Genomic DNA, 72,089 nt, shown 5'->3' with positions numbered 1-72,089 from the left:
CCTGCGGGTTCGAGAACTATGCAGACATGACCCGAGTGACTCCTCGGTCAATATCCAATAGCGGGACCTGGATGCCCATATTGGATCCCACATATTCTACGAAGATCTTATCGTTTGAACCTCAGTGCCAAGGATTCATGTAATCCCGTATGTCATTCCCTTTGACCTTCGGTATGTTACTTTCCCGAGATTCGATCGTCAGTATCCGCATACCTATTTCAATCTCGTTTACCGGCAAGTCTCTTTACTCGTTCCGTAATACAAGATGCCGCAACTTACACAAAGTCACTTTGCTTGCAAGGCTTGTGTGTGATGTTGTATTACCGAGTGGGCCCCGAGATACCTCTCCGTCACACGGATTGACAAATCCCAGTCTCGATCCATACTAACTCAACGAACACCTTAGGATATACCTGTAGAGCATCTTTATAGTCACCCAGTTACGTTGCGACGTTTGATAAACACAAAGCATTCCTCCGGTGTCAGTGAGTTATATGATCTCATGGTCATAGGAACAAATACTTGACACGCGGAAAACAGTAGCAACAAAATGACACGATCAACATGCTACGTCTATTAGTTTGGGTCTAGTCCATCACGTGATTCTCCTAATGACATGATCCAGTTATCAAACAACAACACCTTGTATATAATCAGAAGACCCTGACTATCTTTGATCAACTGGCTAGCCAACTAGAGGCTTGCTAGGTTCATTGTTTTGTCTATGTATCCACACATGTATATAAGTCTTCATTCAATACAATTATAGCATGGACAATAAACGATTATCTTGATACAGGAATTATAATAATAACTATATTTATTATTGCCTCTAGGGCATAATTCCAACAGTCTCCCACTTGCACTAGAGTCAATAATCTATCCCTCACATCATCATGTGAATTACATTGTAATAAATCTAACACCCATACAGTTTTGGTGTTGATCATGCTTTGCCCGTGGAAGAGGTTTAGTCAGCGGGTCTGCTACATTCAGATTCGTGTGCACTTTGCATATATTTACGTCCTCCCCTTCGACGTAGTCGCGGATGAGGTTGAAGCGTCGCTTGATGTGTCTGGTCTTCTTGTGAAACCGTGGTTCCTTTGCTAAGGCAATGTCACCAGTGTTGTCACAGAACAAGGTTATTGGATTCAGTGCGCTTGGCACCACTCCAAGATCCGTCATGAACTGCTTCATCCAGACACCCTCCTTAGCCGCCTCTGAGGCAGCCATGTACTCCGCTTCACATGTAGAATCTGCTACGACGCTTTGCTTGGAACTGCACCAGCTTACCGCACCCCCATTAAGAATAAATACGTATCCGGTCTGCGACTTAGAGTCGTCCGGATCTGTGTCCAAGCTTGCATCGACGTAACCCTTTAGGGCGAGCTCTTCGTCACCTCCATACACGAGAAACATCTCCTTAGTCCTTTTCAGGTACTTCAGGATATTCTTGACCGTCATCCAGTGATCCACTCCTGGAATACTCTGGAACCTGCCTGCCATACTTATGGCCAGGCTAACGTCCGGTCTAGTGCACAGCATTGCATACATGATAGAACCTATGGCTGAAGCATAGGGGACGGTGCTCATATGCTCTCTATCCTTATCAGTTGCTGGGCACTGAGTCTTACTCAATCTCGTACCTTGTAAAACTGGCAAGAACCCTTTCTTGGACTGTTCCATTTTGAACCTCTTCAAAACTTTATCAAGGTATGTGCTTTGTGAAAGTCCTATCAGGCGTTTTGATCTCTCCATGTAGATCTTAATGCCTAGAATGTAAGCAGCTTCTCCTAGGTCCTTCATAGAGAAACTTTTATTCAAGTAATCCTTTATGCTCTCCAAAACACTCTACGTTGTTTCCAATCAGCAATATGTCATCCACATATAATATTAGAAACGCCACAGAGCTCCCACTCACTTTCTTGTAAATACAAGATTCTCCAACCACTTGTATAAACCCAAATGCTTTGATCACCTCATCAAAGCGTTTGTTCCAACTCCGAGATGCTTGCACCAGTCCATAAATGGATCGCTGGAGCTTGCACACCTTGTTAGCATTCTTAGGATCGACAAAACCTTCGGGTTGCATCATATACAACTCTTTCTTAAGGAAACCGTTAAGGAACGCCGTTTTGACATCCATCTGCCAGATTTCATAATCGAAAAATGCAGCTATTGCTAACATGATTCTGACGGACTTAAGCATCGCTACGGGTGAGAATGTCTCATCGTAGTAAACTCCTTGAACTTATGAAAAACCCTTTGCCACAAGTCGAGCTTTATAAACGGTCACATTGCCGTTAGCGTCCGTATTCTTCTTAAAGATCCATTTGTTCTGAATAGCCTTGCGGCCCTCAGGTAGTACTTCCAAAGTCCACACTTTGTTTTCATACATGGATCCTATCTCGGACTTCATGGCCTCTAGCCATTTGTTGGAATATGGGCCCACCATTGCTTCTTCATAATTTGCAGGTTCATTGTTGTCTAACAACATGATTGACAAAACGGGAATACCGTACCACTCTGGAGCAGCACGTGGTCTCGTCGACCTACGTGGTTCGACAGGAACTTGAACCGGAGTTTCATGATCATCATCATTAACTTCCTCCTCAACCGGCGTTGCAACGACAGGGGTTTCCCCTTGCCCTGTGCCACCATCTAGAGGGATGAGAGGTTCGACAACCTCATCAAGTTCTATCTTCCTCCCACTCAATTCTCTCGAGAGAAACTCCTTCTCGAGAAAAGCTCTGTTTTTAGCAACAAACACTTTGCCCTCGGATTTGAGATAGAAGGTGTACCCAACTGTCTCTTTTGGGTAACCTATGAAGATGCACTTTTCCGCTTTGGGTTCCAGCTTTTCAGGCTGAAGCTTTTTGACATAAGCATCACATCCCCAAACTTTAAGAAACGACATCTTTGGCCTTTTGCCATACCACAGTTCGTATGGTGTCGTCTCAATGGATTTTGATGGTGCCCTATTTAAAGTGAATGCAGCCGTGTCTAAAGCATAACCCCAAAACGATAACGGCAAATCGGTAAGAGACATCATAGATCGCACCATCTCTAATAAAGTACGATTACGACGTTCGGACACACCATTACGCTGTGGTGTTCCAAGCGGTGTCAACTGTGAAACAATTCCACATTGTCTTAAGTGAGCACCAAACTCGAAACTCAGATATTCACCCCCACGATCAGACCGTAGGAACTTGATCTTCTTGTTACGATGTTTTTCAACTTCACTCTGAAATTGCTTGAACTTTTCAAATGTTTCAGACTTGTGCTTCATTAAGTAGACATAACCATATCTACTCAAATCATCAGTGAATGTGAGAAAATAACGATATCCGCCGCGTGCCTCTATGCTCATCGGACCGCACACATCGGTATGTATGATTTCCAACAAGCCACTGGCACGCTCCATTGTTCCGGAGAACGGAGTTTTAGTCATCTTGCCCATAAGGCATGGTTCGCATGTGTCAAGCGAATCAAAGTCAAGTGACTCCAAAAGTCCATCGGCATGGAGTTTCTTCATGCGCTTTACACCAATATGACCTAAGCGGCAGTGCCACAAAAATATGGCGCTATCATTGTTAACTCTAACTCTTTTGGTCTCAATGTTATGTATATGTGTATCATTATCAAGATTCAATATGAACAATCCTCTCACATTGGGTGCATGACCATAAAATATGTTACTCATAGAAATAGAACAACCATTATTCTCTGACTTAAAAGAGTAACCGTCTCGCAATAAACAAGATCCAGATATAATGTTCATGCTCAACGCAGGCACTAAATAACAATTATTCAAGTTCATAACTAATCCTGATGGTAACTGAAGTGAAACTGTGCCGACGACGATTGCATCAACCTTGGAACCATTTCCTACACGCATCGTCACTTCATCTTTCGCCAGCCTTCGCCTATTCCGCAGTTCCTGTTTCGAGTTGCAAATATGAGCAACAGAACCGGTATCGAATACCTAGGAACTACTATGAGAGCCGGTTAAGTACACATCAATAACATGTATATCAAATATACCTGATTTTTCCTTGGCCGCCTTCTTATCAGCCAGATACTTGGGGCAGTTGCGCTTCGAGTGACCCATACCCTTGCAATAGTAGCACTCTGTTTCAGGCTTAGGTCCAGCTTTGGGTTTCTTCGTCGGATTGGCAACAGGCTTGCCGCTCTTCTTTGAATTACCCTTCTTGCCTTTGCCGTTTCTCTTGAAACTAGTGGTCTTATTCACCATCAACACTTGATGCTCTTTACGGAGTTCAGACTCTGCGACTTTCAGCATCGCAAACAACTCGCCGGGTGACTTGTTCATCCCTTGCATGTTGTAGTTCAACACAAAGCCCTTATAGCTTGGCGGCAGTGATTGAAGGATTCTGTCAGTGATAGCCTCTTGCGGGAGTTCAATCCCCAGCTCAGCTAGACGGTTTGAGTACCCAGACATTTTGAGCACATGTTCACTGACAGACGAATTCTCCTCCATCTTGCAAGCATAGAATTTATCGGAGGTCTCATACCTCTTGATCCGGGCGTTCTTCTGAAAGATGAACTTCAACTCTTGGAACATCTCATATGCTCCATGACGCTCAAAGCGACGTTGAAGTCCCGGTTCTAAGCCATACAAGACTGCACATTGAACTACAGAGTAGTCCTCCTTACGTGTTAACCAAGCGTTCTTAACATCCTGGTCAGCCGTAGCGGGTGGTTCATCTCCTAGTGCAGCATTAAGGACATAATCCTTCTTCCCAGCTTGTAAGATTAATTTAAGATTATGAGCCCAGTCTACAAAGTGGCTTCCATCATCTTTCAACTTAGCTTTCTCTAGGAACGTATTAAAATTCAGTGTGACAGTCGCGTGAGCCATGATCTACAACACAAATATATTCAAAGTGGACTTAGACTATGTTCAAGATAATTAGAGTTTAACTTAATCAAATTACTTGCTAAACTCCCACTCAAAAAGTACATCTCTCTAGTCATTTGAGTGGTTCATGACCCACTTACACTAGCTCAAGTCCGATCATCACGTGAGTTGAGTATAGTTTCAGTGGTAAGCATCCCTATGCTAATCATATCATCTATATGATTCATGATCGACCTTTCGGTCTCATGTGTTCCGAGGCCATGTCTGCACATGCTAGGCTCGTCAAGCTTAACCCGAGTGTTCCGTGTGTGCAACTGTTTTGCACCCGTTGTATGTGAACGTTGAGTCTATCACACCCGATCATCACGTGGTGTCTCGAAACAACGAACTGTAGCAACGGTGCACAGTCGGGGAGAACACCTCATAATGCTACCGTCGTTCTAAGCAAAATAAGGTGCATAAAAGGATTAACATCACATGCAATTCATAAGTGACATGATATGGCCATCATCACGTGCTCCTTGATCTCCATCACCAAAGCACAGGCACGATCTTCTTGTCACCGGCGCCACACCATGATCTCCATCAACGTGTCGCCATCGGGGTTGTCGTGCTACTCATGCTATTACTACTAAAGCTACATCCTAGGAAAATAGTAAACGCATCTGCAAGCACAAACGTTAGTTTAAAGACAACCCTATGGCTCCTGCCGGTTGCCGTACCATCGACGTGCAAGTCGACATTATCTATTACAACATGATCATCTCATACATCCAATATATCACATCACATCATTGGCCATATCACATCACAAGCATACCCTGCAAAAACAAGTTAGATGTCCTCTAATTTTGTTGTTGCATGTTTTACATGGTGACCATGGGTATCTAGTAGGATCGCATCTTACTTACGCAAACACCACAACGGAGATATATGAATTGCTATTCAACCTTATACAAGGACCTCCTCGGTCAAATCCGATTCAACTAAAGTTGGAGAAACCGACACTTGCCAGTCATCTTTGAGCAACGGGGTTACTCGTAGCGATGAAACCAGTCTCTCGTAAGCGTACGAGTAATGTCGGTCCAAGCCGCTTCAATCCAACAATACCGCGGAATCAAGAAAAGACTAAGGAGGGCAGCAAAACGCACATCACCGCCCACAAAAACTTTTGTGTTCTACTCGAGAAGACATCTACGCATGAACCTACCTCATGATGCCACTGTTGGGGAACGTCGCATGGGAAACAAAAAAAATTCCTACGCGCACGAAGACCTATCATGGTGATGTCCATCTACGAGGGGGGATTTCCGATCTACGTACCCTTGTAGATCGCACAGCAGAAGCGTTAGTGAACGCGGTTGATGTAGTGGAACGTCCTCACGTCCCTCGATCCGCCCCGCGAACCGTCCCACGAACCGTCCCGCGATCCGTCCCACGATCTAGTGCCGAACGGACGGCACCTCCGCGTTCAGCACACGTACAACTCGACGATGATCTCGGCCTTCTTGATCCAGAAAGAGAGACGGAGAGGTAGATGAGTTCTCCGGCAGCGTGACGGCGCTCCGGAGGTTGCTGGTGATCTGATCTCGGCAGGGCTCCGCCCGAGCTCCGCAGAAACGTGATCTAGAGGAAAAACCGTGGAGGTATGTGGTCGGGCTGCCATAGCAAAAGTTGTCTCAAATCAGCCCTAAAACCTCCGTATATATAGGTGGGAGAGGGGGGTCCTTGCCTTGAGGCTCAAGGAGCCCCAAGGGGGTCGGCCGAGCCAAGGGGGGGAAGTCCTCCCCTTCCAAACCGAATCCAACTAGGTTTGGAAGGTGGAGTCCTTCTCTCCTTTCCCACCTCCTCTTTTTTTTCTCTTTGATTTCTCATCCTTTGGCGCATAGGGCCTTCTTGGGCTGTCCCACCAGCCCACTAAGGGCTGGTGCGCCACCCCCAAGGCCTATGGGCTTCCCCGGGGTGGGTTGCCCCCCCCCCCCCCCCGGTGAACACCCGGAACCCATTCGTCATTCCCGGTACATTCCCGGTAACTCCGAAAACCTTCCGGTAATCAAATGAGGTCATCCTATATATCAATATTCGTTTCCGGACCATTCCGGAAACCCTCGTGACGTCTGTGATCTCATCCGGGACTCCGAACAACATTCGGTAACCAACCATATAACTCAAATACGCATAAAACAACGTCGAACCTTAAGTGTGCATACCGTGCGGGTTCGAGAACTATGCAGACATGACCCGAGTGACTCCTCGGTCAATATCCAATAGCGGGACCTGGATGCCCATATTGGATCCCACATATTCTACGAATATCTTATCGTTTGAACCTCAGTGCCAAGGATTCATATAATCCCGTATGTCATTCCCTTTTGTCCTTCGGTATGTTACTTGCCCGAGATTCGATCGTCAGTATCCGCATACCTATTTCAATCTCGTTTACCGGCAAGTCTCTTTACTCGTTCCGTAATACAAGATCCCGCAACTTACACTAAGTCACTTTGCTTGCAAGGCTTGTGTGTTATGTTGTATTACCGAGTGGGCCCCGAGATACCTCTCCGTCACACGGAGTGACAAATCCTAGTCTCGATCCATACTAACTCAACGAACACCTTCGGATATACCTGTAGAGCATCTTTATAGTCACCCAGTTACGTTGCGACGTTTGATACACATAAAGCATTCCTCCGGTGTCAGTGAGTTATATGATCTCATGGTCATAGGAACAAATAATTGACACGCAAAAAACAGTAGCAACAAAATGACACGATCAACATGCTACGTCTATTAGTTTGGGTCTAGTCCATCACGTGATTCTCCTAATGACGTGATCCAGTTATCAAACAACAACACCTTGTATATAATCAGAAGACCCTGACTATCTTTGATCAACTGGCTAGCCAACTAGAGGCTTGCTAGGGACAGTGTTTTGTCTATGTATCCACACATGTATATAAGTCTTCATTCAATACAATTATAGCATGGACAATAAACGATTATCTTGATACAGGAATTATAATAATAACTATATTTATTATTGCCTCTAGGGCATAATTCCAACACTGACACGGGAGGGATGGACAATAGATGTCATGCAAGTTCTTTTCCCTAAGCACGTATGACTACACACGGAATGCATGCCTACATCACATTGATGAACGGGAGCTAGCCACATATCTCTCTGTGTTATAACAGTTGCATGATGAATGTCATCCAACAAATCACCGATCCATTGCCTACGAGTTTGTCCCACTGCTACTGTTACTTGCTCTGTTGGTGCTGCTGTTACTACTGTTGCTGCTACTGTTACTTGTTTTGCTCTGCTGCTGTTACTACTGTTACTTGTTTTGCTCTGCTGCTATTACTACTGTTACTTGTTTTGCTCTGCTGCTATTACTACTGTTGCTGCTACTGTTACTTGTTGTTGCTGTTACTTGCTACTGTTGCTACTTGCTACTGCTGCCACTACTGTCGTTCCTTGCCACTTTTGTTACTCGTTAGACTCCTGCTACCTGCTACTATACTTTCTCTGGCACCATTGTCGGGAAAGAATATTTCCCGTCCACGGACAACTTACTGGCGCCATTGATACAACAGTTAGGAATAGTCTGCCGTCAACAGATCGTTGCTGGCACCGTTGCTATCATACTACTTTGCTACTGATACTTTGCTTGCAGACACTATTCTTTCAGGTGTGGTTGAATCTGACGCATTCAGCTGCTAATACTTGAGAATATTCTTTCACTTCCCGTCGTGCGAACCAACAAATTTGGGTTGAATACTCTACCCTCGAAAACTGTCGTGATCCCATGCGCTCGTGGGCTATTGCAAGACAATTTCAAATTCTTGAGCAACTGGAAGCAGCTCTTTTCTGGCTCCGTTGCCGTGGAGGCATCAAGTCAGGAATAGTTGCACGTCAACAGCATTTTTCTGGCGCCGTTGCCGGGGAAGGATAGCTTTATTCTCTGAGTCACTTGGGATTTATGTCTGCTGATCACAATGAAGAATCTGAAAGATCCAAAAACCAAAGTCTTGCCCTCAACTACGAGGGGAGGTAAGGAACTGCCATCTAGCTCTGCACTAGATTCACCTTCAGTTATGAGTAAGTTTGAGACACCACCTCCTGCTAGAAATCTTGATATGTCGCATGTGCTTGATGATGCTTATGATTCTACTATGCCTGATAGGGCTAGAGATGATATGCCACTAGGGGTATTTCTTGATGCTCATATTGCTAGAGTTACTTGTAACGCCCCAGACACACCCGCCGGCAGTCGTTACTCCTGGCGGGATCTAGACTGGCCCCACATATTAATACTAGTCTTTTCTGCGCACTTTGTCCTCACTCATGCGCACCCGGGACCAACTTCCCGGTCGGTCACCCATCCTAGAACTACTCCAAGCCGAGCACGCTTAACTTGTGAGTTCTGTTCGAATGGGCTCCCGGAAAAGAAGGAATTCCTTATTGATATGAGTAGTCTATCATCCCTAATAAGCCAGGCTATCATATTACTGCCAATGCTCGTGATGCTTCTGAAACTGCCGATACTATTGAGATAGAACCTGCTTTTGCTCCTGCTAGATCTAGCTCTCCTAGATATGAATTGCCTGATATACCTGAGGGTTACGTTATGGAGGGAGAGATAGCTGAGGATTTCCTTGCGTGTAAGGATGCCTATGACGCTGAGAAATTAGTTCTCAAGTGGAAGGAAAAATCTCTGAAAGCTAGGATGAAATACGACCCGAAGTTTGCCACTTCACCTATCTTTATCACCGATGAGGATTATGAATTCTCTGTCGACCCTGAGATAATCTCTCTAGTCAAATCTGATCCTTTCCACGGTTATGAGTCTGAGACGGTCGTATCCCATCTTACCAAACTACACGATATAGCCATCCTTTTCACTAGTGAGGAGAAGATCCGCTACTAGTATATCCTTAAGCTGTTTCCTTTCTCTCTAAAGGATGACGCTAAAGCCTGGTTCACTTTTCTTGCTCCTGGATGTGTGGGTAGTCCCCAGGATATGGTCTATTACTTCTGTGAGAAATATTTCCCTGTCCATAAGAAGCAAGCTGCCTTGCAGGAAATATACAACTTTGCTCAACTCAAAGAAGAGAGTCTCCCACAAGCTTGAGGGAGTCTCATCGAGCTACAGAATGCTTTGCTTGATCACCCTCTTAAGAAGAACGAGATACTTGATATCTTCTATAACGGACTTATCGATGCTTCTAGAGACCACCTAGATAGTTGTGTCGGTTGTGTTTTTAGGGAACGAACTGTAGAACAAGCTGAGATTCTACTAAATAACATCTTGATCAACGATAATGCTTGGACTATTCCCAAACCACCTCCTAAGCCAACTCCTAAGAAAAGAGGTACTCTATTCCTCAGTCCCGAAGATATGCAAGAAGCCAAGAAATCTATGCAAGAGAAAGGCATTAGATCTGAAGATGTCAAAAATCTACCACCTATCGAAGAGATCCATGGTCTCGATAACCCGATGCAAGTAGTAGAAGTGAATTCTCTGCGTAGATTCAATGAGAGTGATATTCCTTTTGACAAACCTACTAGCCTATGCTTTGATGAATTTGACAACTTTGTTGCCAAACAACAGAGTTTCAATGATTATGTTAGCAGACATTTGGAACAAAGTACTCGTATGCTTAGTCATTTAAGTGCTTGTGTAGACAGAAATGTCAATGTTCTGAAGCTTCTGAGTAAACATGCCTCTATGATTACTACTCAGGTAAAACAAGTACTTAAAGCTCAGAATGACTTGCTCAATGAATTAAATGACAACTCTGTCAGAGTCATTACTAGAGGAGGCAAAATGACTCAGGAACCTTTGTATCATGAAGGCCATCCTAAGAGAATTGATCAAGATTCTCAAGGAATTAATGCTGATACACCTAGTCATCCTAAGAAGAAGGATGATAGAAACCTACATGTCAGTTCACCAAATACTGTCACACCTGAAGAACCAAATGATATTTCTGCATCTGATGCAAAAACAAAATCTGGTGATGAACATGAACCTGATGACAATATGGACAGCGATGTTCATAATAATGCTCAATGTAGCAATGATAAGGATGTGGAGATTGAACCTACGGTTAATCCTGATAACCCACAACCTAAGAGATATGATAAGAATGACTTCACTGCTAGGCAGCATGGTAAAGAAAGGGAGCCATGGGTTCAGAGACCTATGCCCTTTCCTCCTAAGCCATCCAAGAAAAAGGATGATGGGATTTTGAGTGCTTTATTGAAATGATAAGACCCGTCTTTCTGCAGATGCGGTTAATTGATATGCTGAAAATGTCTCCATATGCCGAGTACATGAAAGATATCGTGACCAACAAACGGAAGATACCAGATCTTGAGATCTCCACCATGCTTGCCAATTACACTTTCAAAGGTGGAAATCCTAAGAAACTTGGTGATCCCGGAGTGCCCACTATACCTTGCTCCATTAAAGGAAACTACGTAAGAACTGCCTTATGTGACCTTGGAGCCGATGTTAGTGTTATGCCTCTCTCTCTTTATCGTAGACTTGAACTGGATTAGTTGACACCCACTGAAATTTCTCTGCAAATGGCTGACAAATCAACTGCTTTCCCTATCGGCATTTGCGGGGATGTGCCTGTTGTGCCTAGGTGCTATAGTAGCTCAGCGGTTGAACACAAACGTTCCAAAGGTGTCGTCTATGAAGGTATCTATGCTACTCGTCTTGCTAGACACTTTGAGATACCTGTTAGCAGTTCCCCGGCAATGACACCAGAAAAATGTTGTTCACGTGCAACTATTCCTGACTTGATGCCTCCACGGCAATGGAGTCAGAAGAGAGCTGCTCCCAATTGCTCAACAATTAGAAATTGTCTTGTAATAGCCCACCAGCGCGTGGGATCGAGGCAGTTTTCGAGGGTAGAGTATTCAACCCAAATTTGTTGGTTCGCACGACGGGAAGTGAAATAATATTCTCAAGTGTTAGCAGCTGAATGTGTCAGATTCAACCACACCTGAAAGATTAGTATCTGCAAGCAAAGTGTCAACAGAAAGTAGTATGATAACAACGGTGCCAGAAACGATCTGTTGACGGCAGACTATTCCTAACTGTTGTATCAATGACGCCAGAAGTTGCTCGTGGACGGGAAATATTCTTTCCCGTCAACGACGCGAGAAAAAGTAATGTAGCAGGTAGCAACAGTGTAATGAGTAACAGCAGTGGCAAGAACAACAATAGTGACACCTGTAGCAAGTAGCAGCAGAGCAAAGCAAGTAACAACAGGAACAACAGTAGTAACAGCAGCAGAGCAAAACAAGTAACAGCAGCAGCAACAGTAGTAACAGCACTAGAGCAAAACATGTAACAGCAGCAGTGGGACAAACTCGTAGGCAATGGGTCGGTGATTTGTCGGATGATTTCCGTTTTTGGGCTCCGGAGAGGGGAAATTGTCGGATGATTTGTCCTGAAAATTTACGGAGAATATTTCTGGAAAATATGAAAAATACCTGCGCAAAGATTCACCGGATGGGGTGAGCCAGTGGGCCACAAGCCCTGTGGTCATAGCCACCCCCCCGGCCGCGGCGTTAGGGCTTGTGGGGACCACGTAGCTCTGCCGCCCCCAAACTCAGCTCTATTTATTCCCTTTCGTCCCGAAAAAAATCAGGAGAGAAGATTTCATCGCGTTTGCGACACGGAGGCGCCGCCACATCCTGTTCTTCATATGGAGGGCAGATCTGGAGTCCGTTTTGGGCTCCGGAGAGGGGAAATTGTCGCCATCGTCATCGTCAACCTTCTTCCCTCTCCAATTCCACGAAGCTCTTCATCGTTCGTGAGTAATCTATTCGTAGGCTCGCTGGGCGGTGATGAGTAGGATGATATCTATCATGTAATCGAGTTAGTTTTGACGGGGATTGATCCCTAGTATCCACTATGTTCTGAGATTGATGTTGCTACTACTTTGCCATGTTTAATGCTTGTCACTAGGGCCCGAGTGCCATGATTTTAGATCTGAAACTATTATGTTGCCACCAATATATGTGTGTTTTAGATCCGATCTTGCAAGTTGTAGTTACCTACTATGTGTTATGATCCGGCAACCCCGGAGTGACAATAACCGGAACCACTCCCGGTGATGACCATAGTTTGAGGAGTTCATGTGTTCACCAAGTGCTAATGCGTTGGTCTGGTTCTTTATTAAAAGGAGAACCTTAATATCCCGTAGTATCCATTTGGACCCGCTGCCACGGGAGGGATGGACAATAGATGTCATGCAAGTTCTTTTCCCTAAGCAAGTATGACTACACACGGAATGCATGCCTACATCACATTGACGAACGGGAGCTAGCCACATATCTCTTCGTATTATAACTATTGCATGATGAATGTCATCGAACGAATCACCGATCCTTTGCCTACGAGTTTGACCCACTGTTGTTGTTACTTGCCCTGCTGCTGCTGCTGTTACTACTGTTGCTGCTAGTGTTGTTGGGTAACGTAGCATAAATTCAAAATTTTCCTACGCGTATTCAGATCTTCCTATGGAGAGACCAGCAACGAGAGAGGGGTAAGAGAATCTTCATACCTATGAAGATCGCTAAGCGGAAGCGTTGCTAGAACGCGGTTGATGGAGTCGTACTTGCAGCGATTCCGGTCTAGTGTCGAACTACGGCACCTCCGCGTTCAACACACGTGCAGCCCGGTGACATCTCCCGCACCTTGATCCAGCAAGGAGGAGGGAGAGGTTGGGGAAGAACTCCAGCAGCACGACGGCGTGGTGTCGATGGAGAGACAAGGTCTCCTGGCAGGGCTTCGCCAAGCACTGGCAGAGAGGAGGAGGAAGAAGGGCAGGGCTGCGCCGAGAGAGAGGAAAAAGTCTAATCTCCAATGGCCAAAAGTGCCCACTATATATAGGGGGAGGGAGGGGCTGCGCCCCCTTGAGGGTTTCCCTCTCCTGGGGGGTAGCCCTAGATGGGGGCTGGTGCGGCGGCCAAGGGGGGGGAGGAGGGGTGTAGCACACCCCTGGTGGGCCTTAGGCCCACCTCGCTTAGGGTTTCCCCCCCCCCTTTTCTCTCCCCCACGCATTGGGCTGAGTGGGGAGGCACACCAGCCCACCTAGGGGCTGGTTTCCTTCCCCACTTGGCCCACCTTACCTCCCGGGGTCGTTGCCCCCTTTCGGTGGACCCCCGGGGCCACCTCCGGTGGTCCCGGTACGTTACCAGTGATGCACGAAACACTTCCGGTATCCGAAACCATCCGTCCTATATATTAATCTTTATCTCTGGACCATTCCGGAGCTCCTCGTGACGTCCGGGATCTCATCCGGGACTCCGAACAACTTTCGGCAACCTCGTATAACAATTCCCTATAACCCTAGCGTCATCGAACCTTAAGTGTGTAGACCCTACGGGTTCGGGAGACAGGCATACATGAACGAGACGCCTCTCCGACCAATAACCATCAGCGGGGTCTGGATACCCATGGTGGCTCCCACTTGCTCCACAATGATCTCATCGGATGAACCACGATGTCAAGGATTCAATCAATCCCGTATACGATTCCCTTTGTCTGTCGGTATAGAACTTGCCCGAGATTCGATCGTCGATATACCTATACCTTGTTCAATCTCGTTACCGGTAAGTCTCTTTACTCGTTCCGTAGCACGTCATCGTGTGACCAACTCCTTAGTCACATTGAGCTCATGATGATGTTCTACCGAGTGGGCCTAGAGATACCTCTCCGTCACACGGAGTGACAAATCCCGATCTCGATTCGTACCAACCCAACAGACACTTTCGGAGGTACCCGTAGTGCACCTTTATAGTCACCCAGTTACGTTGTGACATTTGATACACCCAAAGCACTCCTATAGTATCCGGGAGTTGCACAATCTCACGGTCGAAGGAAAAGATACTTGACATTAGAAAAGCTTTAGCATACGAACAATACGATCTAGTGCTATGCTTAGGATTGGGTCTTGTCCATCACATCATTCTCCCAATGATGTGATCCCGTTATCAATGACATCTAATGCCCATGATCAGGAAACCATGATCATCTATTGACTAACGAGCTAGCCAACTAGAGGATTGCTAGGGACACATTGTGATGTATTTATTCACACATGTAATATTGTTTCCTGTTAATACAATTATAGCATGAACAATAGACTATTATCATGAACAAGGAAATATGATAATAACCAATTTATTATTGCCTCTAGGGCATATTTCCAAGAATCTCCCACTTGCACTAGAGTCAATAGTCTAGTTACATTGTGATGTATCGAACACCCATAGCATTATGGTGTTGATCATGTTTTGCTCGTGGAAGAGGTTTAGTCAACGGGTCTGCAATATTCAGATCCGTGTGTACTTTACAAATATCTATCACTCCACTCTGGACATGGTCCTGGATGGAGTTGTAGCGGCGTTTGATGTGCTTCGTCTTCCGGTGAAACCTGGGCTCCTTGGCTATGGCAATGGCCCCAGTGTTATCACAGAAGAGTGTCATTGGACCCGACGCGCTTGGAACCACTCCAAGGTCGGTGATGAGCTCCTTCATCCAAATTCCTTCATGAGCTACTTCTGAAGCAGCTATGTACTCCGCTTCACATCTAGATGCTGCCATGACTTCTTGCTTGCTGCTGCACCAGCTCACTGCCCCACCATTCAACACATATATGTATCCGGTCTGTGACTTAGAGTCATCCGGATCTGTGTCGAAGCTAGCGTCGACGTAACCCTTTACGATGAGCTCTTCGTCACCTCCATAAACGAGAAACATTTCCTTAGTCCTTTTCACGTACTTAAGGATATTCTTGACCGCTGTCCAGTGTTCCATACCGGGATCACTTTGGTACCTCCCTACCAAGCTTATGGCAAGGTTTATATCAGGTCTGGTACACAGCATGGCATACATTAGAGAGCCCACGGATGATGCGTAGGGGACAGAACTCATCTTCTCTCTATCTGCTGCCGTGGTCGGCGACAGAGTCTTACTCAATCTCACACCTTGCAAAACTGGCAAGAACCCTTTCTTTGAGTTTTCCATATTGAACTTCTTCAATATCTTGTCAAGGTATGTACTTTGCGAAAGACCTATGAGGCGTCTTGATCTATCTCTATAGATCTTGATGCCTAATATGTATGCAGCTTCTCCAAGGTCCTTCATTGAAGAACTTTTGTTCAAATAGGCCTTTATGCTCTCCAACATCTCTATATTATTCCCCATCAATAATATGTCATCCACATACAGTATGAGGAAAGCTACAGAGCTCCCACTCACTTTCTTGTACAGACAGGCTTCTCCGTAAACCTGTATGAACCCAAACGCTTTAATCACCTCATTAAAGCGAATGTTCCAACTCCGAGATGCTTGCACCAGCCCATAGATGGAGCGCTGGAGCTTGCACACTTTGTTAGCACCCTTAGGGTCGACAAAACCTTCTGGTTGCATCATATACAACTCTTCCTTAAGGTTCCCGTTAGGGAACGTTGTTTTGGCGTCCATTTGCCAAATTTCATAATCATAAAAGGCGGCAATTGCTAACATAATTCGGACTGATTTCAGCTTTGCTACGGGAGAGAAAGTCTCTTCGTAGTCAACTCCTTGAATTTGTCGAAAACCCTTTGCGACAAGTCGATCTTTGTAAACGGTTACATTACCGTTTGCATCAGTCTTCTTCTTGAAGATCCATTTATTTTCTATGGCTCGCCGGTCATCGGGCAAGTCCACCAAAGTCCATACTTTGTTCTCATACATGGATCCTATCTCGGATTTCATAGCCTCAAGCCATTTGTTGGAATCCGGGCCCGCCATCGCTTCTTCATAGTTCGAAGGTTCACCGTTGTCTAACAACATGATTTCCATCACAGGGTTGCCGTACCACTCTGGTGCGGAGCGTGCCCTTGTGGACCTTCGCGGTTCAGTAGTAACTTGATCCGAAGCTTCATGATCATCATCATTAACTTCCTCTTCAGTCGGTGTAGGCGCCAAAGGAACAACTTCCCGCGCTGCGCTACTATCCTGTTCGAGAGGGGGTGTAATTACCTCATCAAGATCTACCTTCCTCCCACTTACTTCTTTCGAGAGAAATTCTTTCTCTAGAAAGGATCCGTTCTTGGCAACAAAGGTTTTACCTTCGAATCTAAGATAGAAGGTATACCCAATGGTTTCCTTAGGGTATCCTATGAATACGCATTTCTCCGCTTTGGGTTCGAGCTTTTCTGGTTGAAGTTTCTTCACATAAGCATCGCAGCCCCAAACTTTAAGAAATGACAACTTAGGTTTCTTGCCAAACCATAGTTCATACGGTGTCGTCTCAACGGATTTAGACGGTGCCCTATTTAAAGTGAATGCTGCAGTTTCTAATGCGTATCCCCAAAATGATAGCGGTAAGTCGGTAAGAGACATCATAGATCGTACCATATCTAATAAAGTGCGATTACGACGTTCAGACACTCCGTTGCATTGCGGTGTGCCAGGCGGCGTCAATTGTGAAATGATTCCACACTTCCTTAGGTGTGTGCCAAACTCGTGACTCAAATATTCTCCTCCACGATCAGATCGTAGACACTTGATTTTTTCTGTCACGTTGATTCTCGACCTCACTCTGAAATTCCTTGAACTTTTCAAATGTCTCAGATTTGTGCTTCATCAAGTAGATATACCCATACCTACTCAAATCATCGGTGAGAGTGAGAACATAACGATAGCCACCGCGAGCTTCAACGTTCATTAGACCACACACATCAGTATGTATTATTTCCAATAAGTCGGTTGCTCTCTCCATTATTCCTGAGAATGGAGTCTTAGTCATCTTGCCCATGAGGCACGGTTCGCATGTGTCAAATGATTCAAAGTCAAGAGACTCTAATAGTCCATCAGTATGGAGCTTCTTCATGTGCTTAACGCCGATATGACCAAGGCGGCAGTGCCACAAGAATGTGGGACTATCATTATCAACTTTACATATTTTGGTACTCACACTATGAATATGTGTAATATCACGATCGAGATTCATCAAGAATAAACCATTCACCAGCGGAGCATGACCATAAAAATATCACTCATATAAATAGAACAACCATTATTCTCTGACTTAAATGAGTAGCCGTCTCGCATTAAGCAAGACCCTGATACAATGTTCATGCTTAAAGCTGGTACTAAATAACAATTATTAAGGTTTAAAACTAATCCCGACGGTAGATGTAGAGGTAGCGTGCCGACGGCGATCACATCGACCTTTGAACCATTCCCGACGCACATTGTCACCTCGTCCTTGGACAGTCTCCGCTTATTCCGCAGTTCCTGCTTTGAGTTGCAAATGTGAGCAACAACACCGGTATCAAATACCCAGGAGCTACTACGAGCGCTGGTAAGGTACACATTAATAACATGTATATCACATATACCTTTAACGTTGTCGGCCTTCTTGTCCACTAAGTATTTGGGGCAGTTCCGCTTCCAGTGACCTTTTCCTTTGCAATAGAAGCACTCAGTCTCAGGCTTGGGTCCATCTTTTTTCTTCTTCCTGGCATCTGGCTTACCGGGCGCGGCAACAGCTTTGCCGTCTTTCTTGAAGTTCTTCTTACCCTTGCCTTTCTTGAAACTAGTGGTCTTGTTGACCATCAACACTTGATGCTCTTTCTTGATTTCTACTTCTGCAGACTTGAGCATCGAGCACAACTCGGGAATGGTCTTTTCCATCCCTTGCATGTTGTAGTTAAGCACAAAGCCTTTGTAGCTTGGTGGGAGAGACTGGAGGATTCTGTCAATTATAGCATCATCCGGAAGTTCGACTCCAAGTGAAGTCAAACGACCGTGTAACCCAGACATTTTGAGTATGTGCTCACTGACAGAACTGTTCTCCTCCATCTTACAGCTAAAGAACTTGTCAGAGACTTCATATCTCTCGACACGGGCATGAGCTTGAAAAACTAGCTTCACCTCCTGGAACATCTCATATGCTCCGTGTTTCTCAAAACGCCTTTGGAGCCCCGTTTCTAAACTGTATAACATGCCACACCTAACCAGAGAGTAGTCATCACTCCGCGTTTTCCAGACGTTCAGAATGTCCTGGGCTGCTACGGGAGTGGGAGGGTCACCTAGCGGCGCATCAAGGACATAAGCCTTTTTAGCTGCTTCAAGGATGAGCTTCAAGTTGCGAACCCAGTCAGCATAGTTGCTACCATCATCTTTCAGCTTGTTTTTCTCTAGGAATGCATTGAAATTGAGGTTGACGTTGGCCATCTACAATATTTATAAAGACAACTTTTAGACTAAGTTCATGACAATTAAGTTCATTTAATCAAATTAAGTATGAACTCCCACTTAAATCGACATCCCTCTAGTCATCTAAGTGATACATGATCCATGTTGACTAACCCGTGTCCAATCATCACGTGAGACGGACTAGTCACCATGGTGAGCAACTTCATGCTGATCGTATTCAACCATACGACTCATGTTCGACCTTTCGGTCTCTTGTATTCGAGGTCATGTCTGTACATGCTAAGCTCGTCGAGTCAACCTAGGTGTTTTTGCGTGTGTAAATCTGGCTTACACCCGTTGTATGCGAACGTTAGAATCTATCACACCCGATCATCACGTGGTGCTTCGAGACAACGAACCTTCGCAACGGTGCACACTTAGGGGAATACGTCCTCGAAATTCTAAGAGGGATCATCTTATTATGCTACCGTCGTTCTAAGCAATAAGATGTAAAACATGATAAACATCACAATGCAATCATATAGTGACATGATATGGCCATTATCATCTTTGCTCTTTCGATCTCCATCTTCAGGCATCGCATGATCATCATCGTCACCGGTGTGACACCATGATCTCCATCATCGTGTCTCTGTGAAGTCGTCACGCCAACTACTACTATCACTACTACTATAGCTAACCGTTAGCAATGAAGTAAAAGTAGTAAGCACATGGCGTTGCATCTCATACAATAAATTAAGACAACTCCTATGGCTCCTGCCGGTTGTCATACTCATCGACATGCAAGTCGTGAAACCTATTACAATAACATGATCATCTCATACATCATACATGCAACATCACAACTTTGGCCATATCACATCACATGTCAAACCCTGCAAAAACAAGTTAGACGTCCTCTAATTGTTGTTGCAAGTTTTACGTGGCTGATTTGGGTTTCTAGCAAGAATGCCTTCTTACCTACATGACAGACACAACGATGATATGCCAAAGTTATTTACCCTTCATAAGGACCCTTTTCATCAAATCCAATCCGACTAGAGTAGGAGAGACAAACACCCGCTAGCCACCTTTATGCACGGTGTGCATGTCTGTCGGTGGAACCAGTCTCACGTAAGCGTACGTGTAAAGTCAGTCTGGGCCGCTTCATCCCACAATACCGCCGGAAAAGAATAAGACTAGTAGCGGCAAGAAAATTGACAAATCATCGCCCACAACTTTTGTGTTCTACTCGTGCATAGAATCTACGCATAGAAAACCTGGCTCGGATGCCACTGTTGGGTAACGTAGCATAAATTCAAAATTTTCCTACGCATACTCAGATCTTCCTATGGAGAGACCAGCAACGAGAGAGGGGTAAGAGCATCTTCATACCTTTGAAGATCGCTAAGCAGAAGCATTGCTAGAACGCAGTCGATGGAGTCGTACTCGCAGCGATTCCGATCTAGTGCCGAACTACAGCACCTCCGCGTTCAACACACGTGCAGCCCGGTGACGTCTCCCGCACCTTGATCCAGCAAGGAGGAGGGAGAGGTTGGGGAAGAACTTCAGCAGAACGATGGTGTGGTGTCGATGGAGAGACGAGGTCTCCCGGCAGGGCTTCGCCAAGCACCGGCAAAGAGGAGGAGGAAGAAGGGTAGGGCTGCGCCAAGAGAGAGGCAAAAGTCTAATCTCCAGTGGCCAAAAGTGCCCACTATATATAGGGGGAGGGAGGGGATGAGCCCCCTCGAGGGCTTCCCTCTCTTGGGGGGGCGGCAGCCCTAGATGGGGGCTGGTGCGGCGGCCAAGGGGGGAGAAGGGGTGTGGTGCACCCCTGGTGGGCCTTAGGCCCACCTCGCTTAGGGTTTGCCCCCCCCCCCTTTTCTCTCCCCCACGCATTGGGCTGAGTGGGGAGGCACACCATCCCACCTAGGGGCTGGTTCCCTTCCCCACTTGACCCACCTTACCTCCCGGGGTCGTTGCCCCCTTTCGGTGGACCCCCGGGGCCACCTCCGGTGGTCCCGGTGGTCCCGGTACGTTACCGGTGATGCCCGAAACACTTCCGGTATTCGAAACCATCCGTCCTATATATCAATCTTTACCTCCGGACCATTCCGGAGCTCCTCGTGATGTCCGGGATCTCATCCGGGACTCCGAACAACTTTCGGTAACCTCATATAACAATTCCCTATAACCCTGGCGTCATCGAACCTTAAGTGTGTAGACCCTACGGGTTCGGGAGACAGGCAGACATGACCGAGACGCCTCTTCGACCAATAACCATCAACGGGGTCTGGATACCCATGGTGGCTCCCACTTGATCCACGATGATCTCATCGGATGAACCACGATGTCAAGGATTCAATCAATCCCGTATACGATTCCCTTTGTTTGTCGGTATAGAACTTGCCCGAGATTCGATCGTCGGTATACCTATACCTTGTTCAATCTCGTTACCCGTAAGTCTCTTTACTCATTCTGTAGCACGTCATCGTGTGACCAACTCCTTAGTCACATTGAGCTCATGATGATGTTCTACCGAGTGGGCCCAGAGATACCTCTCCGTCACACGGAGTAACAAATCCCGATCTCAATTCGTACCAACCCAACAGACACTTTCGGAAGTACCCGTAGTGCACCTTTATAGTCACCCAGTTACGTTGTGACATTTGATACACCCAAAGCACTCCTACGGTATCCGGGAGTTGCACAATCTCACGGTCGAAGGAAAAGATACTTGACATTAGAAAAGCTTTAGCATACGAACAATACGATCTAGTGCTATGCTTAGGATTGGGTCTTGTCCATCACATCATTCTCCCAATGATGTGATCCCGTTATCAATGACATCTAATGCCCATGATCAGGAAACCATGATCATCTATTGACTAACGAGCTAGCCAACTAGAGGCTTTCTAGGGACACATTGTGATCTATTTATTCACACATGTATTACTGTTTCCTGTTAATACAATTATAGCATGAACAGTAGACTATTATCATGAACAAGGAAATATGATAATAACCATTTATTATTGCCTCTAGGGCATATTTCTAACAAGTGTTACTTGTTTTGCTATGCTGCTGTTACTACTATTGCTGCTACTGTTACTTGTTTTGCTCTGCTGCTGTTACTACTGTTGCTGCTACTGTTACTTGCTGCTGCTGTTACTTGCTACTGTTGCTACTTGCTACTGCTGTCACTACTCCCATTCCTTGCCACTCCTATTACTCGTTACACTGCTGCTACCTGCTATAATACTTTTTCTGGCACCGTTGCCGGGAAAGAATATTTCCCGTCCACAGGCAACTTACTGGCGCCATTGACACAACAGTTAGGAATAGTTTGTCGTCAATAGATCGTTTGTGGCACCGTTGCTATCATACTACTTTGCTACTGATACTTTGCTTGCAGACACTAATCTTTCAGGTGTGGTTGAATCTGACGCATTCAGCTGCTAATACTTGAGAATATTCTTTCACTTCTCGTCGTGCGAACCAACAAATTTGGGTTGAATAATCTACCCTCGAAAACTGCCGCGAACCCACGTGCTAGTGGGCTATTGCAAGACAATTTCAAATTGTTGAGCAACTGGAAGGAGCTCTTTTCTGGCTCTGTTGCCGTGGAGGCATCAAGTCTGGAATAGTTGCACGTCAACAAGTATTCAACCCAAATTTGTTGATTCGACACAAGGGGAAGCCAAAGAATATTCTCGAGTATTAGCAGTTGAGTTGTCAATTCAACCACACCAGAAAGACTTAGTATGTGCAGCAAAGCTTCAGTAGCAGAGTAGTGTGATAGTAACGGTAGCAGCGGTAACAGTAGAAGTAGTGACAACACTAGCGGTAAAGTAACTTAGCAAGGGACAGCAGGAAAAGCTCGTAGGCATTGGATCGGTGATGGATAATTATGTCGGATGACATTCATCATGTAACAGTTATAACATGGGGTGATATGTAACTAGCTCCAGTTCGTCAATGTAATGTAGGCATGTATTCCGTATTTAGTCATACGTGCTTATGGAAAAGAACTTGCATGACATCTATTGTCCATCCCTCCCGTGGCAGCGGGGTCCTAACGGAAACTAAGGGATATTAAGGTCTCCTTTTAATAGTGAACCGGAACAAAGCATTAGCACTTAGTGAATACATGAACTCCTCATACTATGGTCATCTCCGGGAGTGGTTCCGGTTATTGTCCCTCCAGGGTTGCCGGGTCATAACACATAGTAGGTGACTACAACTTGCAAGATAGGATCAAGAACACACATATATTGATGAAAACATAATAGGTTCAGATCTGAAATCATGGCACTCGGGCCCTAGTGACAAGCATTAAGCATCGCAAAGTAGTAGCAACATCAATCTTAGAACATAGTGGATAATAGGGATCAAACCCCATCAAAACTAACTCGATTACATGATAGATCTCATCCAACCCATCACCGTCCACCAAGCCTACGATGAGATTACTCACGAACGATGAAGAGCATCATGGAATTGGCGATGAAGGATGGTTGGTGATGATGACGTCATCGATTTCCCCTCTCCGGAGCCCAGAATGGACTCCAGATCTGCCCTCCAAAGGAAGAACAGGTGGTGGCGGCGGCTCCGTGTCGTGAAACGCGATGAACTCTTCTCTCCTAATTTTTTTCCGGGCGAGAGAGAATATATAGAGCTGGAGTTGGAGGCTGCAGAGCCATGAGGGCCTCACAAGCCTGCGAGGCGCAGCCAGACGGGGGCGAGGGGGGCCTCCTGGGCTTGTGGGCTCCTTGCTCCGTCCCTCCAAGTAATTCTTGCGCCAGTACTTTTTATATATTCCACAAAAAATCCTCGTAAATTTCCAGGTCATTCCGAAAACTTTTACTTCTCCACAAAAACAACACCATGGCAATTCAGCTGAAAACAGCGTTAGTCCGGGTTAGTTCCATTCAAAGCATGCAAATTAGAGTCCAAAACAAGGGCAAAAGAGTTTGGAAAAGTAGATACGATGGAGACGTATCAGTGCATATCGGGACCAAGGTGGTTCCTACGGTCGGTGGAGCAAGAGGCCAGCAACGAGGTGGTCTAATCCCGGCGAGGCCGCGGCAGTGCGATGGCATGGGGGAGTCGGGGCAGGGCAGCGACAAGGCATGAAGGTCGGGGGTGGCCGGTGACGATGAGGGTCGGGCCACTATGATGAGAGGGGGCGAGGTGGGGCGGCGGTGAGGCATGGTGGTCGGGGGGTGGCGGGCGGCGACGAGGCCCATAGGCGCGGGCGACGGCGACGACGGGATGGAGTCATGGGGAGAGGGGTGGGAGGGGTTAGGGTTAGGAAGTGACGAGGGTGTGTGGGGAGAGGGAGAGGTCCGGAGGGGTTAGGGTATACAGTTAGATGGGCTTTCATGGACTTATAGGTTAGTAGCGGGCACAAGACACAGACTGCCACTTCTATTTTTGGGCAGAATTGCCATGGGATAAAAGAATAATTGCGGCGGGCAAGTATGGATGCCCGCCACTGATAACTCAGCTACTAGTGGTGGGCATAATTTTGTGTGTGCCACAAGTAACATTTGCCCATCACAAATATGGACAAGTGTTAAATGTGACGGGTGCAGACCGGCGCCCGCCACTGCTATGCCAATTGAAGTGGCGACTGGGCTCTCGTGCCCGCCACTGTTATTAGCAGTCGTGGGTGCGAGACTTCGTCCGTCACTCGTTTGAGGTCACCTATAAACCCTTTCCCAGTAGTGACTATTCGGGTGCTATTATCATTGGCTGCCTCACACGGTCTTCTCGCTCATAAAATGGACGTTAAGATGGTTTACCTCAATGGAGAGTTGGATGTGGAAATTTACATGGATCAGCCCGATGGTTTTGTAGTACCTGGTCAGGAAGGGAAGGTGTGAAATTTATTGAAGTCTTTATATGGCCTTAAACAAGCTCGCAAGCAGTGGCATCAGAAGTTTGAAAGAATATTAACTCTTGCAAGATTTCTTGTAAGCAAAGCTGACAAGTGTGTGTAGTGTCACCAGGGAGGGACCGAAGGAGTTATTCTCTGTCCGTATCTCGATGACATACTGATCTTTGGAACCAAACTTGATTTAATCAAGGAGGTTAAACATTTTGTATCTCATTTTTTGAGATGAAGGATCTAGGAGTTGCAGATGTTATTCTGAACATCAAGCTGCTGAGAGATAAGAATGGTGCGATCATAATGCTTCAATCTTACTATGTGGAAAAGGTCTTGAGTCGCTTTGGGTATAGCGAGTGCAAGCTTTCTCCAACTCCATATGATGCTAGTGTGTTGCTTCAAAAGAATCGACAGATTCCTAAAGATCAACTGAGGTATTCCCAGATTATTGGCTCACTTGTGTATTTGTCGAGTTCCACGAGGCCTGACATCTCGTTTCCCGTCAACAAACTAAGTCGGTTTGTATCAAACCCGGGAGATGATCATTGCATTGCGCTTGAGAGAGTTATGTGATATTTGGAAGGCACTTCGAGCTACGGGATTCACTACACTGGGTACCCGAGGGCACTAGAGGGTTATAGTGACTCAAACTGGATATATGATGCTGGTGAGATTAAGGCTAGAAGTGGTTATGTTTTTACACTTGGTGGTGGTGCGGCTTCCTAGAAGCCTTGCAAGCACACCATCTTAACGAGGTCAACTATGGAAGCAAAACTCACAACATTAGACACGACCACTATTGAAGCAGAGTGGCTTTGTCACCTCTTGATGGACTTACCTGTGGTTGAAAAACAAATACCCACTATCGTGATGAACTATGATAATCAAACTGTGATCATGAAGATAAACCGTTCTGAGGATAATATGAAGTCCTCAAGACATGTGAAGAGGAGATTGAAATCTGTCAGAAAATTGAAAAACTCTAGAGTTATTGCGTTGGATTATATCCAAACGTCTAAGAACTTGGCAGATCCCTTCACAAAGTGTTTATCACATAATTTTTCTAGGAAATGCATCGATGGAGATGGATTTGACACCTGTCGTATGAGTTCTCCATAGTGGTAACCCACTCTATGTGATCAGAGATCCCAGAAAGTAGAAGTGGGAGACAAGTTATTGGACAGCTCGAAGGAGAGTATCCGTATGTCGGTTATCGCACTCCTTGAAGATGCAATACTCTCATAATCTGCATGGAAGGTTGATGCTTATCTTAATGTGTTCCAAGTGGCTTATTTGGGTAAGCAGAGATGTTGTCGTGCAGAGCATCTCCTCAGGAACACACCTATATGAATTGGGCTTTTAAATGTCGCAGTATGTGAGAATTGGGTATTCTCTAATAATTTCATGAAAGGCCCTGGAGTATGACGTATACGCTCCACCCGCGGTGAAGCCTTGCGACAGCTTAGTATCGGTCAAGGATTTGTGTGAAACTAGTCCCACAAAAGCTTGTAGTTCAAGGCATAGTCCACTATTCAAGTTGTGATCTAGTATAGCATAAAATTTTAATTTGAAGTTCAACCTAACAGTCTCCATTAAGCACCGGTATATAAACAATGTATTGGAACTAAGAAATGAGATGTGCCAATGAGACTTTGTGGGGGGTTGTTGGATTTTTGTTAGTGGGCCTTTGGTCCAAAGCCCTACTAAAATCGGAAATTCTGATGGCCCATTCTTCTTGGGTGTGTGTGGTATGAGCGGGACTAAAGTTGTCTCATACCGCTAGTTGGGAGAGAGTTACACCTCCTTATAACGCGAGCTCCTCTAGCACTTGTACGAGCATGAGACGAGGAGTCCTACATGTGTGCTCCTCCTCCTCGCTCGCCTCGCCACGACGTGCGATTGAGCCGAGCCAAGCTCATACCTATGCGCTTATTTTTGTCTGCCGGGAACAAGAGTCCGTAACAGACACACCATGATCTGATACATAGGATTGAGGGCTATTACCGACTCACAAATGGGTCCAGCCCACGTCTCTCCACCCGAATGCGCATATATATACGCGAGGTACCTGTCAACCCTAGTCGGTGTCACAACATATGGTTTCGCACCGTTCCAGATCATTGCCTCGCCATCCACGTCTTCTTAATCCCTCCTTCCGGTGTGCACCGCGAGAAGGGACAACAGGCCTCTGAAACCCCGCCTCTCGTGATCCTATACGGGGGAGGGGCGATTAGCTTTTTGGGAAGCACACTCGCACGACTGCTGGCAGCGACTACTTCCCAAATGACGACTTTTTTTCCGATCTCGGCAACCTGTTCATCAACAACATGGCCGACAACACCAACGCTAGCGGTTTTGCTTTCGCTGCACCGTATTCAATCCTATCCTCTTTGTTTGATACTAGCAAAAGGGCTCATGCGTTGCAACGGGAGAAAGAAATACCACACGGCACACGCTCTTAATTTATAAAAAATGTCTATAATTGGAGAATTTATAGTTATGATACAAATAAAGATGGTCTTATCCTACAAAAATGCAGTTCAAAATTTCACAGGTCTTCTATTTTAACACGGCTTGCATGTAGATTTAATACGCACAAAGAATCAGTCAAGTGACCTTTAGTTTCATCTCTAATCCTGATTTTGTTGACGTGTTCATCCCCAACCTGGATGAGTACCGGTATGAAAGAAAGACGAATAATGACTTATTTATTAAGATTGCACCCTAGATAGTATTTTTATTAAACGTTTAACAGATAAAATAATATCATATTTAAATTCTACATATTTTTTTAATCAAATTCCATGTATAATATATTAAATTTGGAGTTACGGTTTAAAAGATATGAGTATTTTAAAAAATATTTAATATATACTACAAGTTTAATGTCATAAACAGTAAGGGTTTTTTTGTAAAATCATCTCGGTGGATTTTCCGACGGAAGCGATAGCCTCTTTATTATTATTAGGTAAAGATTATACTAGAATTCCTATGTTTAGTTTGCGTTGTAGATTTAATCTATTTGTCTAATACGTTAGTCTGCATGATTAGTTTAATCTTTATCATTACCATCATGATTTATTTTTTGTTTATTTAAATTAAATCTCGTACTAATTTGCTCATATATTCAACAGTTTATGTTAAAGGTGCAGGAATTCGGACACCGAGACACGCCCGTGGACCAATGAGGTACCTGTAGATGGCAAACTACGTACGGACAGCTCGGTTCAGACGTATTCGGGTGTTTTGAAAGTCGGGGTGGGAAATGCCATATGCATGATAAACATTCATTGAATGCAGGGATTCATGTTTGGGAAAAGAGAAGGTACGGGAAAGAGAATGGAAGTGAAGCTAGACGAATAAATGATTATTATTATTCTATGATGTCTCTTTGCCTCCATCTCCGGGGATGTGTTACCCCATGGGTGGCCATTGTACGATGCGGATGTGACGTAGGTACCAATCATGTGCTCATGTATTTCACAAAGACACTCAATCAAGAGGATGTACGGTAGAGAACCCTAGCTAGGCCGCGCGTCTCTTTTCAACAAGCCATACTAGATGGCTTTTGATCGCTCACTGTGTCCGTGGCCATAAAGTAAGCTTGCGGGAGCCATCCTTTCGTGTACGGCGTACGTACTTCATCCATGCAAAAATTATACTGAAACCTGCGTGATTTCTGGACGTCGTGTGATTGCCTACATCATCACATATTTGTACCGTATAAATGAATAGACAGCCATACCCCCCGCAAAATATGAAAATAGTCTACCTAGCATGGGATAAATTTTCTAAGCAATAAAGGAGCGGAAATGTCAAAACATTTTGTTCCAGATTGACTTTGGGCCTCTTTTTTCTTAGGGTTCGATTAAGATTTCATTTTTAGTGCAAAAATTTTCTATTGCAAGCTATAGCACACATTTGTTGTTTTCAGGTTAGTAGGCTCTCGGTTCAACCACCTAATCCTATGACTGAAAGAAAACATTGAATACTATTTTTTTAGACAATCATTGAACATTGTTATATGCTTACAACAGAGAAACTGTGACAGAATGCTTTTAAAAGATGTTGTAATCAAATCACAGAACAACACATGTCTTTTCGCAGTCATGTTAATAGGGAGAGGAAAAATGCCATCGGTATCTTATGCACAACGTGTAACCTTCCCTTGCTTCACCGATTTACAAGCAAGATCTACATTATGTGACACTTTCAATCAAATCCATCAATTCTCTATATTGTCTCGATTCTCGATGTTTCTACAAAGTATGGATTTCTTGATGATCAAGCACCTCTATGTTCAATTTATGCATGCCCTAGTGTTATGTAATTCCGTTCATCTGCCTTAGTTGTTCTTCAGAGTAGGCAAGGTCTGAAAAGAGGTCAAATTAGCCGAGCGGTAATAATGACCGTGATAAATATTTTTAGTTCATTAACAGGGCAAAAGCCTTAGGTTTAGCTGTTGGTGCGCATGATGCAACTTTCCACCATGTCGGATGTCCTCCTTTGGTGTTGGACTCGGGATGGTTAGTACGATTCCAAAACTTATTACGTTGCTTCCATTCAGGGGATAGTTGGTTTGTGTTCCTAGATTCTTTTAACACAATACAAATGCAGACGCGCATACATACGCACATACATACATTACTATGAACGCACATATGCACACACTAGCTCTAAAGCACCTTCGAAAGGCTGAGCCGAAATATCATATTTAAATTGATAAAGTTTCCTATTGAACACGCTGCACCGAAACACATGAAATAGATCCTGTAAAATGCGGACACCAATGTCAAATATAAGATTTTAATTCTAATGGGCTAAGTATACCACTGTCCTTCTAACCATTCAATCATGATTCGCCGAGCCAATGGAAGTCTTGGTTGCCTCCTCGGGTCAAGTTCTTCGTCTGGCTTGCATATCCGGACTGTTTTTGTATGGTAGAGCGGCTTAGACAGAAAGATCTCCATCATGCTCCTTCTTGCACGATATGCGAGTAGCTAGTCAGAGGAGACAATGGCCCATCTCCTCACTAGTTACCCTTTCTTGTGCTCGATGTGGCATGAGGTGCTCTCTTGGATCCATTTGATGACACCTTCCCCTCTGCAGGAACGACTTCATGGACTGGTGACATCATCATAACTATATCTCAGTCCTCATGTCGGTCTAGAAGGGCAGTGACTCTGCTATAATGTTGGTGGTATGGTGTATCATGAAGCACGAGAACACAATCGTCTTCGACGACTTGTAGCTGAGCTTGCTTCCCTATTTGATGTGATCATGTCGGAAGCGAGGCAATGTATGTTAAGGGGTGCTAACGGGCTACCAATATTGATAGAGTCTAGAGGATAGGAGTGTTGTGATGTAACTCTTCTTCTATCAATGCATCGAACTGCAAGTCGTTTCTGTTTTATCGAAGAAGAAAAAACATCATGTTGCATTGCAACGAAGCGAAGGTTCACCAGTAGCTTGATAAATGATCAAAAAGAAAGGAAAAAAGTAAACTACATGTCATATAACTTCCCGCGGAATCACAGTAGAAAAGAAACTTCATAACTAGGTTGGTGATGCGTTCTTGATCTTGGTCTTCTTAATAGGATACTGGATGGGCGATTAAGCATGCAAGATCAAGTTCAGAGGCTTGATTATGCAGGTGCAATGTTAGGAGGTGGTTGCCCGCGCCGCAGAAGCAATGGCTTAGGCCCTGTTTGGTTCCAAATAAGTCACCAACTCATAGGTTAAAAAGTGAAAAAGTGACTTATTTTGTCAAACAGGTCCAACTTATAAGTCACCCCAACTTATAAGTCATAAGTTGCTCCACCCCAACTTAAAACTTATAAGTCACTTACTTTTGGGTGGGTCCCATCACTTTTTCAGCCGGCCCACAGCGCATCCCACTCGTGACCACCGCGCACCCCACGCACCGCGCACCCCACGCCTCCCCGCCGCGCACCCCAGGCACCGCGCACCCCACGCCTCCATCGCGAGCTCGCCGCCGCCGCCCTCCATCGCGAGCTCGCCGCCGCGGCCCTCCATCGCGAGCTCGCCCCGGTTGGATCCGCTCGCCTCCGCCCGGATCCGCTCGCCTACTCCGATCGGCGCCCTGTCTCCACCATGGCCGGTAGGAGCTTCGCCGCCCTTTTCCAAGATTCCCAAGGCGCTGACGAGGAAGATGACTTCTTTGCTGACGGCTCCCATGTCGGCAACTACTCCCCATCGATTCATGCGGCTGCTGCTCCGTTTCGCGCTCCGGCGGCTGGAGGCTTCTCTCTGCGCGTGGGTGCCCTGGGCGCGGCGACTGGAGGTCTGGGCGCGGCGACTGGAGGCCTGGGTGCGGCCCTGACCTTCCTCGATCCGCCAGCGCCGGGGGGACTGGACCTGAACTCCGAGGCGGCGGCGTTTCCTACCCTGTCGGAGTACCAGCATGTTCTGCAGCCTCAGGAGGCTCCTCCCCGTCGACGCAGCGGCAAGCATGTGGTGGCCATGGCTGGACGCGGTCGAGGTGCGGGCCGAGGCGCAGGTGGCCGAGGAACCTCATCCAGCGCCGGCATGCCTCCTCGTCCAGCAAGGTCAGGGGCTGGTCGTGGTGGTGGTGTAGTCAAGCGCGGCAGGTCCCTGACCAATGCCGCAAGCGCTCAGACTGGAGGCCACATTGACCTGGACGACGACGAAGAAGGCTTCTACTGTACAAACTCCAACATGCTCCAGAACTCCGACGAGGAAGAAGACGACTCGGATGAGGTAACATTTGCAGTGCTCATGTGTTTCACAATTGCAAAGTATCACATGGTATCGTTTTGTAATCGAGTTGCAATGCATGACAGCGTGGCTTTGATAATGCTAAATGGAATGAACCAAGGCTAGAACTCTTTTAAAAATTAGTCATTCGCGAGATTAGTGACGGGAACCGCCCAAACAATCAAATGGCTCCTGTTGGGTGGAAGAACATATGCAGAGATTTTCGTAGATCTTGTGGACAGAAATATAACGTGGAGGCTATGAAGAATAGGTATACCCAAGAAAAGGTCTTGGCAACTTTCTGGAAAGAGGTGCAGGTGAAGTCCAGTGGACTAGGCCGAGGTCCAAATGGTGAAATCCTGGCAAGCGAGTCATGGTGGCAAGCTAATACCAAGGGGAGAACCGAGTGCTACAGAGTATTCAAGGATCGAGTGCCCCCCTATCTAGATGATTTGATACTGATCTTCGATAATGTGACAGTGGATGGAGCATCTGCATTTTGTCCAGGATTTGATGAGGAAGACAACCAGCCACGCAACGGTGTTGCAGCTGATCTTTGTGATGGGACTGGAGAAGACGACACATGCAGTCCCATGGGCAGTGCCAACAAGATGGCTAGCAGTAGCAGCAAGAGGGCCAGCAGCATTGGATATACAGGAGAGAGCCCTTCCAAGAAAACCAAGAGTCCTATGGTTAAAGCTCTTAGGGGGCTGGTGAATGAAATCAAGATTGACAGGGAGGAAGGGAAGAAAAAGGAGGACAATTATGCCAAGAGGGAGGAGGCTCGGTCCAGGGCAATGGTAAATGCACAAGCACAGGTCATGGTGCAAAAACGCCAAGCAATTCAAGAAGAGATGGATCAGTGTGTAGCTCTTGCTAAAGAGTGTGGGGTAGCTGAAGCATCCGTGGAAATGTGGATGGCTTCGGAGTTGTTCATGGATGCTAACAAGAGGGCCTTTTTCAGAGCTATGCAGACTCTTGAAGCAAGGCTTACGTGGATCCAGATGCACTGCAGCAAAGAGGAATTGTGACCAAGAAGTAGACTGTAGCAGTAATGTTATGTCATGTTATGTGAAGTGTAATCATGTCATGTCATGTTATGTGAACTTCACTTTGAACTGTAATCATGTTATGCCGTGTTATGTGAACTTGAATCATGTTATGCTTCTGGAGTATTTGATGTGTAGTAAATTCTGTTATATTTATAATTCTGTTATATTTATATTTATATTTATAATTCTGTGTAAATATGTGTGGTAAATATATTTATAATTCTGTTATATTTATAATTATGTATAAATATGTGTAGTAAACTGTAGCAGTACCAACTTGAAGCATTTTTTGTAGCTTGTTGTGTTTTTGTAGCAATGATGTGTTATAATGATTCATATATTTTTGTAGCAATGGATGGCTGCCACCATGGATCAGTGGGCAGAGGAGGACGAAGAAGAGGAGGAACAAGAAGCTGCAGCAACAGAGAGGAGGAAGAACATAATATTCAGCGCTGCACAAACCATTGGTACGTACCACCTTGAGAACATGGGAAATAAAAATATGTATCGCCAACCTAAAGAAACTGGATATGAGTGGGTCATGAGGACATTAAAGCATAAGACACAATGTTTCAACATGTTTAGAATGGATAGAGAGGTGTTTGATAGCCTGCACAATTTGCTAGTAGAGTCATATGGATTGAAGTCTACTAGGAGGATGACATCTGTGGAAGCTTTAGCCATGTTCTTATGGAAGGTTGGTGCTCCCCAATCTATGCAGCAGGCTGAAAATCGTTTTGTTCGATCAATGGAGACACTTCCTAGTTTGATAAAGTCTTGGAATGTTTGGTTAAGTTGGCAGGAGACATAATTCATCCACTAGATCCACAGTTTAGGACACCTCATCCAAGAGTTCAAAATCCAATGTTTGCTCCGTTCTTCGACAATTGCGCATTGGAGCCATTGATGGAACACATATAGAGGTGGTTGTGCCAAAGACAGACCTCATCACACACATGAACCGAAAATCAACTACTACTCAGAATGTGCTAGCAATTTGTGATTTTGACTTGAGATTCACCTTCATCGTTACTGGGTGGCCTGGGTCGGTTCATGACATGAGGGTGTTCAAGGCAGCACTAGACAAATTTGGCAGCCACTTCCCACATCCTCCCCAAGGTACATTTAGATTGCGGTACACATTTCTTTGATCAGCCCGATGATTGATGTTTATCTAACAGTTTAACATTGTAGGGAAGTTTTATGTGGTGGACTCGGAATTCTCTAACCAACCTGGTTATCTTGCACCGTACAAAGGAACGAAGTACCATTTTCAAGAGTACAATCAAGATCCACCGCCAAGAGGTAAAAAACAAACATTCAATCATAGACATTCCCAATTTCGCAATGCAACAGAGCGATGCTTTGGAGTACTGAAGAACAAGTGGAGGATTTTGTTGCACATGCCCTCTTATCCACCACCAAAGCAAAGTAAAATTGTTTCATCATGCATGGCTTTACACAATTTCATTAGAGAGAGTAAATTAGAGGATAGAGATTTTGGAGAGTGTGATGATGAGGAGTTCATTCCAATGGTGGATGAGCCTAGTCGCCTACAACGCCGACGCCAACGACGAAGCCGTGCAACTCAATCTCAGGGGCAAAACTCGTGTGATGATCATAACATGAACGTTTTTCGTGATTGGATAGCGGAAGGACTGCATAGTAGGCAGTAATTGGTATTTGTTCTAGTGTCGAACAATGTAATTTGTATTTGTTAGTGATGACGTGTATGGATTTGAACTGGATTTGTATTTGTATTTGTATTTGTACGCATATTTGAAATGAATTTGTAAAATGAAATGGCGGGAAGAGAAGAATGGCGAAAAAAACCCAGGATGAAAAGGTGTGGTCACGTGACTTATAAGTCAGGTGACAACCAAACAGGCGTGACTTATAAGTCACTGGTTTTAAGTCACCTGACTTATTGGAACCAAACAGGGTCTTAGAGGGATGGCTCACACAGAAGCTCCGTCACCCTCGGGGTGGCGGGGTTGGCGACTATGACGGTGTTTGGGGCAACTCAAGCACAAGAATAAGTACAAAGGGGATTAAAAATAAAATGGTGTGCGTGGAATCAACTTACACCATTTTTTTGTTTGAGGTGACTAATGTATAGCCTATGTAAAAATGGATTAGAGATTTAATTAACTATATAAGGGTATGTTTGGTCCATGCGGTTGCTTGCCCCGCTAAACCTGGACAAGCCAAATAATTGGCTAATAATTTGGTCCCTGACATCTAGCCAATATTTTGCTATAGTATTGAACTGAGGAACTGTGTGGTGTGCGCACCAAATAATTGGTGGCCATCCAAACGGGTAGCCAAGCCTGGTAACCGACGAATTTTTGAACGGGTTGTCCTGGCTCTAAGATACTACCTTTGTTTTTAAATATAAGTTTTTTTAAAAGTTTTCATTATAAAATTACATGCGAATGTAATATACATATTTTAAAATATAGATTCATTCATTTTGTTTTGTATATAGTCCTCTATTGAAATTCCAAAAAGACTATATTTCGAAACGAAGGGAGTACATGTTAGTTGGATATGTTATTAATAAAACTTTAAGTACCATACAGTTTTGAAGGCATACAAATATTAATTATTAAATATAGTATTAATTAAGATATAACTGTATTTTTTTGTTGTAAATGAGATATAACTGTATATTGAGAACCAACTTGTGGTTTGGATGGGTGATGGTGCCGTCCCTGCATATTTGACACTTTGATGTTTCGTTACTGCAAATTATTATTTTTGTGCGAGACGATTTTCTATTATCGATGATATTGATGACTTCTCAAACTCCGATCCTATCTAAGTCGCGGGTGAGTCTACATTATAAACGGTGTTTATTTCTAGGGGGGGAATAGTACATCGAGTGACTTCTTTGACAGAAAATAGTCTTTTCTCTCAGTCACTGCTCCTATATTAAAATAATGTCAATGTGCAATTTGTGTGAGCCCCTAGTGCCTTCTAATAAAGGCGATTTTTTTTTACTTGTCCGATCCTAAGGTCCTGGTTGATCCCTGGAAATTCGATGTTGTATCTCACTATCACACGCGCGCGCTGCAGGAATCAGACAACTATCAGCCAAAACTGAGGTTACATTCCATATGTGTTTATACGCTCCCTTCTCCCGTGGCCGTGTGGATATCCGATCCCACGCTCAGTATAAATACAACAGCACACTCCACGGCTCCACCACAACACATATAGCTAACTCGATCTAGGGCTGAAACCAGCAGCACACAACACCTAGCCAAGCATCCTTCGTTCCTAGCTAGCCATGGATCCATATCACTACGAAAACATCCATGACCCACACGGCTGCAGCTTCCCCGTCCACCCGCAGCCGCCTTTCCTCCTCCACCACTACCCGGCAGCTGCGCTCGCGGAGAGCCGGGTCAGGGGCGGTGCCGGACGGCGCCGCTCCGGCGCGAAGCTCTCCACTGACCCCCAGAGCGTCGCGGCGCGGGAACGCAGGCACCGGATCAGCGACCGCTTCCGCGTGCTCCGCAGCCTCGTGCCCGGCGGCAGCAAGATGGACAACGTCTCCATGCTGGAGCAGGCCATCCACTACGTCAAGTTCCTCAAGGCGCAGGTCAGCCTGCACCAGGCGATGCTCATGCAGCACGAGGAGGGCTGCGGCGGCGGACATGGCGAGTTCGACGGCGCCCCTGGCGAGGTGACGCCGATGGAGCTTCCGGCAGCGCAGGCCCTGCAGGAGGTGATGAGCTGCTACTACGCTGAAGCTCATCAGGTGGAAGAGCTTGATCTATGCGCGGGGCAGATGAGCAGTAGTTCTCACGATCTGCCTCCCTTGCCTTCCTGCGTCTTCGACGAGGAGTCTGCGGCCGCGTGCTACTCCGGGTGCAGCCTCCAAGCCGGGGAGATCGCTCATGCTCACGGATCTTATTAGCTTTAGTTATTTATTATTTATAGTTACTGCTACTAGTATTGCAAGTAGTACTGATTATGTAGTTTGCGTACCCAAGTATGTACGTCGAGGCTTGATCCGTAGCTGCGCGCTATCTCTACTTCTCTACCCTATTAGCCTAATTATATTAGCTCTTGCCGTTATATGGCCTAGCAGCAATTTCCTCTTTGGTGCATGCATGCATGCTTCTGTAGTTCTGTTGGTCGACCAATGTGTGATTGTGATCACCGACGACAGACTAAGTTTCTTGTCTCATGTTTACTGGTACTCCTCCTCCGTCTCAAAATAAAAATGAATGTCTTAACTTTATACTAGTTTTAATACAGAGTTATACTAAGCTTATAAGATTTATTTTTAAAACGGATGCAGTACATACCTAAAACCCCAAGCAAGTTAGTTAAATTGTCATTCTTATTCGCCCAGTCACAACTTCATCTTTATATTCTGATCCAACTCGTATGTTTGCTTCATTATTCGTCCTTCAGCAGCTCAAAAAAAAGTATTCGTTCTTCTGTGCTACTTTATGCGTTGTTAAAGATCTGACGGCAGCACGAGGATGGCAATTTTAGTTTGCAATCATGGCAATTTCCAGGCAACAGGCGAACTAAAAAGGATTTGTCATGCTTGCCAACTATACTTGTTGTGCTCTGCAAGCATAAATTGTCATAAAAAACTGTGAGCTCTGACGTGGTACAAAATCCGACGTCAAATTTGTAGTTGGGTTCTTACTCTTTTTCTATATTTTTGGGTGTTTAGTTGACATAGGAAGATGCATACTGGACACGTTACACACATGATCATTTTGCAATTGCTGGCTCCATCGAGTGTATTAGAATGTACTCCCTCTGTTTCAGATTATAAGTTCGGTACGTGTATCTAAGCCATCAATTTGACCAACTTAATGAGAGACATATATTACAAAAAATATATCGTTAGAAACTTTAGATGTTCTATTTTCTAATGATATAATTTTTATGTTATATAATATATTTTATATAAGTTAAATTGACGACCTAGATACACGTGCATGCCTTATAAACTGTGACGGAGTACTCTTTCTGTACCTAAATATTTGTAGTTAATAAAAACTAGATTAGTTTTACTTAACTACAAATATTATGATACAGAGAAAGTAGAGTATATGTACAGGCTGGACGGCGTGCTGTATAATTCCCATTTTGGTGTATTTATATGCACTTGTATTTATTTTTGCAGAAGTATAATATTGACCACACTTGATTTTTAAGTGGAATGAAAAACGACTGGTGGAGATTTGTATATTTTACACGGTATGGGACTGAGAAACGTCAATCCAATCAGAGCCTTATTTCGTTTCAACTCCATGGCAAAGTTATTCAAACGGGCAAGTTAGTACTGTTTGGTGTACCGATTGATACCACATGTAACGATTCAGATGCATACTTTTCTTAATAGGATATGTAGAAGAAAAAAATTCTTTCCATTATGTAATCTTTATATGTTCAAACACAATTGTATTTGGAAACTAGGAAGAGAAGCAGATTTTTAGTGCTGGTTTGCTGTTCATATAACCACAATACAATTTTAATGGACAAACTATTTTGCTCGACAGATTTTCATGGTCAACCCCATAGAACGAAAATATGTCTAACAACCGCGAACATGCATGTCCATATGATCGCCGTGCACATAAGTTTTACTCCCTCCGTTCCTAAATATAAGTCTTTTAAGAGGTTTCACTAGAAATCTACATACGAAGCAAAATAAGTGAATCTATAGTCTAAAGTATGTCTATATACATCCGTATGTAGTTCACTAGTGAAACCTCTACAAAGACTTATATTTAAGAACGGAGGGAGTAATTGACAACAAAGCATATTGACCATTACTTAAAAAGAGAATAGTGTATGGAAAAAAATTGCGGGGTAGAATAGTGTATGAAACTAATGGTTGAGTCATCTAGTGTGGAATTTGTGTCCGGTGTTCCCAAACTCAACCGCTTAGAGCATCTACAGCCGGACCCCTCATACATGTCCTAAACCTCCGAACGGGCCATTCAGTGTCAGATCAGAAAAACACGACCCAACCGGACCACTCGTACCTGCCTCAAACGTCTCGACTGACCATCAACCCTCATATCCAGCCCAAATATATGATGGATACGGGCGGACGGTCACGCCCGGGCACATTCGCCGAACAGACCCGGCCCACCACTCACCCCATCGGTGCCCCACAAAATCCCCACTCCGAGCGCCTCCTTCTGAACGCTAGCTCCCTCTCTCTCGCACCGTCTCGTCCTCTCTCTCTCCGAGTCCAATCCCATCGAGTGGAATGTCGAGCTCCGGCGGCCGCTCGACGACTCCGACGATGACTCTGACGAGGTGATGGCCCTTCACATCGCCTTTGGAGAGGTCTAAGGTGGAGACCGTTGACAGCTGCGGATCTGGAGCTCAGTCGTAGCTCCTGCGTCGGTGAACCTATGACGTTAGAGTTGGACCCTCCCGGCCCGCAGGCAGCTTTGACAGGACTGCACGGTCCGCACCTGCCCCGCGCTTTGTCCTTCCGCCGACGGCTGCTCCTCCACGTGGGCAACGTTGAGTCCTGGTGTCCGCACCGTTGGGCCGAACGAGCACTCCAGAATCAGAGGCGCGCGCCCCACCGTGAGAGGCAGCGGGCAAGGGAGACGGAAGCGGAGCAATCCGCGCGCCGCCGTTGCGGGATGTCGACGGAGCCCGATGAGGACGAGCGCCTCCTCGCATGGTTGTACTGCCGGTCCCCCACGATGGCGGAGACGTACACTCGGCGCCTTCGACAAAAAAACGCCAAGGTGCTCCAGCTTGCTATTGAGCAGTCGGAGCGCAAGGCGAAGAAGCTATCGGAGGAGAAGGCCCGGCGGCTACGAAGATGAAGCGGGAGCAGGACAAGGCCGTCTGTCATATGAAGGGCCGCATCGTCCTCTCGGACTCCGACTCCAACGATGGCAATAGCGGCAGCTCATCCTCCGACCGTCCTCCAGCCGCAGACGGCTATAGCTGCGTCGGCGACCCAAAGGGCAAAGCGCCGGCGAGGAAGTAGTGACCCAAGTACGTGAGCCTCATCTCCAACTCACGAGCCCTGGTTAGGGGCATTGTAAACTCATAGTTAGGGTCCCAGCGTTATATTAAAAGAACATAGGGAGAGAGGCACAAGCCTATGAGAAACACTATTCACATACGAATTACTCTTCCCTCCGACCGGGGAAAGTGTTGTTGTGACACGAAGGCCCTGCCCGGCTGCTGTCGTGCCGGGCCAGTGGGGGTGGCAGCCTAAGGGGATTAGGACGTCCAAGTGGTCTTCTTCCACCACTTCGTCATGTCATTCTGCCTACAACAAGTAGGCGATCATGTCAACATCAGTAGGCAGTAATGATCTACAAACTCATCTCTGTTCATGTTCTTAATTGTCTAGATGCAACCTGTTTCATGTTTATGGCATCCTGGTGATGCAAATATCTAACAACTACTCCTCCATAACAGTACCCTAGAAGGTTTTCGCATGGCTCCTATTCTAACAGTGCCTCAACGGCAAGGCCAGCCTCCACCGGAAGCACGTCTATACCAACTCATCTTGCCCTAGATGCAACCACGATCAATGAAGGCACCAACCAGACTTTCCTACAATGCCCTCTTTCAGACAAAATGTGGCAAAGACTTCGAAAGTACCTTTCTACAGCCAGGAGCAAATGCTCCTGGTGTGAACAGTAAAATCAAAATTAATTTAAAATCATTCAAAAAAATCTGATTTTTTTTGTGTCATACTTTCACAAATGTTTTCTGTGCATACAAAATTTCATTGCAAAAACACATTGGTGGAAGTCGTGCCAAACAAAAAAAAATCAGAACTCGAAAAGGCTTTTATAAGTAACAATTTCAGAGCATCGGTTTTGTCTTTTTTACTATGCCTTCCACCAATGTGATTTTGCGATGAAATTGTATATGCACAAGAAACATTTGTGAAAGTATGGCACAAAAAAATCAGAATTTTTTGAATAATTTTTTAATTTATTTGATTTTACTGTTCACACAAGGAGCATTTGCTCCTGGATGTAGAAACTCCATGTCCCAAAGACTTGGGCTTCCTAAGGTCGACAATATCGACGCACTTTTGGGATAATGCTCTGGTCAACCAGCCTCAATCGCATGGCCTTTCATCCTCCTAATTATTCTAGGAAAGATCTAAGATGCTAGGAATGTCAAAGCTTTTCGATACATTGACACCCACTTAGCTACTTACCCTAGTTTTGTGATTGCAGATTTGGACCTATGGTCTCATAGACTTTGTATAGGTAAAGACAAGCAAGCCACTTTCTCATGGCGGGGCTTTCCTATTTTTGCGCACAACTGTATCTATGTAACTTTCATACCCTAGCTGTTTTACACCTTGAATAATAATTAAACATATTCAGCTGAAGGAACCACCCATCCCCCCCCCCCCCTCCAATTTTTGGGGAAAGTGTTTTGAAGTTTGAGAACATTCTGAAGAAAATCAGTCACATATGTATTTAATAGTGCAAAAAATCATGTTTTATTTGCGAAAGTGTACCTTTTTATCTTCATGAGAGAACGAAAATGAGTGCCTAGATCGCACTTTTTCTTTCATTTTTTTCGACATAGTTTCCCTTATAAACTAGGTCACTCTATATTTTTTATTTTTCACTGTCTATATGAATGTGCACGAACACCCAGCCCTACGAGATCCCGTCAAAATGAATGACACCTTTTTTCTGCATTCAAGTTGTTCTTTTTCACCGGGCAATCAAATCCATGAGTTTTCTATTCAAGAGTTTATATCATGCTCAAATTTTCTATAGAACTAAACTCCCTGGTTTTAAAGATCCCACATTCAATTGCCGTCTTCAATTGGAATTGGCGCACCCAATTTTGAACGGTTCAACAATTTCTCTCATTCAATTCTTTTGTAATATTCATTATGCTTTCTAATTTTAAGGCCTCGCAATGTGTCTTTAATTTAGAATTGGATCACCTAATTTTAACCGGGTCAATAATTTCTTAAGGAGCCCTCCCATCCAATTCTGTTAAGCATGTATGGTCTGTAATTTTGAAACTCTTTCATTCAGTCGAGATATTCAATTTTGGATTTAGTTTATGATTTTGACCGGGCGAATGATTTTTAAATCAATCGGCAGCAATCGGCCTATAGAAACATACTAATTCCACGCACTCTCACACCACCTAGAAAAAAGAAAAGAACCATATGATCATATAAATATAAGTTTAATTATATAATACATGCAGCCACCGACACGGAAATTTCTCCATATAAATACAAGTTCGTTAGCAGATAACACATACCACACTATTAACGTCTCATTAAATCACTGCATTATAAAAAAAACTAAGCATACTCCATCATCTCCCTCACCCGCCAAACTAAATACTCCATAGGTTCCAAAATATAAAGGAAATTGGGTTTTTGGAAAATCAATTTTTACACTAACCAAGTTGAGAGCAAAAAAAATCGACACCCACAATATTAAACAAAAAAGTATGCCAATTGATTTCATGATGATCTATCATACCGATTTGATATTAGGAATTTTAATATATTTCTCAACAAATTTGTTCAAATTTAAATAGTTTGACTTTTCAAAAATTTATATTCCATATATTTTGACACAAAGTGCATTTTTAAAGAAATTTAACAATACCAACGTGCACCAAAGTGCGCTCAACCCTTCTAATTTTATATTAAACCCGAAGCACATGTTCTGAGGCTCACGACCTCAAGTAGGAGTTATCAATTAAGAGCATCTATAGTCGGACCCCTCTAATGATTCCTCATACGCCCGCGGACACGCCTGGTCAGTGACCGGGTGCAAAAGAGAAGAAAAAAATATGACTCAATCGAACCCCTCATATCGTCCCTATATGTTCGGGTTGTCCGCGAACCCTCATATCCATCTCAATTATGAAGAGGATATGAGGACACGCGGACACTCCCGGGCATGCCCGGTTAGTTCGTCACATAGAACGCGACCCCACCCGAGACCACCTTTTTTATTCATTCTTTTCTTTTCTTTCTTTCTTACTCTTCATCAATTACATGCAAGTGACCGGATATATAAAAAAGAAAATGAGGAATGTGACTGCATGGACAGATAAATTGAAAGCACGTCCGATCACTGACCAGATGCGTCCGCAAGCTTTAACGGGGTCATGTTTGCAATGTCCGGCTGTGGATGCTCTAAGAACCTTCTTACTACAAAAGAGGCTATGTGCCTATGTAGAGCAATCAATAGATGAGTTGATACAGCATACTAGCATATACCGACCTGGTAAATGCACGTGAGCTCTCGGATGTCACACATGCCTATATGAATATAATAATACGAAGAACACTACAAAATTTCCAGAAATTATAAAATTTTGGAATATCAAATATGGTTGTCCATTCGACTCTCGCATATAGTTTCGTGAGGAATGAATGCTTGTGGTATCCGTGGCGAAAAAACATAGGATCCAACGTACAATCCATTCAAACAGGTTATATATATATAATTTGTATATGACTTTCTTACCGAGAATACCACGGGCACTTATTCCTCATGAAGCCAAACATGGAAGAAGAATGTGCGCCCATGTTTACATAATTTCAGTTTTTTTAAAATTTTCTCATATTTTTCTAATTCTATATTCTTATAATGGTGTGTGGCACTCGAGAGCCTCAAATCTTCTTCCGTACCATCCTTATTATTTTAGAAGAGAAAAAGATCTATACCGAGCATGAACGACAGCTATCCTGATTTGGCCTGACTAGCAATCGACGGGTCGGGTAGTCGAAGATAATCAACCTGTGCATGCACTAAAGAATGTCAACCAGTGGGTCTATGCTTGAACATTTTCCCAGCAACTATTCATGAATAGTATACGCATAAATATTTCACTAGTTATCGTCTAGTCCAGAGTATCTTGCCATGGAGACAAACGCATGATCTGTGCTTCCGGACAAGATCAAACTAGGAAGCTGGACGAAGCTTGGGCGGCACTGTGCAGGTCGCCCGGCGCATGGGCTGCACGTACGCTCTCCAGGAACTGCACTGTGCGGGAATAAAGGGCTCTTTTATGAGGACGGCGACGTTCACCCGTGTGATCGGCAGCAAAGATTTTGGCAGGACTAGTGGTGCTACATTTTATGTAGCCGGCCGATTTGATGTTTTAGGGCTTTAAATTACTCATAGGCTTGGTATGCGGCACCTGCGCAGCTAGCTTCCTTTACGCTGCGGTAAGCTAGAGCTTTGCCACGTACAACCTTTCGGAGCTAAAGACCATACCGAGACAAAAACAAATCAGCACTAGTAATAAGCCATTTTATGGATGGACGTCGACCAGGCGTTTAATGTATTTTTCATATAAAATTTTGTGTTGATGAACATTTTGATCTTCTTGCATACGTTGTGCTATCAGTTTGTAAGTTTCATCCAGGGAAAGCCGGCATGGGGTATATTGATTGCAAACCACATTTACATCATCCACAAGATTAGAGGTTAGGAAACTAAAGGGCTCATCGGCGCAATTACAATCAATCTTACTACTACAGCAATCTCTAGCAATCACATGTCCTAGCTAGCAATCTCGACACAATGAGCCTAAACGACATCTGCTTCATCCCACCATCGATCCTGGCAAGAGCAAGCTTCGATAACTTCCATATTATCATACATCATTGCATCCTAGATTTGAAACCAACAATAAACTTGTTGGGACAAACCCGGTCCGACGACGAACTCTGAGTAGCCTGTGACGACCCCCCCCCCCCCCCCCCCCCCCGACCAATTTTATATCGGTAGAAAGTAGGGGATTCTATACCGGGGCGCTCACCCGACGCACCCCTTGCTAGCTAACAACCTAGACTAATCCAGCCGGCTTTGTAGCCTGGCCATGCAGCGCCTCCGACACACAGCGTGCACGTACGTACATCACACAGGCCGGCTGGTGCACTTGATCACTACCAGCTTCACCGCTTCCACGCACGCACTAACACATACATGTCCGTCTAGCTAGCCCACCCAAGCATGCACACACACGGGCACGAACGGTCCACACTAATTGATCCACTAACAACTACTTACAACCATGACGAACTGCCAAAACTTCAGCTATAGTGGCAGTAGCTACATGCGGTAAAAATTCACTTGAAGCAGCGACCAATTTTCCTTTGACATCCAGAAAAGTAGCTCCGGCTACTCTAATACAATCATCACCATGAAAAGTTGCATCTACATTTAGCTTAAAGAACCCCGCTTTACTCCATGTCCTTGAGTAGTCTATCACTTACCAATATTCTTTTGCATAACCACGCGGAAAAAACGCTTCGGCGATTGGGAGGCGATTGCGCGGCGATCTTCTCCTTCGCTGTTTCTAGGGTTTTGACGGCGGGGGTGGTGTGGATCCGGTGACCTCGAAGGCGGCGACGGCGCTACCCTGGGTGTAGACCGGTGGGTTTCGGCTCCGGTGGGAGAGGAACTCAAGGCGGAGAGGATGTCGAGGACGACTGCAGCAACTCCACAGACGAAAACCACCGTGAAGGCTCCGAAGGTTTTGACTCCGACAAGTAAGGCGGTAGATCCTGTTAATGGGGGGGGGGGCATCTAAGTCCCCTGCAGAGAGCAAAACACTGGATCCGGCTGCAAGTCTGTCCGCACGCATGGGCAACATGGTCCTCTTGGACAAGGAGGCTGAAGGCATGGTTTTCTCGGCGCCGGAACCAAGGAACACGACGAAAGCAAGGTGGGCTGTGGTGGGTAAATCTTGTTCATCAAGACCACTTAACCTTGCAGTTCTGGAGAAAACTATGCAGCGAGCTTGGGGTCTTCATAAGGCGGCTAGATTTAGAGATCTTGGAGGGAACGTGTTCGAGGTCCACTTCGGGAGCGAGGGCGATTGGAGACATGTTTTGCACAATGGGCCATGGCAGTATGATTTTAGCATCTTGATTGTGAAGGAATATGATGGGGGCACCAGGCCCTCGGAGATGGTGTTTGACAAAGTGGACATCTGGATTCAGGTGCAGGATCTTCCACCAGATAGGAGAATGGAGGAGTTTGGGAACGCCTTGGGGAACTGGCTAGGGAAGGTGGTGAGGGTAGATGTTGATGAGGAAGGAAAAGCTAGAGGTCAACATCTTAGGGTTCGTGCTCAGATCTCGGTGTTTGAACCTTTGGTGAGAGGCTTTTTTCTGAAATCATCTGTGGAGGAGAAGAGTAAGCGGTGGTTTGATTTTCATTACGAGAAGATTCCACACTTTTGCTTCGAGTGTGGTAGACTGGTGCATGTTGAGGGGGTCTGCGACCCTCCGGTGGACTCCTCGTCACAGTGGGGCGCATGGCTCCGGGCGTCGTCGGAGAAACACAGCACAACAAGAGGGGGGTCAGAGGGAGCTGGGGGTGGCAGTAACAACAGTCAGAGCAGCGGGAGACAGGGTGATAGTGATCAGTTTTCTTACCGCATGCCTAGGGTGCGTGATCTTCCAACAAAACGTAATTTGCATGCAGAATTTTCTTGCACAGGGGACTCCCACACTGGCGTGGAGATCCAACCTGAAAGGAAACAAGGGATGAGCCCAAACAATAGCAGAGATATGGCAAAAGAGCAGCGGGGGCGGGATCTAAGGCTCGACCTGGAGCAGAGGAGAGAGGAGGTGCTGAGAGGAAAGCTGGTTGATGAGCAGCAACAGAGAGATAGAGCGTCTTCCACTGACATGGTTAGGGAGGGGAGGGAGATTCGTACCCCACCCAAAGCTACTCCTGTTGATAAGATGGGAAGGGGGTCGGAGGGTTTGTCTACTAGGGGTCGTGGAGGTTTATCTGAGAGGACTAGGGGTCGTTACACAAGGAGGCCGAGACAGGAATATCGACCTGTATCACAGAGTGCTTATCGGAGGCAGGGAGAAGACGACAGTAGGAAACGACGACCTAAGCAGCTTTGGGTAGCAAAAGATGACCCGGATAGACAGATTATTCATGATGCCTTCATTCGTGATACAAGACGCAAGACGTCTTCAGTGTTTGAGCGCATCTCGGAGGACAAGGACATATCGGCGGACCCTGCGGAGCAGGGCCGCCGGACACAATGAACTTCCTTGCCTGGAACTGTCGGGGATTGGGGTTGGACTCGACAGTGGGCGAATTGCGAGACCTGATTAGGTCATACAACCCAGGGGTGGTGTTTCTATGCGAGACAAAGAAGAGTGTGATAGCTATGGTGAAACTGAGGTGGAGCATGGGATTCAGATGTGGGATGGCAGTGGCTTGCAAAGGAAAAAGCGGTGGACTTGCACTGTGGTGGAGGGATAACCTTAAAGTGACGATCAGACCATGGTGCCAGTACTTCATCGACGCTGAGATCGCATGGGAGGGTAAAACGTGCAGGTTTACAGGTTTCTACGGGGAACCAAGAACAGAGCTCCGCATGCGATCATGGGAGAAACTCCGGTACTTGGGGGCGCAGGATGATCTACCTTGGATTTGTCCAGGGGATTTTAACGAAGTGTTGTTCCTAACGGATCAACAAGGGGGCAATATCAGGAGTTTCCAACAGATGGAGGACTTCCGGGACTGCGTGGCCGACTGCGGCCTCGTGGATCTGGGATTCTCGGGATACCCATTTACATGGGATAACAAGAGAGATGGTGAACACAATATCCAGGTCCGCCTGGATAGAGCAATGTGCAATGAGGGGTTTGCGCAGATGTTTCCCGATACCGTGGTGGAACACGTCATGACTAAGGAATCCGATCACCAAGCGTTGCTGATAAGGGCCTTGGAGACCGCTCCAAACCTGAATCAGCAAGGAGAACGACCCTTTCGGTTTGAGGAGGCTTGGACAAGACACGAAAAATATGACGACATGGTGGCGGAAGCGTGGGAAGCTTCGGATCGAGGACACACAGGAGTGCAAGCTGTCTGGAGACGGCTGAGGGATATCTCGGGTAACATGAAGAGGTGGGCTCGAGAGGTGTTTGGTTCTATCAGGAAACAGATCTCACGACTTAAGATTGATCTTGTTGAATCAAAAAGAAGGGCCGCAACGACAGGCTCAATGCAAGAAACCAGGGACATAGAAGAGCAGCTGAGAGAGATTTATGCTAGGGAGGAAGTTCTATACCGGCAGCGATCGAGGGTAGACTGGCTCAAAGTTGGTGATCTTAATACAAAGTACTTCCAGAGTAGGGCGTCTCATAGGAAGAGGAAAAACACTGTCAGGGCCCTTCAAAGAGAGGATGGGACTAAGTGTATGGTAGATGAGGAGATGAGAGAGCTGGCAGCGACCTTCTACGAGAAGTTATTTTCATCAGAAGGGTCAAATGGAGCTACCTCACTGCTGAATCACATCCAACCTTTGGTCTCTGGAGATATGAATGGGAAGTTAACCATGGCTATCTCGGACAAGGAGATAGAAGAGGCGCTCTTTCAGATGGGTCCGACAAAGGCGCCAGGGCCGGATGGGCTGCCAGCTCTGTTTTACCAACGACACTGGTCTTCGGTACGGGATGATGTTTGCAGGGTGGTGCGTGATTTTCTGAATGGAGTATCGGCCCCAGAATATTTTAACGACATGGTTATTGTCATGATTCCGAAAGTCGACTCACCGGAGCTGCTTTCTCAATTTCGCCCGATAAGTTTATGTAATGTGTTGTATAAAATTGCTACAAAGGTTTTGGCAAATAGGTTAAAGGGCATCCTTCCGATTATGATTTGAGAGGAGCAAAGCGCTTTTGTTCCAGGGCGCCTAATTACGGACAATGTCTTGGTTGCTTACGAGTGTGTTCATGTGATACGGACAAGGAAAAGGAAACATCCATTCTCTGCAGTCAAGCTCGATATGATGAAGGTGTATGACAGAGTTGAGTGGAGCTTTTTGGAACAAATGATGCTGCGATTTGGGTTTGCTCATGAATGGGTTGATATGATTATGAGATGTGTTAAAACAGTAAGGTTTACGGTGAGACTAAATGGTGGCCTATCGAGGAGATTCTCCCCTTCCCGGGGCCTCAGGCAAGGAGACCCTCTTTCTCCATATTTGTTCCTATTCTGTGTAGAGGGCTTCTCTGCACTGTTAAGGCGAGCACAAGAAGAGCAACTTCTCTCCGGAGTTAAGTTTGGGAGCACTGGCCCCCAAATTACCCACCTTCTTTTTGCGGACGACAGTATTGTTTTCCTTGAGGGAACACGATCAAACATGGAAGTGCTCACAAATATTCTGCAGCAATACGAGAGTGCATCGGGACAACGCATCAACCTTCAAAAATCATCTATTTTCTTCGGTAGGGGAATACAAGAAGCAAACAAAGAGGAACTGAAAGGCATTCTTGGAGTGGACAATGAAGCTCTCAGTGAGAGATATTTGGGCTTACCAACACTGGTTGGGCGCTCAAAAGATGGGACCTTTAGATATATTACTGAATGCTCGAAAGGAAAGGTCAATGGTTGGAAGGGACATGGACTCTCTAAGGCAGGTAGAGAGGTTTTAGTTAAATCGGTGCTCCAAGCCACACCTACATTTACCATGAGTTGTTTTCATCTCACAAAGAAAATACGCCGGAACCTGACTTCGATCTCTTCGAAATTCTGGTGGGGTGCAACGAATGGTCAAAAGAAGGTGCATTGGATCTCCTGGGAAAAATGTGTGCTGCCAAACGTGATGGAGGGATGGGGTTTCGTGATATGGAGGCGTTTAACCAAGCCCTCCTGGCTAAACAAGCGTGGAGGATTCTGCAGGCCCCTTTTATCACTGTGTGCACGAGTGCTCAAAGCAAGATACTTCCCAGACTGCTCAATACTATCTGCAACGTGCCCAGCAAATGGTTCTTTCACTTTCAGAAGCATTATCCATGGTAGAGAGCTCCTGAATCTGGGATTGATATGGCGAATTGGGGATGGTAGTAAAATTAATATCCACCATGACAATTGGATACCAAGAAGTGGTAGCCTTAAACCCCTAGGTGCGGTCTATGTTAATGGGATCACGAGGGTCGTAGACTTGCTCACCTCAGAAGGAGAGGAGTGGGATGATACAAAGCTTGCAGAAGTTTTCCCGCCGGATTAAGCTGTGGACATCAAACAAATAGCGATCGGGGGACAGGGAACTGATGACTACCTCGCATGGAATTATACTAAGAGTGGAGTCTTCTCGGTGCGATCTGCATACCACTTGAGGATGGCCCAAAACAAGGCACGATCTGGACAGCCGGAATCGTCGTCGCTGGTTAATAAACACAAAGGTTTCCTGGGGCTCTGGGATACGAACGCCCCTCCTAAAGCAAAGATCCATATGTGGAGGCTGATCCGTAATGGACTGGCTGTAGGGATTGAACTTCATCGACGAAGGATAAAACCGGGTGTATTTTGCTGAGTGTGCGGGAGAGAGGAGACATCCCTACACCGATTCTGGACATGTCATCATTCTAGCCAGTTATGGGATCAGCTACGTGTTCAACAGGGCACTAGCATCGCGGCACCACCTTGCACCATTGCATCCCAGAGTGATCTCGCCAACTGGCTCTTGGGGTGGTTCGCTGATGCTTCGCACGAGCAAAGGGAGACGATGATTCAATCTACCTACGCGCTGTGGCTGGCACGCAATGAGACAAAGGAGGGGAGGAAAATAGAAGCTCCACATGAAATCACAGCTCGAGTGTGTGGATACATAGAGGAATGGAGAGGGATACACGCTGCAAGGGCTCCGATGCCGAAACATGAGTTGAAACAGCGCTGGTGCCCTCCATAGGAAGGCTGGACGAAGGTTAATTCCGATGGAGCCACAGATAGGCATGGACGCAATGGTGGAGGTGGAGCTGTGTTCATGACTGACCAAGGGGGTTTTCTAGCAGGTATATGTCATTTTTTCCCTCGCATGGGTGACCCTGAATCAGCGGAGATTATGGCGTGCCAGAGGGCTCTGAAATTCGCGGCAGATATACAAGTCCAAAGAATCCACCTGGAGCTGGACTGCCAGGCTCTAGGGAAAGATCAATCGCCAAGGGAAGGACTTATCGGCCTCGAGATCGTGGGTTGAGGACATTAAATCTCAACTTCGTGGGTTCGTTGATTTCCGAGTTTCTTGGGTTCGGCGTTCTGCTAATGTTGCCACGCATAAGCTAGCTAAGATAGGAGTAGGAGAAGAACTATGTTCTGTATGACAGGGATCTCCTTAGATTGCTTTCTGGATGTGATCGCTGATGACATTCCAAACCTTGTTTAAGAGTTAATAAGAGCGGCAAGATTTTCAAAAAATAATAATATTCTTTTGCATACGAGCATGGTTAGACACCATTGCCAATATAGGTAAGAAAGCGGGTTGGAGCGGTGAGTTGGCACACTTTTTTCCTATATTTTTGCTAAAACTTAGTTAGCTGAGATTTAAATTGGTCTCATTTACATCCTCATCCGTTGGATCTTTCAAGCATCATGATTTGTTTTTTTATTCGACAGCTTTGTACGTCACCTGTTTTTTGTTTCGCTTGCGTTGTTGATTGTCGCTCGTGGCAGTCTATTCAAGGCCTATACTAGAACTATTCATGAGCAGAGGCCATGCTTGTCTTCCTTGTCCATTTTGACTTTTCATCCTTTGTTTCCCTCTTTTTCCCTAAAATAATCATTTTTCTTTTTTCCTGCCACTAATAAGAGAAGAAGAGAACAAACGTGTTGAACACATGTATACAAATATTCAACTTTAGTTGTTGTTTGTGTAATTTTTTGTGCACACGTTTTTGACTTGTCATTTTTAGTCTTTTTTTTCTTCTCCCTTTTCTTTAGTGCGGCCGCTTTAATTTTTTTAATTGTACAAGGAACAAACGTATGTGGTTTTCTATTTATTTTTTTGTAGTAGTTGCAACCGTCCCGATGATTGCAATTGCAAATCATCACATCCAAATGCAACTGCAAGACATCTAGTACTACTGCAACCAGGGATGGTCAAGGGCGGTGAGGGTGGTTGGCGGCAACAAACCATTTCCGTTTTTTTTTTTAGGTTTTCTTTTTTGTAGTAGTTTCAGACACAACGACTCGGCCGCAAGTACAACTCATCGTACACAGCCGAAATTACAAGACATACACTTCGGCCGCAACCGAAGGTGGGGAGAGTGATCGGAGGCAACAAATCATTTTCTTATTTTTTTTATTGGTTTTCCTTTTTTGTAGTAGTTGCAACAGCCCCGACCCATCGCAATTGCAATATCACACCTAATCACAACTGCAAGACGTACGGTGCGACCGTAACCGGGGATAAGGAGGGTTGTCGACAGAAGCAAAACATTTTAGTTCGTTTTTTGGTTTTCATTTTTTTGTAACTTCAAGACATACAGGGCGATCGCAAACGGGGATGGGGAGGGTGGTCGGGGCAACAAATTATTTTCTTCCTTTTTATAGGGTTTTTTGTAGTACTTGCAACCGCCCCGACCTCGCCGCAATTGCACCTCATCACACCCAACCGAAACTGCAAGACGTACAATGCGACTGCAACCAGGGGGTAGTCGGGGGCGGTGAGGGTGGTCGGCGACAACAAACCATTTTCATTCTTTCTTTAGGTTTTCCTTTTTTATTAGTTTCAATCGCCCCAAGTCAGCTGCGACTACAACTCATCACATCCAACCGCAACTACAAGACATACGTTGCGATCGCAAACAGGGGCGAGGAGGGTGGTTGGGGGCAACAAAGCATTTTTTTCTTTTTTATTGGTTTTCCTTTTTTGTAGTAGTAGCAACCCCCTGACCCGGGCACAACTACAACTCATCACACCCAACCGCAACTGCAAGACATACAGTGTGACCGCAACCGAGGGTGGGGAGAATGGTCGGGGGCAACAAAGCATTTTCTTCCTTTTTATTGGTTTTCCTTTTTGTAGTCATTGCAACTGCCCCGACCTGGTCGCGACTGCAACTCATCACACCCAACCACAAATGTAAGACGTACAATGTGACCGCAACCAGAGGTGGTCGGGGTGGTGTGGGTTGTCGGCGGCAGCAAACCATTTTCTTACTTTTTTCAGGTTTTCCTTTTTTTATAGTAGTTGCAACCTCTACGACTTGGCCGCAACTGCAACTTATCACACCCAAGTGCAAATCCTTGCAAGCTGCAACACCTTTGTTCCAAGCAAACTTGTTTGTTAGGCATTTGCACTCTGCCAGGGAAACATGCTGGAAGAGGAAAACACAACGTCATGGACACGTCATCTGAATGCGACCATTTTAAATCTCATTCGAATGAGTTCCATATGCTCCCTTTTTCCTATAAACATTGTATTGTTAGGTTGTCTTTGTTTACCCTACTACTGTGTATTGCGGGAGAAATGCATCTATATCTTGGAATTCAGCTATACCTAAATATTGAATTCAATGTTTGTATATGTTGTAACCTTGATATATGATTTTGGTAGGAAAAGTTGGTATTCTCAAATGCTGACCTCGGTGCAAGGGTGGTAGCCGAGAAACTATAAATTGTACGTGTCAACGGTAACTTGAAGAATCTGAAACGGTCAAGAAGGCCCTCGCAAAGTACCAGGAAGAACATGTAGTTGTCAGGCAGGCCTCGGCAAAGCAACTGGAAGAACTTGAAGTTGTCAAGAAGTCCATTGCAAAGGAACAAAAAGAATTTGAAGTTGTAAAGAAGGCCATGAAAAAGCATAAGCCAGAAGTTGAAGTTGTCAAGAAGGTCTTGACAGAGCAGCGGGATGAGATAGAAGTTGTCAAAATGACCCTGGTAGAGCAACATTAATATCTTCATTCTATCAACAATGCCCTTGTAGACTAGCGGATTTTTTTGAAACTATTAAGTATGTCATGGAAGAGAGAACTTTGGCTTTCAAGAAGAGGCAAAACGATATTGACAAACAACTTCATTTTATTCTAAGGATGTCGTCGTAAGCATACCATGGTAGCCCCTAAAAAACAGCCCCATCACACTTTGTGCATAGTTACATTGTCATGAAACTACGTCACGTGTCTTATTTTCTTCTATGATACTCTCTCCCTTGATTGCTTATTGTAATGTCTCACATAGTCTGTGTGACAATTGTCTAGTTTGTGTTTTAATCAAAGTTGTGAGAAGAAAATTGTTAATGAATTTAAATTTTCCACAAATTTATATTAGATTTTATAAAATTGCAAATTATATTCTAATTTTGTTGCAAATTGCATTATAAAACAAACTGGAGTCTATAAATTGTGATTATAATGCATGTCGTCACCGGCATATGGTTCATATCTAAGTAACCACATCACCCATGTCTCAGCCCATCTGCAAGAAGTCGCTTGGCCATATGTTAGTATAATTGACATGTAAACCCAGTGAAGCTAGTTGTTAGTGATGACCACCGTCATCGAAAATAATATGAATGGACCCATATGCAAGCAATCACGTTACTATCTACAAGGCCCATATGTTAGAATCATTGATAGTCAAAGTTGACGCAACAGTTGTTAGTGCCGAATTATCATCACCGAAAATGGTTTAGGTGACAAATTGGTCAATTAAAGATGAAAATTATGCTCGTCATCGAAATGCACTTTTGTCACAAGCCCAGAACCTTCACCTAAGGTACGACCTTAGGTGGCAGAAAAATGCTATCATCGGGAATTTAATTTTTCTCACGGTGCTTTCATGACGGATTAGATGATGGTCGGAAACCACCACTAATGTATTTTTCTTGATGAATATCGTTTTTACGAGACACATGGAGCTCGTCACCAACAAGAATTAGTTTTGTAGCAAAAATCAGTACCACATTTGCACTTCACATTTGACATATAAATCCTTCCTAAGAAGCAACATAGACTGTGAACATACAAATGAGGCTCATTCGGTAAGTTGTAGTGTTGACGTGATTGTAAGCCCATATTTTATCCTCCTAGATGTTGATGGCTCGCACAACTTAAGTCCAATGTCGTCGGATGATCTCTAATCCGCCCTTTGCATTCTTGTCGAAGACGTTGATATCATCATAATACAATGGGTGCTATAATTTTATATTCAATACCTCATGACCAACAAGGTACTTTGTGGTATAATCGTCGATGAACTATTTTGGAAAGCACCAAAAAAATAGTCATGTATATGTTGTCTAAATATCTTTTGTGCATAGGAAAAAATAAGGCTAGCAAGTTCATACCATCCTAGTTTACTGGTGTCTTTGAAAGGATCGAGATGGACTTAGAGGGTGGGTGAATAGGTACAATTATAAATTTTAATTGTTACTTAGCAATTTTTGACAATATTGCAGAATATGAAAGTGACTCTAAAAATTGCAAAGGTGATATTGCATGGTGCTAAATAGGATACACAAATACAACAAGTATTTAGATATCAACTTACAATATAATGCAAGTAAAGACAAAGAGGCAAGTAACCACAAGTAGGGATCAAGGGTTAGGGATAGCCAAAACTTTGAGGGATGAGGATGTATGCCGATGTTCACTTCCAAGGAGGGAAGTTACGTCAACAATTAGAGAGGGGGATGTTACCAAGAAGGAACACAGACGCCACGAAGGCTCATCCTATTCTCTCCTTGAAACAACACCATGAAGACGTTTCTCAACCACTAGTGGTAGACCTCATGATGGTCTCCAAACCCTCAAAACTTTGGTAATCACAACGATTGATTCCTCTCTGAAGAAATCCTGCCGCCTTGGAGTCTCCGACCTCCAAGAGTAATAAGAACGATGGGAAAAATCTCAAAACTCGCTCAAATTATGAATTCCTTTGGTCAAGAGAAAGGGGAAGGAGTGGATCTATAATTTGATTGGAGAAATTTTCAAGAACTCATTCAAATGCCTCTGGGATCTTGGATTTGGTGTATGAGGATGCGTGAGAGAGTAAAATGTGTTCTAGGGTTACCTCAAAGTGAATGTTCAACCTTTTTCGGGAGTGGAAGAGGGATATGTATATAGTTGTAGTGAAAATAAGGTTGTTGTAGTGTAAGTGATTGTGTAGGGCTGAACATCCAGGAAAGAAGGAATGACACACGAATAGCACTAAACAGAGCAAAGAACACAGGACCCGCACATCCGGAACAAGTCCCGGACATCGGGCGGTCCATGAAGTCCCAAACATTCGGTTGTGGGGTCCGTACATCTCGCGAGTGTATAAAAGAAAACAACTTTGACTTTATATAGAACGGGGCCAAATTCTGGGGGGGCGGACATTCAGTACAGTGTGAGAGGCCACACATCTGGCCTAGTGCCACACATCTGGCCTAGTGCGAGACATCCGATCAACTAACACTAGAAAGTGGATAGTGTTGGGTAACGTAGCATAAATTCAAAATTTTCCTACACATATTCAGATCTTCCTATGGAGAGACCAGCAACGAGAGAGGGGTAAGAGCATCTTCATACCTTTGAAGATCGCTAAGCGGAAGCGTTGCTAGAACGCGGTTGATGGAGTCGTACTCGCAGCGATTCCGATCTAGTGCCGAACTACGACACCTCCGTGTTCAACACACGTGCAGCCCGGTGACGTCTCCCGCACCTTGATCCAGCAAGGAGGAGGGAGAGGTTGGGGAAGAACTCCAGCAGCACGACGGCGTGGTGTCGATGGAGAGACGAGGTCTCCCGGCAGGGCTTCGCCAAGCACCGGCAGAGAGGAGGAGAAAGAAGGGCAGGGCTGCACCGAGGGAGAGGGAGAAGTCTATTTCCCAAGGGCCAAAACCCCTCTCTATTTATAGGAGGAGGGGGAGGGGCTGCGCCACCCCTAGGGTTCCCTCCCTAGGTGGTGCGGCAGCCACCAGATGGGAAAGGAGGCGACGGCTAGGGTGGGAGGGGGTGGCACACCACCTGGTGGGCCTAAGGCCCACCTGTGCCTAGGGTTTGCCCCCTTCCCTCTCCCCTGCGCATTGGGCTGAGTGGGGAGGTGCACCAGCCCACCTAGGGGCTGGTTCCCTCCCCACTTGGCCCACCTTACCTCCCGGGGTCGTTGCCCCCCTTCGGTGGACCCCCGGGGCCACCTCCGGTGGTCCCGGTACGTTACCGGTGATGCCCGAAACCATCCGTCCTATATATCAATATTTACCTCCGGACCATTCCGGAGCTCCTCGAGGCGTCCGGGATCTCATCCGGGACTCCGAACAACTTTCGGTAACCTCATATAACAATTCCCTATAACCCTAGCGTCACCGAACCTTAAGTGTGTAGACCCTACGGGTTCGGGAGACACGCGGACATGACCGAGACACTTCTCTGGTCAATAACCATCAGCGGGGTCTGGATACCCATGGTGTCTCCCACTTGCTCCACGATGATCTCATCGGATGAACCACGATGTCAAGGATTCGATCAATCCCGTATACAATTCCCTTTGTCTGTCGGTATAGAACTTGCCCGAGATTCGATCGTCGGTATACCTATACCTTGTTCAATCTCGTTACCGGTAAGTCTCTTTACTCGTTCCGCAGCACGTCATCGTGTGACTAACTCCTTAGTCACATTGAGCTCATGATGATGTTCTACCGAGTGGGCCCAGAGATACCTCTCCGTCACACGGAGTGACAAATCCCGATCTCGATTTGTACCAACCCAACAGACACTTTCGGAGGTACCCGTAGTGCACCTTTATTGTCACCCAGTTACGTTGTGACGTTTGATACACCCAAAGCACTCCTACGGTATCCGGGAGTTGCACAATCTCACGGTCGAAGGAAAAGAAATTTGACATTAGAAAAGCTTTAGCATACAAACAATACGATCTAGTGCTATGCTTCGGATTGGGTCTTGTCCATCACATCATTCTCCCAATGATGTGATCCCGTTATCAATGACATCTAATGCCCATGATCAGGAAACCATGATCATCTATTTACTAACGAGCTAGCCAACTAGAGGCTTGCTAGGGACACATTGTGATCTATTTATTCACACATGTATTATTGTTTCCTGTTAATACAATTATAGCATGAACAATAGACGATTATCATGAACAAGGAAATATGATAACAACCATTTTATTATTGCCTCTAGGGCATATTTCCAACAGATAGTTGGTGTATAGTAGGGGACGGATTTCCGAGGGGGGTCCCGAGCATCCAACGGATGACCGTAGACATACACAAGATTTGGGACTGAGAGAACCAGATTTCTAGGAGGGACACAGACATCCGTGCCTACTGATGCCCGAACATACGATCGTGGGACGGACATCCTATTTGTGGTAAACACAATAAAATAGGCTATGTATGCAACATCTCAAATTTCCGGCACCAGCCCAGACATCCGGCCAACAGTGATGGTTTGTGTTATTTTTTGCAAAGAGACATATTCAAATGTGAGGAATGTGTCTAGAACACCTATGATGGATAGAATCAAACCATTCATTGGAAGGTTTGAGAGAAGTATTTGGAATTCACGATGATCCGATCAAATATTTTACTAACCATATCGATCCCCTCTTAATAGTGTAAGATCCCTATACTCAAGAAAGTATAATGAATTTGTTACCCTCTTGTATCTTCTTTCTTGAGTCATATATATTTCAAATATCTGTGATCCACACACATTTGTCATACGGGGACTATCACGTGAGATTTACTTGACAAACATAGTTAGTCCCCTACATATACATTGTCATCAACATCAAAATATGTTTAAAGGGCATGATTGCACTTTCAATCTTGTTATTGGTATTTAGATAGGAACTTGTATGGTCTTCAATCCCTAGAGTCCTAGACTAGTTTTTTAGAAGAACCCCTTGTAAATTTTTCACTATTGTGGTCTCTACACAATTTGTTGACTAATTATCACGTATTGAAGTAAGCGTGAAACTTTCAACGACAGAGTCAAGCAATGTTTTGTGTTAGGCGTATTTGGTCCGTTTCATTACAATACTTCATATTGATTCCAAGAACCTTGACTAATTTTTGCATAGAAGCTATGGTTCTCCTTTTAAATGTAGCCAACACTGCTCTAGGTTTTCTACTCTTTGTTCTATATTTGTGTTTTAGATTATGTTACTTTAATCTTATATACTTTGGTACATCCGCGGATGAGATCATTTAGCATGGGGTACTTCTATCTTTACCGCATGGTTTCCTTGGCAATTTTTCCTCCACAAAAACAAAAGCTCAAAAGAGGTAAATATGAAAGTTTTTTCATTGGAAAGATAAAACAACTTATTCTTGTCTAATGGTAACATTTTGAACCTAAGGCCCAAGAATACAGTAGAGAGAAATAAAAAACCAAAGCAAAAATCTCGAGATTAATGGAAGTCATTTCCAAATTGAGAACCCCTGACACCATGTTAAAATTGATTTCAACACTAGCATCTTCATAATTTATGCTATGATTTTCCCATGTAATATATTTTGCTCTTTCATGGATCTATAGAACGCGTTGGTATCTCCATTATTTTTTGTTGGATTTTCTCGTGTAAGCTAAGAAGTTCAACATGCAACTTTAAACTCAAACCAACCAGCCGAGCTCATGATTCTAGAGCTTTGTTATTCAAAACACCAAAAAATTGTTTGGTAAGCCAGGATAGGGTAATGTACATAATAACGGGCTAATAGCAAGAACCGGCGTGTGCTCGCATCGAACGACTCCCTAAATTGTTTTCTATATTTTTTTCATGTTTTTGGTTTTCATTCTTTTATTATTTTAAAACTTTCAAATATTCTAATTATATATTACAAAAACTACTATACGTAAGACGTATGAAAAAATGGTTAATCAAGCATTTAAAAAATGTAAAATCTATATAGAAAAATTGCTTCTCATGTATACAAAAAAATGTATATAAAAATATACCATGTGTATGTTTTTTGATCATGTGTTTAAAAAGTATTAATCAAGAATTCTAAAAATATTAATTAAGTTTTTCGAAATGTTAAATGTGTTTAGAAAAAATGTTTTTCTTGTATATGAAAAATATATACAAAAAAAATGCTTATGAACAAGTGTTGAGCATGTATTTTAAGAAATGTTAAACGCTCATAGAAATGGTCCTCGTGTATACAAAAAATGTAAACATGGATTAAATAAAGGTAGACATGAAAGGACATAATTTTACAAATTTGATTCTTTATTTTTAAAAATTAAGCATGTACATAAAAACATTCCTGGTGCATAGGAATGACGTGCATTGTGTGTGAATAAATGCTTTTTGCACTAAAACAATGATTTGTGTATTGAAAAATGTTAACCATGTATTCAAAAAATATTAATCCTATATTTCCAAATTATTAAACGTGTCCTAAATATGTATTAGATATATACCAAAGTGTACATTATGTATAGAAAAAGTAGCCATCAAAATATATATTTTTTCAAAAAAATCATGTATTTAAAATATTAAACATGTATACAAACAATATTTTATGATGTATACAAAAAATATAGATTGTGTACTTGAAAAAAGTTAACACGTGTTGAACAAAAAGGAAACCGATGAAAATCAACAAAGAACAAAGGGAATTGAAGAAAACCAATAAAAAAGTAACCGTAAATAAATCAAAGAAAACCAACAAAGAAACAAAGAAAATCCAGGAAAAGGAAAGAAACAAAAAATATTTAGCAGGAAAGAAAGAAAAATAAAAACAGTGAAAAGAAAGAAATAGAAATAGAAAAAAAAAGTAAAAATAGTGATGGAAAAAAACGATGAAAAAATAAAGAAAACTAATGAAAAAACAGATAAAACGGAAAGTAAATATTGAAAAGAAAATAAAAACAAGAAGAAGCGAGCGAACCTATGAAACTCGAGCGAAAACGTTTGAGCAAGTTGACAGAGATTGAAACTAGAGCGAAACGGCCGACCCAATATACCCGGACGTCCTATGTGACACTCTGTGCGTCAGAGAGTCGACCTCTCGCTCACCTGGCCGGTGATTTAAGAGCATCTCTAGCACAACCCGTAAACTAGTCAAATCAGGTCTTTACAGTTTCGATAAAAAAATGGCATGGAACAGACCCCGTAAAACTTGTTCGACGCTTAAACTTTTTAAGGGGCACAGTAAATCCGTCCGTGAAAATCTTATATGTACGATTTCGAAGGCAATATACAGTTCACCCCGTAAACCTGTGAAACCTCGTCGAAGTAGACGCGCCGCCACGGAACTGGTCAGAATGTACCTGGAACTCACCGTAATCTGTCGCCGCGCGTCAGATGAAGCCGTTGCACGCAGGAAATTGCCGCTGTCGGTTTGAATTGCGACCGGTTTGACCTCCACTGCCGAGGCAAGGCCGTCCAAGGGCAGGGCGGAGCAGACACCGGCATCCCAAATCAAGGCGGGTGACACAGGAGAAGAGCGAGGCAGGGGTGAGGGAGCTCATGCGGCCACGTCGAGGAATGCATGCGCGGCGGCGGACATTGCCGGGCTCAAATCGGGGGACGGGCTGGCCAGGGAACATACGGTCGGGGCGGGCAACGCAGGAGTCCTCCACTGCATGTGTGGCCCGGAAAAAGCGGCGCCAGGATGAGGCGGGGGCAAGGCGGCGGTGCCGGGGTGAGCCGGGGCGCTAGGACGAGGCACGCCGTGGTCGGAGACGGCTCACCGGGACGGGAGGAAAAAATGAGCTATAGTGAAATACAGTTCCATTTACGGGATCCGCTTTGTCCGAGGCAATTTCGTACCGTAAAAACAGTTTACACTATCCCTTATACGTGTTTTTCAGAATCAAGTTTTACCGGATCTGCTAGAGTTGCTCTAAGGGCGTTGTGCTAGCCTCTCGGAATAATAAGCTCCTATGGTAGAAATGCAACTAACACCATGAAAATCTAAATGACCTCACACGAGTGAACTAAAATCAATAGCCACCGTTATTATGATTTTGTTTTCAAAGCACAAACATTTTCTGAAGTTACGAACAACTTTTCTAAAACACATTGTTTTTCAAAAGCTGGAACATCTTTTGAGATTATAGAACAAATTTTCAATTTATGACAATTTTTTGAAATGAGAACATTTTTTCATAATCGAAGATATTTTGAGTTTGTGAACAAAATTTCAAAGACTCATCCTTTTTCAAATTTGTGAACACAATTTGAAAGTGAGAACATTGTTTGAAATCCTAGATCGTGTTGTGAATTTGTGACAAATAATATAAAATGCGAATATTGTTTGAAATTGTGAACATTTTCTGAAAAGTTGTGAAAATCTAATGCAAACATTCCAAGAAAATTTAGAATAACTGGAACAATTTATGAAAATCCAAAAGAATATTCCAACAGGAAAATTTGAACAACTGAAATACAATCCGAACATTTTTCGAACAATTTAGAAATTTAAAAGTCGAACAACTTTGGAAAGCTGGAACATTTTTTAAAATTCTAAAACATTTTTCGAATTAATAGAAAAATCTTGAAAATTTGAGCAACTTGAATTTGTGAAGTAAAATAAAATGCAAACAGTTTTTAAATTTACGAACAAATTTTCAGAACATCAACATTTTTTTAATTTGTGAAAAAAATTTGAAAACAGGAACAATTTCTGAAATGAGAATATATTTTTAATTTTGTGAACTAAATTTGTAAACATGAAAAAAAAATTCCTGACCAAAAAATATAAAATAAAAATATTTTTTCAAAAATGTGTTGGGATTTTTGTGAAATTTTAAATTGCCAAGAATTTTTTTTTACTTTCGAAAAAAAGAAAATAAAAAGTGTAAAAACCAAAAGGGAAATAAATAGAAATATAAATAAGAAAGGAAAAATAATTTGGAAAATGAAAATGAAAATGGGAGAAAATAAAAAAAGAAACAAAAATAAAAAGAATGATAAGAAGGAAAAACACAATGTAATAAACAGAAAATGGAGAAAAAACATGAAAAATAAAAATAACCGAGAAAAAAGGGTTATGAACCTTCTAGAATTTGAACAAAACCGAAAAAACCAGGCCGGAAGGTTCCCGAAACCAGGTCGCTGAAGATTTTAAATGGGCTGGGCCAAGCTGATCTCTAGCTCGAAGTCCCTGTGTGAAAGTTGGTCATCTTGCCGCAAAATGTGGCGAATAGAGTTTTTACAATATACCAACACAAACACAATAAAAGAAGAAAACTTCAGGCGAGTGAATAAGAGGACGATATAACTCGCCATAAAAACATGGGAAACATTTTCCTTCGACGCGCCAGCGGAAACGATTCGACCGGCGCGCCGGCGCAGAGCATTGCCGTAAAAACATGTGTGCTTCTATTTTAATGCTTCAGGCGTCTAATTGCCCCGCAAGCCAGCCAACTAAACTCAGCACGCTCTCTCTCTGGACTGGCTGGCTCGCTTGGCTCTGCTGCTAGCCAGGAAAAAACGATAATCTTTATTTCTTGTGGTTTTAAAAAATGTTCCTGAAAGAAAGTTCATGTATTTTAAAAACTATTTGTGAAATTTTAGAAATTTCACAAAGATTATAAAAAATCTTTGTGAATTTGAAAAATGTTCTAGTTTTAGAGCATATTTAGTAATTAAAAATGTCCAGGAATTTTGGAAAAGGTCTCCAATAAAATATGTAGACCACTTTTTAAAATAATTCATGAATAAGAAACTATTCACATACCTTAAAATATTCATAAACTTAAAAAAGTTTTTCTGAATATTTAAGTAAATGTTCACATATTTAGAAATATTATGAATTCTACAAATTTAAGAAAATAAGAACGACAAGAAATGAAATGGAAGGATAAAATAGATAGGAAGAGTGTAAAAAACCTGATAATAATAATTTGAAATTGGAAGAAAAAAATGAAATCAGCAAAAACTTCTCAAAACCTGTGTAAAAGAACATTCTCAAAATCGGTAAAACTAATATCCTCAGATGGGCTGGCCCGTACCGCGGGGGTTCTGTGTTTTGTACCAAAAGCATAGTATTTCACGCAGCAGACGTTAGATAGGGGATGCGGAATATCTGGCAAATTTGCAAATTAAGAATCTTGAGGGTACCCTCCGACCCTTTTTAGTTCAACTAAATCAACAAAAAATTTAATAGTTACTTTAGAAAATAATGGTTGAACTAAGTATTTGCATACCTACGTTGATGGGTGGATGGGTCACTATCTACTTTTGCACTAACTCCACCACTGCTTGAGATCTTAATATATTAAAGTCCTCTCTAACAACTAGGCTCATGAGATTACATCATTTTCTGTGAACAACCACAACAAAATTGTCAGTCCCAAACACGTTGGGGTCCTTGTGACCAACTCATGGTTCTAGCACATGGATAGGTAACTTTCATACACCCCTGTTCATGACTAGTTCTTTGATGATATTCAAGTCATTCATATATGTCTTTACAGACTCCTCCTACATTAAGTTTGGCCTATCCATACCTCTTTTGATACTATCATGCTTTGGTGGTCCGCTAGAAAGTGGAGCTTCTTAAGGTCTACGATGAATATGTCCAAATCATCTTAAACAATATTGAGTAAGCTTCTTTTCAATCGGTGCTACCCCAACCCTATCATGCATATCATCATTTCGGACCGAACCTATCTTGTGTGCCCAAAAGGTATATATCTAGGTTAAAGGAAGCTCTCTCTAATCACTTCATACTTAGGAAAACTTACTGAATTCACCTCCTGGACAACAGAATATATTATTTACTCGATAATGAAGTTATTGATGCACCATGTACTGTAAATGTTTTGTTATTGACCTTTGAACGAAGATCCAACATTGATCCTGAGTTGTTATGCTCCAAGAGGAACATTAAATTCAACTAAAGTACAAAATTAATTTTGGGGCACATAATTTTATTTTGGTAGGTGCTCCTCGGGTGTCAACACGAAAAATTCGATACTCATCGGGTGTCATCTCAACGCAAAAACTGTGTGATCACCTAGAAAAGCCTCTCCTCTTTGATGTGTATTTTTTTGTTCAAATTTAAAAGAAATTTTGTTCACTCGGGCACCCAAGCCACGAAAAGCCGCTCTGCTTTAAATTTCTCAATATAGTCACCTTCTAAGTATCCTCCTCATGCTACAAGTTCTAGGACTCATCATGTCTTATCTTTTTTCGTGTCAGAAATTTTGGGAAACTTTATTTGACATGAACCGACCCGACATGATATGCGAGGAGGATAGTTACAAGAAAACTAGGACTGACATCTATACAACAATTTCTAACCTTCAAAGTGTTATCTTGCTTTGCACAAAGGTGGGCAAAACCTCCAAAATGCTAGCTTGCTTTGCATAAAGGTCGGCAGAAAAATTCTCTCATCTAACAATAGGTTAAATAAAGAAAGAATAGAAACAGGAGGCATGCACCCTAATCTCGAAAAAGATAGGCGCCACCACAGCTCAATGACCATGGGCGAGTGTGGTTGATTAACAATCACTGGAGCCCCAAAGCTTTGCAAAAAGACTCCCTCGCGAATAGGAGAGCTTCGACTTTCAGGATAGTAGAGTATGTAGCCACCCCTCCCATTCCACCTCGATAAGTGTACATGGCAATACTCACATCATTGTTGATTTTCATCCAACCCTCATCAAGCCGGCGCCGGCCATGCCCAGGCAGAATATGGGTGAGATCCCTTGGTAGATCAAGCAACCCTAGAGAGCGAAAGTATAGGGTGCTCCCATCCTTGGGGTGCTCCGGGTGCTTCAATGTTAAAAACATTTTTGATTGTTTCGAAAAAAGTGAATGTTAGGAGGAATGTGACTACAACACCTAAAATTTTTAGATCACTTGAAACGTACATTGAAAAGCAAAAATGTGAAATCTAGCATGAATAGTGTAAAAAGACAAAAGAAACATTGACAATATTCACTAGATTTGTATTTTTGGTCCGTCAATGTGCTTTTCGAGTTTGGATCTGAAATTTTTAGGTGTTGTATTCACATTCCTTGTGAACATTCATATTTCTCAGAATTTTTGAAACAATTCAAAACGTTTTTTGACATTGGAGCACTAGGAGTACCCCAAGGCTGGGAGCACCTGATAGTTTCCCGCACGAGGGTCTGTCGAATAAGCTTCATAGACTGAACCGGATGAAGATCTCCCTTGTCATGAGTTATGTTGTTTCGGGAAGTATAGATCGGCCACATAATCGACATGAGCCTTGCCCAATCAGCCACTAAAAAGATGGGATCACATGAGATGTCCTTCACCAAGGTGTAGGGGTGTAAGTTTGCACATTTAACATCTTGCCAATGCGATGCTGCATCCTAGAATCTTCTTGCATGGGAGCAGTTCAACAGATCATGCAACGTGTCCTCCTTCTCACTGAGAAAACTTTTTCACTTGTTGTCCATGGAGACATGATGGTACTTCAACAAACCTCAATGAGGAGAATCCCTCACATCACACGCCACCAAAAGATGCAAACTTTGGGCAAAAGAGTTTCCATAACCAAGACAACAATTGTTTTCTTGAGAAGTTTCCATGATCGTCCCTTCTTTTAGAGCACACTGCTTGTTATGAACTATTGGAGATCGATACATTAATTTTACAGTATAATTCCAATCCTCTAAAAACCCATGCCATAAAACCATCAACCCCTCCCCTCAGTGGGGTATTGAGTATCGCGCCCTATTGCCTTGTTGAAAGTGCGTTATATCGACTAGAGGGGGGTGAATAGGAGACTTTTAGAATTTCATCACTGAGGAAATTCCTTTTGAGGAAATTCCTCACTGATGACTAACTTGCAGCGGAAACAACAAAGGATCAGGAGTGCAAAGTATCACTACAGCAGTTTTCAAGGTGAAGAATATGAAAAACGGCTTGCACAGTATGCAGGAACGAAGAAAACCGGTGAGGATTAACTCGCGTGAAGAATTTGGGGTTGAGGAATTTCAGAGAAAGTCTTCAGCAAATTCTTCAAATAGTGACAATGAAAATCTTCAACATACAATATGAGGAATGGAAAGAGTTGAAGAAATAGAACCCGTTTCACAGTGAAGACAGTGGTTGATGACCCACTTCCAACTTCTATGACAGTTGTACATCTGGTTTGGAGCGGCTTGGTATTGAAACCAAAAGACACACAGTCCCGGGACACACACTCCCTACCGTATTCTCCTTGGGCTAAGAACACACAGTCCTCGCCCAACACTCGTGGTAAGTCTTCAGGGCAGACTTCCAAACCCTCACAAACTTGGTCACCTGGCGATCCACAATTGACTGCTGGATTGCTCTAGACCATGACACCTAACCATGTGGAGGATGCACAATCCTCAAAGGTAAAAGGCTTCGGTCCCACACAGGAACAACTTCTTCAGTGATGCTCAATCACTTGGTTTTTGGTTTGTGGTTTGATGTTTGGGGTATTTCCTCATTGATGAATTACTCTCGAAGACTTAAGGAATTTGGGTTGCTCTTATGACAAGTGTCAGTTTCTAACGGAGCAGCCAACCGGCAAATGGTTGTGGGGGGTGACTATTTATAGCCTGGGAGCATCTCGACATGATTTGACATTAATGCCCTTAAATAATTGACTGTTGGTGTGGATAAGATCAGTGATGTGGCGCGACTTGCGGTAACGGTCGGGACCCTCAACTGTGAGAGTCCTCATGTCTCTCATATTCCCCACTTGAGGCTTTTGGTAGTATTGGGCTTGGGTTGAGCATCATGAGGAAATTCATTCCGACGTGTTACGTTGACCCCCTTTAACAGTACGATGTTCCTATGACTCAAAAGTGAAGAAAATAAAACAGACAGAATAAATCTTCATGCTTCAAAGTCTTCAGATTGATCTTCTTCAGGACACACCGAATTCCTCATTTTGAATATCTTCATGAGGAATATCAATTTCATCGCAATTTCTTCACGATTCAATTCTTCAGCTTCAGACCAATTTCTTCAGCCGAAGATATACATTTTTAGGGGTCGATATTCATCGAATATTTCAAACTCCTCAGCGACTTATAGATCATGTGTACACTCATGAACACATTAGATACTTAACCTATAAGTCTTCAAACCACCAAAATCACTAAGGGGCACTAGATGCACTTACAATCTCTCCCTTTTTGGTGGTTGATGACAATTAGGTTAAGTCTTCAACGGAGATAAAAATATGAAGTGTAAATACTCATTTGAGGAATTTGAAATCACAATTCAGAGAGACTCCCCCTGAAGATGTGCATATCTTGAGGATTTTGCTTTTAACAGCAAATACACATTGATGATTTATATCATGGAGATCTCCTCCTGAGTCTTGTAAATCATGCATACATATGACATATAGTATGAAAATTGAGAATGCATGATGAGAAATGGTATCTGACGAATTCCAGCATGCTTGCATTCATATTTTGAGGAATAAGCATGCGAAGAAAAACGTTCAAAAATGTTAGAGTACCATCGGGCTTAAGCTACAACTCATTACATAAAACACTTCAGAAGAGCCAAGAGTTTGTAGCTTAATAAAGTTCATAAGCCCCAAAATATATCCCGCGTGAAGACTGACTCTCAGATATCTCCCCCTTTGTCATCAAGTGACAAAAAGGGACAAAGTTGAGGACTAACGTCCCGTGAAGACTTTCACTTCTTAGGAGTTGAGGAATACGCGTGAGGATTCTTGGGAGCAGGCTTCCTCCTTGGACCAGTGGTAGTGTCTTGTTGGTCTTCATCTAATTCAGCTGTGCGGAATGAAGAAAAAGAACTGTCCTCAAGGTCTGGAACTGGAATTGGCCTGAATTTCTTGTTTGATGGCCATGACTAGTCGAAGTCCTGTGCAAACTCCAATTCTTCAAGTTCTGCTGGAGTCTTCAAATGAGCCAGTGTGGCCCAGGTGTGATCAAAAACCTCATGAAGATAATGATGATTAAGCTTCACTACATTCTGAGTCTCATTGAGGGTTTTCACAATGGCGTCGAACTGGCGTTTGACCCACTTATGATTTCGATCTACCTTTTGATGAAGACTGAGGAGAAGTCCTCTGGTATTCATCACCCTTGGAGCAACAAGACTTGGCGGCTGGGTTTCAGTATCATCCCATGAAGAATATGCATCTGGCTCACGGAACTGGCCATCAAGGGGCCGACTGCCTTCATCGAGCACAGACTTTCCTTTTCTTTGATTGGCTCAAAAGTCTTCTTGTTGACCCTGATAGGAGGCATATATAGGCCATCAATGTGATTGTTGAAATCAGCATGATAGTTGATGCCTGACCTGCGTCTGATGAATCTCATGATCCTTGGAGCGTAAATCTTCAGGTCAAAAGGGGACATAGCATTTTCCGCCAGAGTCCTCAAGAATAAATCATGAATGTTTATGGGAATGCCATGGATGATGTTGAAGAGGATATTCTTCATGATGCCTACGACATCTTCTTCATCATCATGGCCCTTGATTGGCGCAAGAACACTACAGAGGATTCTGTAAACAGTCATGGGTTCATACTCCAGCTCATGGACCAGGAAGGTTGTTCTTGGTGGTTTCCCCTTGGCCAAAGGCTTCATGAGGACTTCCATCAGCTTATTGGGCAGCTCCCGTTCATCATACATCTTCACGGCCTGTTTTGAAGGAATTGACACAGGAATTTCTCGCAGCAGCTCATTTGCACGGGCCTTAAAGTGTGTGTGCTGCGTCATCCAATCCAGCACCCAAGTGTTGATATCTATTGGATCTCCAGAGATATGCAGAGTTGCATAGAATTGAAGAACGATGTCGCTGTTCCAATCGCAGATATCAGAGCACAGAGGGAGCAGTCCTGCTTCATGAAGAACATTGAGGACTGGGGCAAAGCAAGGAATTTCTTCAAGCTCAACATGAGGAATATGCCTGTGCTGAAATTTTTTGTTTCTACCACAAAGCACAGATGCATAATAGTTGAACTGAGTCCTGGTCCAAAACTTCATGTGCCTGATGCGAGGCTTGTCATAAGGATTTTCTTCGATGAAATATATGTGTTCCTCAAAGAACGCTTCCTTCTAAAACTTTGGCCGCTTGGAAAAGGGCTGACGCTGCATGGGCTGAAGGTTTTGCTTCTTTCCTTGAGGAGAGACAATCATTGCAGTTTCTGGATTGATAACTACAAGAGCATTCTGTGGATTTGGCGCAGGGGCATTATCTTCATCATGTTCCTCAGGATGAGGAATTTCATGTGCTTGTGCCTCAGGCTGTGGATCTTGCTTCGGGTGAGGAATTTCATCAACCTGAGCCTCTGGTTGAGGGTTTTGCTTAGGAGGAGGAATCTCTTCATCCTGAGCCTCAGGTTGAGGGTTTTGCTCAGGATTTGGATTTTCTTCAGGCTAAGGATTTTCTCCTTTGTTTACCTCAGCTTGAGGAGTTTGCTTGGTGGAGGAGCCAAATTCTTCAGCTGATGCAGCTGATCCTTGAGCAGTTTCTTCAAGAGGAATGAATTTCTGAGGACTGTTATCAATTTGAATTTCCTCATCAGTATGTTCCTCAGACTCAACATTCTTCATTTCCTCATCAGACATATGCTCCTTGTCTTCGCTTTCGAAGGGAGTCATTTCATAGGATGGAGCAATGTTTAGAGGCACAGGATCCAGAGGAGCATTTTCATCAAGAGATTTGAGGCGCTTGGCCTCAGTTGATTCTTCTGTTGAGGAAGCTTTTGTTTTCTTAGCTTCCTTTTCTGTAACCCTGGTTTTCTTCATGTCTGATGCAAACAGAGTCATTTTCTTCACCTTTGAAGATTTTGGTGAAGGCATTTTCTCTTCAGGAGGCGGAGTCATATCCGTCCTCGTAGTTTCCTCAGCTGAAGTAATTTGTTCAGCTAGAGCAGAGTCATCAGCTGGCTTAGGAGCATCAGCTGGAGCAGTTTCATCAGCAGGCTTAGATGCATCAGCTGGAGCAGAGTCATCACCTCGAGTTTCCTTGGTTATTACCTCAATAGTCGGTTCATCAGCACGGCTTTCTTGAGGCATTTCCTCAGCGGGGGCAGGTTGTTCTTCCTCAATCTCGGGCTGCTGAGGTGTTGCTGGAGGGGCAACCTGTTTGTTGTAATCATCAACTGCATTGGTAGCAAACTTGATGAAGTTGTTCTTGAGACTTTGACGATCAGATAGCTTGGCATACTTGTTAGTCAAAGTCTTCAATTCTGCCTGAGTGGACACAAGTGCATCAGGCGTCAGGTTGAGGAGATTTTGTCTAAGGAATTTCTCCTTTTTCAGCTTCACAGCCTTTGCTTGTTTGGCTTGCGTCTCCTTCCACTTGGCCTCGTTGATGAAAGTGGCCACCATGTGGCTGATGCCTGGGGGAAGCTTCAGGTCATCAATACGTGTGTTGGGGTCATCATACCATACATTGATGTAGTCCAAAAGGACTTTTGGGTCCATGGCTAGAGGAATGGTGCTGCCCGAAGCTTGTGCAACCCTCTCCTGCTTGTTTCTGATGATTGCCTGCAGAGTCTCATCATCATATTCATCACTGCCTTCTGATGCAGAAGGGACTTTGATGATTTTGCCTGGGCTTGGTCTGGTTCCTCTCCCAGCAGTCACCTTAGTCTTCATTGGAGTTGGTGAAGACTTTATCTCTCAGCTTGTTGCACACCGAACAGAAGAGATGGAAACAGTTGGCAGTTGCTTCACAATCTGCTTGTGTTCAGGCTTTGAAGCTTTTGGTGGTGCTGAGGGTTTTGGTGCGGATACAGGTGCAGCTTTCTGAAGCATTTTCTCCTGAGCCTTTGAAGCCTTAGGTTTCGGTGGCACACACTTCACTTGAGGAATAGCCGTGCCAGAAGTTTTAGCTGCAGAGGAGGTGGCGATAGTAGCAGCAGCAGCATATTCTTTATTAAATTTCCTCACGACAGCTTCTGCCTACTTCTGAAGCTTTGACAAGTGTTTTGTCTTTTCCTCAGGATAGTCATCAATTGTCTTGAGGCTTGAGGGATGTGCATCCTGATAATCCTCGAGAGGAGGCCGTTTGCCAGGAGGCTTAATAGCGAATTTCTTCGCGTACTTTGGAGTGACGAATCTGTATTATTTCCACTCCTCAGCCCACCGGCATTCTATCTTTTGAAGCCTTATCTTCCTCTTGGGCATTATTTCTTGCTCATCAGGTGTGCAGTATTCCAGGTATATATCATCAGGAATATCGATGGCAGTGTTCTGTTCAAGCTTCTTGCCACCCTTTTGCTTCCTTTCATCTTCCATTTACTTCAGCTGAGGCTTTTGCTGAGGAAATTGGATTCTTGAGGATTCTGATGAAACTTGCAGATTTTCTTCAAGAAACGCTGCAATGAGTTAAGTTGATGAGAACCGAGAGATTCATCAGCTGACATTTTTGTACCTGTGAACAGAGTATAGTTGCGAGGAATTTGGAGAGGTCACATGTGTTCTCAGATTTGATGAAATTGAAAATTTTAAAGTTGAGGAATTTGACCACTGGGTTGAGGAATTTGTCTAAGCACTCTGATCGTGGGTTCCAGAGTTGTGCAGATTCAAAAATTTGCGCAATTGAGGAATCTCGTGAAGACTTTTAGATGCTTAGTGAAATTCATCAACAGTT

The 72,089-nt window shown here is 44.1% G+C and overlaps 1 protein-coding gene across 1 annotated transcript; it reads left to right on the top strand.

Moving 5' to 3' along the window:
- Positions 1-35,987: 35,987 nt before the first annotated feature.
- LOC123440566 (transcription factor LAX PANICLE 1-like) lies at positions 35,988-37,039 on the top strand. The gene has a single exon (XM_045117130.1). It carries the CDS (start codon positions 36,080-36,082, stop codon positions 36,710-36,712), a length of 633 nt encoding a protein of 210 aa, XP_044973065.1. The 5' UTR covers positions 35,988-36,079; the 3' UTR covers positions 36,713-37,039.
- The last annotated feature ends 35,050 nt before the right edge of the window (positions 37,040-72,089 follow it).

This window comes from Hordeum vulgare, chromosome 3H (assembly GCF_904849725.1).
Source record: "Hordeum vulgare subsp. vulgare chromosome 3H, MorexV3_pseudomolecules_assembly, whole genome shotgun sequence".
Classification (NCBI taxonomy): Eukaryota; Viridiplantae; Streptophyta; class Magnoliopsida; order Poales; family Poaceae; genus Hordeum; species Hordeum vulgare.
The sequence above is the reverse complement of the archived record's forward strand: the minus strand, read 5'-3'. Positions and strand labels throughout refer to the sequence as shown.

Excerpts from the sequence above, each read along its gene's own strand:
- LOC123440566 (XM_045117130.1), top strand. The coding sequence starts at position 36,080 with ATGGATCCATATCACTACGAAAACATCCATGACCCACACGGCTGCAGC.